This window comes from Heterocephalus glaber, unplaced genomic scaffold (genome assembly GCF_053883595.1).
Source record: "Heterocephalus glaber isolate CG9 unplaced genomic scaffold, H.glaber_assembly_v1.0 deba00001444, whole genome shotgun sequence".
Taxonomy (NCBI): Eukaryota; Metazoa; Chordata; class Mammalia; order Rodentia; family Bathyergidae; genus Heterocephalus; species Heterocephalus glaber.
Genome location: NW_028258297.1, coordinates 27,970,987 through 28,035,660, shown reverse-complemented (window position 1 = coordinate 28,035,660; position 64,674 = coordinate 27,970,987). Strand labels below are relative to the sequence as shown.

General features: G+C 39.0%; 1 protein-coding gene across 2 annotated transcripts; it reads left to right on the top strand.

Annotated features, from left to right (window-relative positions):
* The first annotated feature begins 21,326 nt into the window (after positions 1 to 21,326).
* On the top strand, positions 21,327 to 58,806 carry A2m (alpha-2-macroglobulin). Of its 2 annotated transcripts, NM_001279851.1 has the most exon segments (36): positions 21,366 to 21,509; positions 23,739 to 23,922; positions 24,693 to 24,852; positions 25,014 to 25,066; positions 25,733 to 25,753; positions 26,028 to 26,196; positions 26,623 to 26,707; positions 28,049 to 28,169; positions 28,945 to 29,059; positions 29,216 to 29,325; positions 31,472 to 31,633; positions 32,637 to 32,855; positions 33,060 to 33,123; positions 34,220 to 34,362; positions 34,928 to 35,077; positions 37,579 to 37,746; positions 38,339 to 38,444; positions 40,241 to 40,367; positions 43,767 to 43,995; positions 44,821 to 44,947; positions 45,250 to 45,371; positions 46,008 to 46,059; positions 47,551 to 47,634; positions 47,911 to 48,087; positions 48,401 to 48,488; positions 49,221 to 49,377; positions 49,617 to 49,691; positions 50,106 to 50,286; positions 52,074 to 52,297; positions 54,124 to 54,342; positions 54,477 to 54,604; positions 55,446 to 55,536; positions 56,657 to 56,725; positions 57,734 to 57,836; positions 58,279 to 58,320; positions 58,664 to 58,802. In NM_001279851.1, coding segments are annotated over 36 exon segments (4,428 nt in total). In that variant the 5' UTR covers positions 21,366 to 21,423; the 3' UTR covers positions 58,681 to 58,802.
* Positions 58,807 to 64,674: the final 5,868 nt, after the last annotated feature.

Below are 64,674 nucleotides of genomic sequence, written 5' to 3'. Positions count from 1 at the left end.
TACTTTGGCTCATAGTTTGTAGAGGTTTCACCCCATAGTCGGCTGGCTCCAAAGGAGGGTGGCATGGCAGAGAGGAAACAGCTCATGGCCTGGCAGCAGGAAGCAGAGAGATCAAGGGAGGAGGGAGGGGATGGACCCTTCCAGGCCACATCCCAAGGGACACACGTCCCCCAACCAGGCTTCACCATCCAACATTACCTTTAGCCATAAGCTCATCAGCAGACTAACCCATTGATGAGTATCACATTTGCTACAAACTCTCCAGTGGACTAATCTACTGAGAAGTATCCCACTCCCGTGATCTATTCACCTCCCCAAAACCCCAACAATAAGCGCACGAGGCTTTGAAGGGACATCTAGATATAAAGCATAACAATCACGAAATGTACTTAACACAGGGAAGGAATTGTGTGCTTCAGGTTTACTGTTTGATTAACCATGTCAGCAACTTAGTTCATAGACTCTAGTGGTCAGAAAAAATGAGCATCACAATCGATCATCAAAAGTTCCTGGTTAAAATGGAAGCTGCATTGTTATCGCCGTTTGTGACATCAAGGATTACTTCAGTAAGACTGTAGCAGGGCCATCTTATATATCAGGGTTAGCTAGCAGTGTTAGTGTCCCTCCCTTCCTCCTCCCCCTCATAACAATATTATTATTAGAATCCTACCATTCTCAAAGGCTAATAAGGGAATAGTTATAAGTGTGCTATTGGTATCAGCACAACTGCAGAAAATGTTAATTAGATTACCTTTGTAAACAGGAGAACTATATAACTTTGACAAAGACTAGACAGCTTTGGAATACTAACAGTGGTGCCTCCGTTCATGAACTTAATTCATTCCACAATTCTGGGGAAGATGACCATAATTGTGTTCATCACCCAATGTGGAGTTCACAAACAGAAGCAAATTTTTGCTCAATACTTCTGTTTGTGGACAGAATTGTTGGCGAACAGAAGCATTAGTGAATTACTGCATTTCATCACATAAATTTTCTACTTAAGAGAAAGAAGGAAAAGAGGAGAGATCCAAAGAAAAAGGATTGGAGAGACAGAGATAAAAATGCATGGTGGTTTTTTATCTCCTATGAATCTTTGCTTTTAAGGGTCAGCTTCTCATGATGTTCTTTCTGCCTCTGTATTTAGAGCTGTAACCAACTCCCACCGTAATTCGTTTTGCTTCCCAAAGCATTAAACCCTTCTTATTTGTAATTCTAATTCCTTATTTGTATTGCTTTCTGTCCTTCTCCACTGTGAAGAAGTTCTCCGAGAGTGGAAAGTTTGTTGGCTTTATTTCCTACTGGATCACCTTGTGATTGTGCAATGAATAATTGTTGAATTAATATGTGACTGACTGTCCTGAAACAGAAAGCATCTGTGTCTGAATTTGGAGACAAAATAAGAATTATGGAATTAGATGCCATAAACCAACATTATAAAGTGGGCTTCTCCCACAACTGTTAGCAGTGGCTTATTAAATCTGTCTCTTTGCAACCTCCAAATCTGAGTATTGTATTTGAATTCTATCCAAATAAATCACACTAGGGTACATTTAGCTGCACTTTGAGAACAAACAGCTGAGTGTCATTTTGTCCAGTTAAATATTAATGATCTTTAAGTGCAAAAACCTCAGTTACTGGACATGACCAGTTCTTCTTGGTCAAGAGCCCATTTATGTAATCACATTAACCCATGTTACTAGTTTTTATTTAGAAACTAATTAGAATATTCAAAGTGAAAAACAATAAATATTTCTCAAGTCATTGCTATCTATAGTTACAATTCATTTCTTTGAAAATGATTTTGATAAGTTAGTTAATTTCATTGATTTTTGCAAAAAGATGATTAAAATATAAAATACATTAGTAATACTTTCAGCAACTAAAAATTAAAATCCTTTGTTGAATGTTTTACTTAAAATGACTCTATCTTATTGTCCAGGGAAAATAATGATTCATTTATTTCCCTGCAAAATCTCTGAGCATGAGAATTTTCATGTATCTGTGATGGTTTTTAAGAACGCATGAGAGTCATCTTTTGAGAAATTCCACAAGCAGAGAATCAGTTATACAACAGTACACAAAACAAAGCAAAATATAATCCCAGTTCTATTTTAAGTTTTTTAAGGCTTTTTTCTAAGTTGTACAGCAAATTACATAAACTGCTTTACTGAATATTGCAAGTAAAAAGAAATTGTATTTACTTTTGCCTGAAGCATCAATAAATTTTCTATTGATTTTGCTGTGATTCTTTCCTTCTTTGACCCAGGTTAATAAAATTGACAATTGGTGTGTGAAGATTAAGAATTTTATCTAATGAAAAAAGTATTTCAAAGCCAGAATTACAGAATCCTATGCACAGAAGAGGAAGAATAGATAAGCTATGAAAAACTGGGAAAGAATCAAACATTAGAAAAACCACAAAATGCAAGAATTTATAAATATGTGTCTATAACAAAGCTGAATGTAAATGGTCTTAATTCTGTAATTAAAAGACACATAATGACTGTCTTAGTTATTTTTCTCATTGCTGAGTCAAAATACCCAACACCCAAAGTTAAAGAGGAAAAGTGTGTTTTGGCTCACAGTTTGTAGAGGTTTCAATCCATAGTTGGCTGACTCCAAGGCAGGGTGGCATGGCAGAGGAAAAAATCAGTGCATTGCAGTCAGAAGGCAGCAAAACATCAAAGTAGCAAAGCAACAAGCAACAACAGCAGCCCTCTTTCTGTCCCTTATATCCTATCCAGGCTACATGCCCTTAGGGTGGGTAGCATTCACACTCAGGATGGGCCTTCCCATTATCCACACCTAGAACTATGCCAAACCAATCAGTGGACTAGTTTAGAAATCACACACCCTTGATCCCAGCATCACACACTTCATCCCAGCATCACACACTCTAGATCCACCCACCTCTGAAAATCCCCACCTATGACCACATGAGGTTTTGGGGTGACATCTAGATGCAAGCCATAACAGTGACATACTGGATTAAATAACAAGATCCACCAATTTGCTACATGCAAGAAACACACCTCATTTTTTTTATACAATGGAGTTCTACTCTGCCATAAAGAAGGGCGAGCTTCAGTAATAGCTAAATAGATGGACCTTGAGACCATACTCTTAAGTGATATAAATCAGGCACACATGTTTAAATACTCCACTGTTTCTCTGGTGTGAGAAACAAAAAATGAAAATAAGGACTAAAATGTATAATAGATACTGGGAAATGAGAAGAAAATGTTCAAATGGAAAGGGGAACAAGGGAGGAGAGAAGGAAAATGGTAGGAAGGGACAAGAAAAAAGTGAAAATAGAAGGAAAAAATGGAAACAAAGCTTTTGTACATAGGGAGGGGAGGGGGCTTGACAGGAGGAGGAAAGGGGGAAAAATGGCAGGATGTATCGTGTACAGGTGCAAATTCCCTACGATGAGTGTTATCATTATGTATCCCTAAAATGTGCCAATAAATGTTTTGCTATTTAAAAAAAAGAAACACACCTCAATAGCAAAAATATAGACTGAAAGAAAGTGAAAGATGAAAAGAAATATTCTGTGCAAATAGAATCCAAAAGCAAGCAGGAGTAACTATACTCATATCCAACCAGGCAGACTTCAAGACAAAATTAATCAGAAGGGACAAAGAAGGCCACTACCTATGGGTAAAGGGAACAATCTGTCCAAGAATATATAACAATTATAAATATATATATATGTGTGTGTGTGTGTGTGTGTCTATATATGCACCAAACATCAGTGCACTCAATTTCATTAAGCTAATGCTACTAGATTTGAAGGGACTCATAATAATGGATGGCTTCAATACTTCACTCTCACCAACAGACAGGTCATACAGATGAAATGATTAACAAAGAAACATCAGATATAAACTATATCATAGATCAAATGAACTTAACAGACATCTACAGGACAGTCCATACAGCCATGAAATACACTTTTTTAGCAGCTCATAGATTGCTCAACAAAATTGATCATGTCTTATGCCATAAAGCAACTGTTAACAAATACAAAAAATAATAATTTTTTCATCATATCAGATAATAATGGAATGAAACTAGAAATCAACACCAAGAGAAAAATACAGAAACTTACAGACAAAAGAAGATGGAAGAATTCACATTTTAACAATCACTAAGTCACTGAAGAAGTCAAGGAAAAATTTAAATCCCTACAATGAAATAAAAACAAAACAAAACATACCAGACTCTAGGATACAAAGGTAGTTTTAAGAAGTTTACAGCTCCATCAAAAAATTAGACATGTATCAAATATATAACCTAATGATGTATCTCAAGGTTTTGGAAAAACAAGAGTAAACCAAAACTAAATCCAACAGAAGAAAAGAAATAATAAAAATCTTAGCTGAAATTAATTATATAAAAACTAAAAGAACAATACAAAGGGTCAGTGAAACAAAAGGTTGGTTCTTGGAAAAGATAAACAAGATTGATAAACCTTCAGCCAACCTAACCAAAAGACCCAAGATCCAATTTCAAATTCTGATATAAAGCCATAACAAACAGAGCATGGTACTAACACAAAAATAGATGTGTAGACCAAGGAAATAGAGTCAAAGACACAGAAGAAAATTCATGCAACTACAGACATCTGATTTTGGACAAAGAAAGCAAAAACATGTTGGAGAAAACTGGATATCCATGTGTAAAAGATTGAAACTAGATCTCTACTTCTCATCGTACAAAAATAAATTCAAAATTGACCAAAGACCTAGACATAATATTGGAAACTTTGAAACTGCTAGAAGAAAACAGTGGAAACACTGGAGGTCGGTTATGGGCACAGGCAAAAACATCCTGCATAGGACTCCAATGGAGCAGGAAGTAATAACAAGAATCAACTATGAGTCTACATCAAATTCAAAGGTTTCTGTGCAGCAAAAGATGCAATCAAAGAGCAAAGATACAGACTGCAGACAGGGAGAAACATCTGCCAACTGCTCTTCCAATGGTGGGTTTATATCCAGAATATATAAAGAACTCAAAAAAACTTAGCACCAAAAAAATACCCCAATCAATAAATGGATGAATGAATTAAACAGATACTTCTCAAAAGAAGTTCAAACAGCCAGTAGAGATAGGGAAGAATGTTCAACACGTTTAGCCATTAGGGAGCTGCAAATCAAAGCAACCTGGAGATTCCCGTCCCACCCTAGTCAGAATGGCTACCATCAAGATCCCGCAAACAATTAATGTTAGTGCAGATGCAGGAGAAAAAGAATACTGCCACCTTCTCCTCTCTCACACCACAAGCTGGGAGCAGGAGTCCCATACTGAAGACTCCCAACACAGACAGGGGCTGCTTGCTATTGCTTCAGTCTGAGAACCAACCAGCAGGTCAGAGAGGGAGTGGCTCCCTGGTCACTTGCTCCTGGTGTGTGCCCATAAATGTGCTGCCAGCCTGCAGTGTGCTCTGTTTGGACACAGCAACATATCCACACACGTGTTTATAGTGGCACAGTTTGTAAGAGCTAAAGCTTGGAAACAGCCCACATACCCATCAACTGGTGACTGGGAGAAGATGTGGGTTTTTTGTACAATGGAGTACTACTCTACCATAAAGAAGGATACACTTGAGACATCTCTAGCTAAATGGATGACCTGGCGGCCATGCTCTTAAGTGAGATAAATGGGGCACACATGTGTAAATACGGCATTGTTTCTCTGGTGTGAGAAACTGAAAGTGTGAATAAGGACCAAAATGTATAATAGATATTGGGAAATTGGAAAAAAAATGTTCAAATGGGAAGAGGAACAAGGGAGTGGGGGAGGAAAGGAAGGGAAAAGAAAAAAGAGAATAGAAGGAAAAATGAAAACAAAGCTTTTGTAAATAAGGAGGGGAAGAGGGGTTGCAGGAAAGATGGGGTTGAAGAAACAAGATATATCATGCACAGGTAACAAATTTCTTATGAAGAATGTGATCATTATGTATATCTGAAGTGTATGAATAAAATTAATCTTAGAAAGAATACTATCATATTGCTGATGGGAATATAAATTAGTATAGCCACTGTGGAAATCTGTACAGAGTTCCTTAGAAAACTAAAACTACACTACCCATATGACTCAGCTGTTCCAGGTGTATGCTGAAGGAATTAAAGTCAGAATGGAACAGGGATACCAGCACATCAATGATTATTGAAGCAAAATCTACAATAACCAGAATATGGAACCAGCCTAGATGCCCATCAACAAGTGAATGGAAGAAGAACGTGTAGTATATGTACATGATGGAGTATTATTCACCCATAAAGAAAAGTGAAATTATGCCATTTCTGGGGAAACAGAAGACACTAAAGATCATCATAGTAAGCAAAATAAGCCAGGCTCATAAAGACAAATTTTTCCTGTTTTCTCTAATATGTGGAATATAAAAAGTGACATGAAAGTGAAAAGGAGACTATTAAAAAGAGGGGAAGAATATAATGGCAGGGAAGGATATAAGTAAGGATAATAAAGGAGATACATGGAGATATATAATCAAAATATGTAATATGCAATAAGAAAATACCATATTGAAACTCAATATTTTGTAAAATTAATACACTAATAAAAATACAATTAAAAGAAGCTTGAGACCATTCCCAGTGAATAATCAAATTAAATTCATCATCGTGGCCAGGGATTTAGCTCAGTGGTTTCGCAGCCTGCATCCCAAATGCAAGGACCCAAGCTCAATCCCCAGTAGAAAAACAAAAAAATTCATCACATTTCACATGTGTAATAATAGCAATGCCTGAGCCCCTACATATTGCTTTAAAAATGGTAGGATAACTCAACATTCTAAAAGCTGACAAAAGGAATAGGTGAGCACATACTGGATGAAAAATGTAAGACTGGAGAGAGCAACTTGGAAATTTTTCTATTGACAACCCTCTCCTTATTCTTCCACTACTCTTTCCAGAGGTAACCACCATTAATTTACCAAGTTTCTTCCTATAAGTTTTTCCTCTTTTCTTTTAAAAACACATGAGAGATATTGTAATTTAAAAAATGATTCCAATTAAAGTGAAAACTGAAAGTCCCTTTTGCTCCCTGGTATTCTAGTCTGTTGCTCACTCAAAAATCATAATTATATAAATTAGTGTATTTACTAATTTCCCTCTAACTCCAATTAGCCTCGGCTTAAGTCTCCTGAGAGTCATCTAGTAGCTTTTGGATGGAGCTTCTTGCTCTCCTTTCATTGGTAAGCTATCTCTGAGTTATCATGCTGTACTTCCGTCCTGTCCTTAAGGGTTGAGAGCTCTCCTTTTCAGACTGGGCACTGCTCTTCGTGTATTCAATAGAATCTTTTTCCAAGATTTCTATTTGCTACCTTTTTGGGGAGACTATTTCTTTGGTAAATTTGTCATTCTTATTCTGAATAGTTTTTGTCGGGTCTTGTAATTTTTCATTTGTTTCTTATAATCACAGTGGTCAATTTGTTTATTACTTTCACTATCTTTTGAGTTGTGTCACCTTTGAGCTCACTAAGTTTCTTTGCTTCCTCTTTAATCATTTCATGCTATTTGGTGTTTGATTTTATCTCCATCAGTGTCCCTTGGGTCTGCTTTGGGAGAGGTGGGTGTCTCTGGAGACATTTTGTTGCCTTGTTTTTTTCATATTCCCATTTTTCCTGTGCTGAGGGTTGAGGTCAGGTAGAGTAAAGAGACTCGTTTGTATGAAAATCTCTTTAGTTAGGTTCTGTTTTCTGGCAATTGATCTTAGTTTATTTGTCAAAAGATATTTTCTGGGCAGGGGATTTAGCTCAGTGGTTCCACCATCTGCCTCGCAAGCGCAAGGACCCAAGTTCGATCCCCCGTACCAAAAAAGGATATTTTCTACCACTTCACCCTACTCAGTTTGATTAGGTTGGACCCAGTCACTCTGTTGTAGGGAGAGGATTTTTACTTGAGATAACACCTTCACAGATCCAGCCATACATCAATCATAAACATTAAAACTTGCCTTGACATTTTTGGCCTTTTATTCATGTCCTCTGCAGGTTACACTGCACTGTTATTGATGGTTAGTCTGGGATGTGAATGGAGGAGGAAAAGCAAGAGAACAATGAAAATGAAGGAGCTAAGGCAGTAGGTGTGAAGGAAGATAAGAGAAATATTAATAGGTAAAAAATAGGAAGGCCAGATCTGCTCGTTTATAGTTAAAGGACTAGTGTCAAGGACATTTCAGAGAATGTTTGTGAGGGTGGAAGGAGAAATGAAATTAAACACTGAGCGAAGCTGTGAGGTTTCCAACCTGTTAATGTATTTCCGGTTGGTTTTGCTTGAATCCTCTAAGCACAGTTCTGGTACATGCTGCCCCAACGTGACCGTAAATGTTACCATTCCAGTTAAAGCACTGGCCTGCTCTTTTTTTCTCTGTATGTATTCAGGTACCTTCCACATGTATGTCGCATGAAAGCTGTAGAAAAAGCAAGGGAAGAGAAGGGAATAGGTAAAATGAGAAAGAGCAAATAAAACAGAACAGAGAAGATGAGGAAAAAGTGAAAAAAGAAGAAAATTTGAGAGAGTGTGTGTAGAATAGAGGGGAAACTTGAAAAATAAAAGTCTTTAAAATTATTGATGAAGAAGTAAGAGACAAAGAAAAGAGAAAAACAGCGGGAGCCCAGAGCAGACACACAAGCAAGAAAACACACACACACAAGCAAGAAAACACACACACACACACACACACACACGCTCGCGCGCAAACCGTGACAGCTGCAGTGCACGGCCAAAGCGTCTGCACAGTCCCTTCCCACTGCAGTCATAGTGCACTTGAGGCAAACACGCGGCCCCTACCTGGGGCTGCTCAAGTGGGAGTGGTGAGGGAAGTCGGGCTCCACCCTTTGTCTGTCCCAAGATCCTACTTCCTCAGTTAATGTGGAAAGGAGTTTGTGAAATAGTTTGCCCAGCACCCAGCTCTTTGCTCCCAATGAGCCCTCACGCCTGCTCCCCTTCTTCTTTGCGTCCTCCCTCCCTTGCCTCCACCTAGTGTATTACCGGAAGCTCTCTGCCCCGCCAGCCTCCTCTTGCTTCGCACTCAGATGCACGGCGATCCCGCACTCAAGAGCTCTACTCTCCAGCCTCCAGAGCTTGGCAGATACTGAGCAGTTTTGCATGAATTTATTGGCCATTTGTACTTCTTCTTCTGAGAAGTGTCTATTCCTTTCAGTTGCCCATTTTTTAATTGGGCCTTTCATTGGGGGGGGGTCTGATTTTTTTTTTACTTATATTCTAGATATGAATCCTGTGTCTGAGGAATAGCTGGCAAAAATTCTTTCCAGAATGGGAGAATATATTGGCAAACCAAATCTATGATAAGAGGATAATATCCAAAATATATAAACATCTGCAACACAACAGCAAAAAAAAATGAATAATAACATGATTTTAAAATGGAAAAAGGCATCTACAAATGAAAATATCCAAAAGCCAATGGGTATATGAAAGAATTATGCTACTAGTCATCAGGTAAATGCAAATCAAAACTACGAACACACATGGTAAAATGTCTTTTATCAAACAAAAGACAAATGTTGGCAAGAATGTAGAGAAACTGTAATCTACACACTGCTGAAGGCAATTCAAAATGCTATTGCTGGTATACACAGTATGCATTTGCAAATGGGAAAGAAACAGAGTTGGAAGGAGTTGAGAGGGATGGGAGGAGTAGGTGATGAAAAAAATTAAGATGTGTTCTGTGCATGTACCAGCTCCACACATAAATGTAAACATTTGTACTGCAAACACGTAACAATAAAAAATAAATTTAAAAAACAATATGCAATCCTCAAAAAACTAAAAGTAGAAACAAGATATGATCTAGCAATCTTCTCTCTAGATATTTATTCTAAATCTAAAGAATTGAAATAATAATCTAAAATAGACATTTGCATCCCCATGTTCTTTATAGGGCTATTAAAAATAGCCAAAATGGAGAAACACCCTAAATGTCCATACACTGATGAATGGATATATAAACTGTGGTAGATACATATAATAAAGGATTATTCAGTCTCAAGAAAACAGAAAATGTTACAAGATTATTGAAGTTTAGGACATTATGTTACTTGAAATAAGCTAGTCACAATAAGACAAATACTACATAATTCCATTAATATGAGGCACCTAAATAAGATTTTATTCATAGAATCAAATAGTGGAACAGCAGCGGCGTGGGCTGAGAAAATAGGAACTAGTAATTATCAGGCATAAAGTTTCAATTAAGCAAGATACATAAGTTCTAGAGATCTACTCCACAACATTGTGCCTATAGTTAGCAATAATGTGTTGTACACTTAAAAATTTGTAAAAATCATGGTAAAGTTTTTTACCACAATAAAATAAAATGAGAGAGAGAAAGACAGAAACACGAACACCTGGGTGTGTTGGTGTTTTCAAAGTACCAGAGTAAACAGAGATGCATGGGCTGGGGGCCTTAATTCAATGTTCTCTTAGGAGGATATCTGGATTATAACCTCCATCTTAAGACTGTAGCCAGACAGATGAGGTGGGGAAGGACGGAGAGCAGAAAATGGTGACATCTCCCCAACACCACAAACTCTTCAGTCCCCTGTCTCCCATGACAGTTGTTGACAGGAAGACAGCAACATCTAACCAAGAGTTCTATGGCCTTCCTTTCAATTTTGCCAACACTGTTTCTGAGGATATTAGACCCCATGATTTGACCTATATTTCCTTGAAGTATTTCCAGTTTGGTTTCTGCAAAATAACGCTTTTCTGCTTCTTCTTTCAGCTTCTCCTTCACAGTCCACATTCTTGGTTTTTTCTTCCTTAGACTTCTAAATGTTGGAAGTATTTGGTGATTAGCTCTGTGCTGCTTGTCCTTTGCACTCTCTATTTTCATTCTTTCAATAACTTTGATACCGTTTGTATTTTCCCACATTTGCGTTTTCATCCTGATACTGTTCCCCATATTCTTTCCCTCTCTGGTGGTGATGTTTCTTTTATTGGCACTCTCTCCATTCTCGGTAACTTTGTTTCTTTTGGATGACGTTAGCACATGCTGGCCTTTTTTTTTTTTTTTTTTTTGCACTTTATTAAATTCTTTTATGGGTACATTTTAGGTATACAATACATTTACATTTCTCATTGGGAATTGTACCTTTACATAATGCATCTTGGTTCTTATTTTTTCCCCATTCCTAGCCCTTCCTTCACCCCCTCCACCCTTCCCTATTTACAAAGACTTTATTTCCATTTTTTCCATTTCTCATCATTTTTCCTTTCCCTTCTTGCTAGACTTTATTATGTTACTATATAAGTTGCTCTGTCCTCTGTGAGAAGATTAATTCTTAGCTTAAGGGTCGTAAAATAGGAGAGGTCTTCCACAAACACACAGTCTAGATCAAATCTTCTTGAAAGCACTCATAACATCTGGTTTGTGTGGGTAAGAAAATTCTTTTCACTCATAATATTATATCATCATATGAAATTTCTTATTTATTTGTTCATATGCTTTGGTCTGTGTTTTTCCACAGAATTAAATACCTCAATGGCATAGACTCATGTGGTATTTTTAAACACAGAACAGTCAGCACAAAGTACACTCTAAAGTAATTGTGGACTGGCTAAACAACAACCATCTTCTTCACTTGGTTGGTCTGCCTGCCACAATATCCCTAATACCTAATACAGAACCTGGTCCACTATAGACCCTTGAATGTTGACTCATCAAATGGTTGACCCGATTAACCCATGTCTTTTATTTCCTTGACTTTTAAACCTTATTCTCAACTATCTACCAAATAGTTTCACTGAATATCTCAAAAGAACCTCAAATTTTTTATGTCTAAGACTCTCCCTTCTACTTTTTCCACATCTGCCATTAACAAAACTATCCATGCATTTGATATTGCAAGAAACCTAGAGTCATCCTCTAATTACCACCTCTAAAATGGAAAAGAAAAATTCATACCTATTTTATAAAATGTTGAATGCACTAAGTGAAATAATCAAGGCAAAGTGCCTATCACAATGCCTGCATATTGCATCCATATATATTATCTATAATCAGTTTTCATGGATTCTAGGATACATATCTTTTCACATCTCTGAGACCAAGATGTGTTTTTTCATTGGCATGTCATTATTTATTTATATGGAATATTCTTCTTTAATATGTTCAATAATGATGTCCTTTGTATTGATGGTGTCTTTGATGTGATAAAATTCAGAATATAACTTCTCCAGTATGCCCATTAATATTAAAGTACTAAGTTGTGTCAAATATTCTTCAATCCATACTTCTTTCCATATCTCCATACTGCTATAAATGTAGTTTGGATCCTAGTTTTCTCTCACTGAGATGCTAAAATAGCCCACAAAAGCATCTCCCTGCTCCGTCTCCCAATGTGTGCCACATTTTTCCCAGACCATATTTCTCCCACACCTAATTCACTTTGTTATCTACATACTTGCTTACAGAACTAAATCCAGGATTTTTTATGAAATACAGGACTCCCACCCTCTCTAATTTTATCCTTAAACCCCAGCCGGGCTGAACTCAGGTCTTTACTTACAGATTACCGAACCTCTCATGTTATTTCCCAATCCCAAGCATTTGGTCACATTCACTTATCTGCATGAATATATTTTCCATCTGTTTGAGTCAGCTAGGAATTCCTCTGGCAATCAATAACCAAAAAGCAACTAACAGTTGCCTAAACAGAGAAGTTCATAGGTTGGTATTCCAAGGTCAGAGCAATAGCGCAATACTACTAGGAAGGACCCAGGCCCTTTCTATCTTTGAACTTGCTTAACAGCAGCAGACCTTCCTCGGCATGCTTGTTACTCCACTATCTCAAGAGTCACTGAAATTTCAGGCAGCACATCTATTTTCCATGCAGGAAGAACAATAAAGGATATTCAGTATCCCCGTTGAAATTCTCTTTATTAAGTATAAACCCCTGTCCCATAAGCTCCACCCAGCAGATTCCCACTAGCATCTGATTGGCCAAACTATACCAAATAGTTCCCTGCATTTGAAAATGGCTGGGCGGAAGGGTGCTGTGTGAGGAGGGTCAGCCATAGTCTGCTGGGGAAAAGTCTTCTGTTTTCTTGAGACTCAGCTCATACCTGTATATTTTAACACATGAATGACTTTTCTAAACTAAGAAATGTCTTTAAAAGCTAAAAAATTGAAAGTTACTATTTTCTCTCCAATTCTGAATGTTTAGGAGTATCAAAAAGATGCTCTAAGTGTATTGGAGAGATTTTGGATCATGACGGACTAGAGGCAGTCAGCGTTCACAGTGCCACATCAGGATATTCCTTCACACCTATAGACCATCACAGGATCACAACTTGAGTGAGCAAGCAACCGGTGAAACCTAGAAATACTGGTGTTCAGAAAGATAAATAAAGTAAGGAAGACCAGCAATGAAGGGTGCCAGCTCGCCAGTGGTGGGTGTCTCCTCTCCAGCAGAGCAGTAAGAGAAAACCGCAGAGTACCCTTATAAATGCTGACTTTGCAAATGGACAGATACACAGCCTGAGCAGAAAGATGGCCTGAATTCAGTCAAGAGATCAGAAACAGGAGTGATAATACCCAGCCTTCTCCTGGAGTCTTAGTGCCTGGATTGGTAGCCATCTTAAAAACCTCTCTTCTTTTGCCTCAGTAGACTGCACAGCAAGTGGGTTTGGACAGAACCAAGATGGGGAACCATCTTCAGTAACTTCCTTTGCCTTGATAGTAACATGGGGAAGCAGAAAACCTGTACTCTTTTTATATCTGCAAGGAGCAACAGTCACTTCTCTCCAGAGAGGCAGTGGGCGCACTCTGTGACCTAGCCTAGCTCCAGGAAAATGGTGATGGTAGGGCCGGGGATTTAGCTCAGTGGTTCCGCCGCCTGCCTCGCAAGCTCAAGGATCCAAGTTCGATCCCTGGTACCAAAAAAAAAAAAAAACAGAAAGAAAATGGTGATGATTACACAGAAAAGCTAATATCGCAGGGTGCCAAGCAGTTCTTAATATATAAAACATTAAAATATTCTCATGTATCCTACCGGATAATAGAGGAATGAAACTAGAAAGCAAAAGCAAATCACAGAAACTGCACGAACATGATTTTTGAATGATCAGTGGATGACTGAAGAAATAGAATTGAACAATACTGACATATAACATACTATATCAGAATCTGTGAGACACAATGAAAGAAGTTCTAAAAGAGGTATTTATGGCTAAGAGTGCCTACATTAGAAAAACAGAACAACCTCACTTGAATAACCTAATGATGCATCTTAAGGTCCTGGAAAATTAGAACAAACCAAAACCAAACCTAGTAGAAGAAAAGATTAATAAAGATACAAAGGATCAGTGTATCAAAGAGTTCAGTCTTTGAAAGGATAAACAAGACTGATAAACCCCCAGACAAATTTACAAAAAAAGAGAAAAGACCCAAATTAGTGAAATTAGAGATAAAAATGGTGAAGTCACAACAGAGACTACTGAAATCTAGAGGATCACTAGAAACAGTTTTGAAAACTTATACTCCAATAAAATGGAGAATCTAGAAGAAATGGATAAATTCCTAGACATAGATGACCTACCAAAATTGAATCAAGAAGATATAAAAAAATCTAAACATGGGCCGGGGATTTAGCTCAGTGGTTCCGCCACCTGACTCACAGGCACAAAGTCCCGAGTTCAATCCCCGGTAACAAAAAAAAAAAAAAAAAAAATCTAAACAGATTAATAACAGTGAGACTGAAACAGTAAAACTCTTCCAAGTAAGAAATGTCCAGGGGGGGAAAAAAAAAAAGAAATGTTCAGGGACTGGTGGATATTAGCAGACTTTTAAAGAACTCCAATGTTCCTTAAACTTATCTATGAAATAGAAAGAGAAGGAATGCTTCCAAATTCAATTTATGAAGTCAGCCTTATCCTGACAACAAAGCCATATAAGCATTCAAGGAAAAAAGAAAGCTACAGACGAAAATCTCTGATGAACATAGATGCAAAAATCCTCAATAAGAGGACTTCTGAAAACAATTCAACAAAACACTAAAAAAAATTTTATACTATAACCAAGCTGGTTTCTTTGCAGAGGTGCAAGGATAGTTCAATATATGTAAAGCAATAAATGTAATACACCATAGGGCCGAGGATTTAGCACAGTGGTTCCAGTGCCTGCCTCGCAAGCGCAAGGTCTGGAGTTCATTCCCCGGCATCAAAAAAAAAAAAAAAAAAAAAAAAAAAAAAAATGCAATACACCACAAAACTAAACAAGAATTTAAAAATCACATGGTCATCTCAACAGATGCAGAAAAATCCTTCAACAAAATCCAACACTCCTTCATGATAAAAAGAGATCTAATGAAAATATGTATAAAATGACCTTTCCTCATGTTGATAAGAGCTATATAAGACAAATCATCACCAACGTTATACTGAGTGGGATCAAAATTGAAGGCATTTTCTCTCAAATCAGGAATGAAACAAACAACTCTCACCACTTTTGTTCAGTATTGTATTTGAAATGTTAGCCAGGGCAATTATGCAAGATAAAGAAATAAAAGATATACAAGTAGGAAAGGAAGAAGTCAAATATCCCTACTTGCAGACATATCTTTTACATAGAAGACCCTAAAAACCACCAGAAGACTCTTACATATTATAAACAAATTCAGTAAAAGGGTAGGATAAAAATCAGCACACAAGGCCTGGGATTTAGCTCAGTAGTTCTGGCACCTGCCTTGCAAGTGCAAGGTCCTGAGTTCGATCCCCGGTACCAAAAAAAAAAAGTCAGCACACAAAAATCAGTAGCTTTCCTATTCACCAATAATGAACTGAGAAAGAAATCAGGAAAACAATTCCATTCATAATAGCTTTACAAAAGATCTAGGAGTCAACCTAAGCCAGGTGAAAGACCTCTATCATGAAAAATTATAGAGCACTGAAGAAATAAATTAAATATATTAGAAAATAGAAAGATTTACCTTGTTCATGGATCACCAAATGATTATTTAAATGGCCATATTACCAAAATTCACCTATAAAATCAACACACTCTATTAAAATTTTAAAAATTTCATAGGCCCAGAAAAAATAATTCTAAAATTCAAATGGAGGGCAGCTTGCAGAGAAACTGTCTCCGCACAGTACCACCCAGGCAGGGGCCCAGTCTGGGGAAGGGCCCTTGTCAGGAGACATGGGGCCCACAGCAAAGGAGAATGGTGGCAGTGGGGCCCCTGAGAATGGAGATGCCGCATCTCGGGAGGGGTCCCTGGCCCTTCTGCCCAACCTCACGAAGGCACCCTCAAGGAGCAGTGTCTGTCTGCCTGCCAGGGGCAAGAAGAGCAGCCTCCTTCTGCAGCTTCCTGCAGCTCCCACCCTGGAAGAGGCTACAGGGCCTTCTTGGGACTCCTCAGCCAATGCAGGGAGCCAGGGTGGGGCCCTCGCCACCCTCACCACCCTCCACCCTGGCAGAGCCTCCAGAAGCTGCTCAGCGGGTCCTGGCCATCACTGTGAGCACCGAGGCAGGCACAGTGGACGAGGACTGTCAGGCTCCGAGTGAGTGGGGCCGGGCTGCTGGGACTGAGCTGCTCTGGGCCTCCCGGGCTACTCTGGTCAGCAGTGGGCTGAGCAAGATCCAGCTCCTTTCCGTGCCCAAAACCCCTGGGGCGAGCTGGGCAGCCCCACCTGGGCCACAGGCAGGGTAAGGGAGGGCAGGGAGCTGGGGTTTATTCAGTTCCTGGCAGCAGTAGAGGGGAGCTTTTTTCTTATTTATTTTTAAGGCCCATCTACCTCCTTACCCCGATTTTTTTTCTCAATCCCCAAATATTTCTTTGTTCTTAATGCCACGTTTTCTTGCTTTCTGCTGCCTTACTTTCCTTTGCATGAAGAGCCTTTGTTTTCTCTTTCCTTTCTTTGCTGTCCTTACCTCACTTTTCTAGCAGCAAATATTGGTTAAGTTCTTCAAAGCTGTTAGAACTTGTTTAAGTTGTGTGCTCGACTCTCTATCCAGGACTTGCTCCTCAGGTGAGCCAAGACATACACACACACACACACACACACACACACACACACACTGGAAATGCTGATGATGTTGTTCGGATAGCAAAACCCAAAGCAGATGTGAAGTAGACCCTTTCTCAGCCCGTAGGACTCAAAATACTACAGATCCCAATTCAAATTGACATAGTAACCTTTACAATTCTAAAACTTTGCTACACACAGCATCTTGCACAAACCACGTAGATATTGTTGCCCCCAATTTATTGGCAAGACAGCTGAGGCTCAGAGCAGTTAAGTTGTCCAGAACCACGCAGGTCAGACAAAACTAGGACTCCAGGGTTCTGGCAACTGAGTGGTCCAGTCACATTCTTTTCCTCTGAAGCCTTTTCCCCTCAGTAAAAAGGGATTTTAGAAACTTTCCTCTTAATTTATGAATGCATGAAAAGTGGAGTCCCTCCTCCTGATGGTGCTTCCCCATACACATTCTTTTTTAAATTTTTTTAAATGAGCACATAGTAATTGTACTTATTAATAAGATTCAGTGTGTACTTTCACACATGCATTTGCCATACACTGATCAAACCCAACCTTCCTTTATCCACCCATCTCCTCTTGTACCCTTCCCAACCCCTAGTAATCACTATTTTAATTTCTGGTCACCTCTCCTTAGCTTTCTCATATGAGAAACGGTAGCTCTTCCCTTTCTGTGTCTGATTTATTTCACTTAACATAACATCTCTCATTTCCATCCATACTGCAGCAAATGAAAAGAGTTGTTTTTTTTTTTTATGGCTGAAAGATGTTCCACTGCCTACACATTGTTTTTCTGGTGCTGGAGATTGAACCCAGGGTCTTCACATTAAGCTGCATTCCTATCCCTTTCTATTTTTTGTTATGAGACAGGGTTTCACTAAGTTGCTAAATTGTCCAGGCTGGGCTCCAACTTTTGATCCTCCTGCCTCAGCCTTCCGGAGTGCTGGGATTACAAGCATGGTGTGCACCACCACTTAAAACATCATACCTCACAGGCTCAGAATCTTCCCTCTTGGATTTTCCCTTCTCACTCCATACAGCTCAGCCTTCTCCTTTCCATCTGCCCCCCTACTCCATCCTTACAGAAGCAACATTTCATTTACACTGTCCAAGTCTCTCTCCTGTTAGACATCCTCACTGCACCCTACGTCTGTGACAAGCACCACTTTATCATTTTTTTCTCCTCCTTCAAATAAATGCTGCAAAACTAGTTCCAGTTTCTCACCATTCCTTCGCTCCTTAAGAAACTGGCATCAAGCTTCTGCCCTGTGTAGACACTGAACTAGCCTGAACCCACTGTTCTTGTTGCAAAATCCACTGAAAAAACTATCAAGTTATAGTTTGATTTCATAGTGGCATCTGACATGAATAACCAGGAGTTAGGCAATATCATTCTTTCCGATGCCTAATGAGGCGTGAAATGAAGGCAATTAACATTAGTCTTTCCTGTTTTAAATAATCCTGCACATAAGTTTTCAGTTATTTTTAGCATTTTAAAAACAACTTAAAACTGTTGTATCTTGAATCAGTGAATTATAAAAGCATGCGATCTTTTGTAGCCTTTGCTGTATTTTGCCATTAACACTGCTGACTTGGATTAAAGTCACCTTCACTCTGACTGAGTAATATTCTTCCACTGATTCTTGTCCAATTGGTCCCTGCCTTGGTACTCAGAGCTGCCTCCTGCCCCTTCTCCTGACTCTTTCTCCCTTCCTGACTGGCCCTCTGATACACTTGCATATTTATATTGTAAATCTATCAGCATTTCTGGTGGGAGGAGGGCATCTCAGCATTCATCAGCTGGACAAGAATGTCCCTGTGCCTCTGTCTCTCCCTTTACATCATGTTTTGAACATTATCATCCATTTCCAAGGCATCCACTCTCCCAGTATACTGATAAATCTCTGGATGGAACACGAAGGCCAGACTGAGAGAGAGAATCTGGTGGCATTCGGGTTGCTTTAACTTTAACTGACAATGAGAAGTCAGGTGCATTTTCAATGGTCAGTTCTCAGCAGCCACATTTTTGCAGCGTAACTTACATCGTGACCCAGGGCACTCAGTTAAGGATGGAAGTGCCTGGGATAGAGATAGTGATGAGAGAGAAATTTAAGATACAGGTTTAACTGCTAGAACAAATAGATTCCAAAATACAGAGACTTGACTAACAGAAACTCTGTCATCTGAAAACCTGGGCATTTTGATGATTCAGGGATTCAAGCTGGGTCTTGCTTATTATTCTTCATTCCATGGCATAAGGGCTTCATTTTAGGTCAAATGTTAAACTTCCTATGACAGTTAGCACTGAATATACCACAAGCACTTTCTAAAACTATATTCCTTATCTGCCCAAGCCCCAGCCCATTTGTCATTCCTCCTGCTGCTGCTGCCAATCTGTGTCCTCTCTTTTACTCAAGTGAAAGGCACCACAACTCACTCAGTGACCAGCTGAAAAATTAAAGGCTAAATTATTCTGATTTCACTTCTTAAATATGATGTAAATCTGCATCCTCATCCCAATTCCAGCACGGATGTCCTGGCTCCCATCAACTCTTGCCTGTTTTATTGCAGGAGCTCCCCCAGGTCTCCCTGCCTCCAAGGTTGCTTCCTCCCACCACTCTTCCCAATTTCAATAAAAGCAATCTTGCCAGGAAATAAATCTGGTCAATCCACTGATCAGTCCCCCAAAGACTTTAAGATTGACAGCAAATTCCATCCCAGTTTGAAGCCAGTTTTCTTCACCACACTTCAAGGCATATGGCCATGTCCTCCATGGCAGACAGTTTTCATTTCACTGAAGATGTCATGATTGGTCTCACCTCCTGAGCCTTCGCACACATCCGTACATCCCTTGGCTCAGAATGTTCTCTTCATGTTCTCTTCAACTCTCTCTTCCTCTGGCTAATCGCACTCATACTCACAGGTTAACTGCCATTGCTTTCCCCAAAATTTCCTTCCCAAGGCCTCAAGTCTGACCTCTCTTTGCTTCCACAGAATCCTGAACTTCTCCAATAATGATGTTTGCCTGCTTTACTTATAGTGCTTGAAGGTATTGTCTGTTTTTACCCCCAAATGGATGTAAGACCTCTTAGTACATACCTATCTCTACTTATTTGACCATTTTATCTCTAGGCTCCTACATGGTGTGCAATCTTTTTTTTTTATTGCAAAACCATGTTTAGTTACATAATTAAAGGAAAAGATATGGAAGGCCTAAATTATATAGCTGTCATTCATTAAGCATTTACTAGGTTCTTAGCTAAAGACTTAACATAAATTTTATTTAACCTTATTTGACAGATGATAATACTGAGGCATAGAGTGATCCAGCATCTCCTCCAGGGTTATAGCACTATTAAGTAGCAATGGAATGGGAAAAGACAAAAAGAATGATATCTGAGAGATATTCCTCCAGAATAATTGGTAACAGTATGAAAATTTAGTTCTAATGATTAATGATTAGGGAAGAAGAAATTCTGAGTAAGTCCTAAGCTTCTATTTTGGAAGATCAGACAGATGATAAATGGTGTGTAATCTTAATAGGATCAATAAATACTTCAAAAATAGCCAAATAGCTGCATGAATGGATGGATGGATCGATTAATGAAAATGTTTATATGCTTTAAAGATTGGAAAGAAGTACCACATTTAGAAGGCAGGAAGGACATGTGTACAATGGATGATAGAGCAGTTGAGATCTTTGAGCCACAGTAGGTCACAGCTTGTTTTTGAGGTCCTGTTACTTCTTTCATCTTTTCACTTTGTTAAACCAGGAAGCTATTTCCTATTACCACTCTTCCAGGGCCTGGCTCTTCATCTGCAATCCAGTAAATATCCCTAAGATCAAAGCTTACCAGCTGGATCCAACAGCTTTCCCACACAGGCCCCCTGAACTCTGGCACTCCCCCTTAAGGCTGACATATCTGGTGGAGGGTTTGCAGACACACCAGCTTGCAGTGAAATACCACTTTGACCCAGCTAGCGTTGCTTAAAATGTAGCTTCACCTGCCAATTATTCATACCAGAGATATGAGGAGAGCCGTGAAAGCACTGCGAAAGGAATAGAGGGATGAGAAAGAAAAGAGATGAAAAAGCTGATTAGGTGCTTTACTGTCAAATCCCAGAAAAAGTGAGCACTGACGGGAATAGGGTTTATCCCTCCAGGAATTCTGGGTAGCCGGCCAGAAATGAGCCTTGACTGTAATTCGGTCATCAATAACCCTTTCACGGAAGGTCTGGAGACCTCAGCTTTGTTTAGAGAACTTGTGGGGGTGGAACTTCCTGTTTGCTCAGAGCGCAGCATAAAGCGGCTTGCTGGGGAAGAGTGGGGCCAGATAGTGTGGGGAGTGAGGTACAGGGCAGTCTGGTCTCCTCCTTTCCCTGCAGCATGGGGAACAGCAAACTTCTCCATCCCAGTCTTGTTCTCCTCCTCCTGGTTCTCCTGCCCGCAGATGCCTCCACCTCTGGAAAACCGTGAGTTCCACACAAGGCAGGAAGCCTGAACTAAAAGATTCCTTTCCTGTATTTCAGATTCTTTTATATCATTCATTTGCCTTTCCAATGAAATTGTCACCTTCCTATGTCTAAAGTCTCATCCAACCATGAGATTTTGTAAATCTAGCTTATACTTTCTTCACTTGGTCTTAAGGAATTTCCTCAAACTCTCTGAATCGCTGCATCTCTAAATTTCAAATTTCCTTGGTGAGTTGAAAAGACTTTCTTTCTCAGGGGCATCAGAAATTAATACTTTTTAAATGAATCAATTTTAAGATCCTCATATTTCTTTAGATCTATAGAGTTTGCACTGTTTATCTTTTGTAGGCTTCCTTTTCTTAATTGTTGGTCTTCTATTTTGTAAAATGAAAGCAAACCTCTCCTTCCAGGAGATCTTACCATGAAATATTATCTCAGAATTAAGTAATCACTAGGGTGCCGAATAAAAAAACAATCTGAAATGTTGGTGTTGAGAAAGTAAAGGACTGAAATGAGAGTTGAAAAAATCTTTATCAGGCTAGGCGGTGATGGATTGTTCCAATAAAAATAAAGAAAAAGCTAAGGAAATACCAGAGGACAGATGACTACAAGGAATTCTTGGTGATACAATACTGGGTGCTTTGAGGCATGTATGCAAGAAGTGGTGTCAGAAACACAGTATTTTTAGCTGCCATTTACTTCTTTTATGGAAACAATTCTTCTTTGCACTTACAGATACAAAAATTAATAGTAGTGACAAAGGTAATGTTGGACTTTGTTTAATTCTTGCGATAAGTCATATCCATCCTTGTGTAGATGAATTCATTGCAGGAGAAGGGAACAGGTCATATTCTCATTAAACATGTGTTTCAAGAGTATTTTAATTTTATACCTAGTATGGGTGGATCATAATTTCAATATATTTGTTTTGATCAGCATTATATTAGTAATTTTGAAAATAACTTAATTATTAAAAATATTATTTACAAATTTATAGTCACATTTATTTAAAAGAAGAGTTAATGTTAAACATATTTCCACATATAACATTACATATATATATGTAGATACAGATCTGTTAATAAAAAAGTAAGAGTGATCCATAAAACAGTTTAAAGCATAAAATCAAAAGAGAGATTTCTATGTAGGAAGCAGTATGGAAATTCAAATTCAAGTGGGAAAAGGGGAAAAGATGTTAGATCTTTGATCATTAAAAAATAATTTCTGAGGTGTTTTTTAATAGGTACTATTGGGAATCTTTTTTTTTTTTTTGGTACCAGGGATTGAACTCGGGACCTTGAGCTTGTGAGGCAGGTGGTGGAACCACTGAACTAAATCCCCAGCCCGGGAATCTTATCTCTATAATATTTAAGATTCTATAGCAAGATCACACAACAATGTGTCTTAATCTAAAATACATCATGTGCTATTATTTAAAAATGTGAAAAAATACAGGTTTACTTGAAAATATGTAAGAGGTGCATGGTGTCGAACAATTATTTTAGTTCTGTGAGCAAAAATGTTTGAAAACCACAGGGCCATCTTCAATTATGTAGCAGGGTATTGGGAGGTTTTCTGTCCTGCTCATAAGTTACCAAGACCAAAACTCCATCACAAGAGGGCAATTTTTGATGAAACTTTACTCTTGCCATGAGTTGAAAAGTAAATATTTAAAATGCAAACATCCATGATTAAGTAACATGCTCACTTCTTGGCTGCTCCCCACAACCTGAGACTTTAAACTAGTGACACACTTTCCTTTAGCTTCGGATTCCACATTGACAAAGAGGAAGCAAGTGATAGCTGTGTCACTTCCACGAGTTGTTGAACACACACACGTATGTTTAATAAAGGTTCTATACTTTAGTTTTTCCAGTGCCCATATTCCTAAGTCTTTTACTGCAATCCTAAGATCTAACAGACTTACAATGTAAATGGATATAAGTAACGTGTTTTCTTCTAATTCAGATGCTCACATATTCTGGTTCCTTAAAGTGAAGCATACCTGCAAAGTTTAATCTGCTAGAGGCCTACCTCGTGCTCACTGCCATGGCATGTGACAGAAAGGGGATGTGATTCTTTCTGTGCCACTCCACAGCAGTTTCATGCTCATCAATGTGACTTGTCTTGGTGTAGAACGAATGGCAGCAATTGTGACGGAATGTGGTGTTGTCGATAGCAATGTCTCCCTTCCTTCTCTCTCCTCTAACTGAACTCCCTCATTCTCAGACACTATATGGTATTGGTCCCCTCCTTGCTCCACTCTGGAACCCCTGAGAAAGGCTGCCTCCTTCTGAGTCAACTGAACGAAACAGTGGCTGTAAGGGCTTCCTTGGAGTCCATCAGGGGAAACAGATCCCTCTTCACTGACGTAGTGGCTGACAAGGACTTGTTCCAATGTGTCACCTTCACTGTGAGTATGGCTGTTTGACTTCATATATTTGCTTCTACTGATCAGGTCTGGGAATCTAGAACTGTCAAGATAGGTCTTGGGAAAGTTGGTAAAATCTAAATGCAGCAACTAAGAGTATAAATTAAAAAGTAGTGCAAAAATTTGCATCTGAGAAAGATAAATATTTATTGAAAATTAGCCCAACGATCAAAGAACCATTGTATTCATCTGGGAAAAAGTATTAGACAAAATGAAAACGTGACTTCTCCTTAAAATAAAAAAAAATTACAAAGCAAACTAGGCCAGGGCACAATATGAGTGGTGAATCGACAAGAACATGTCAGTTCTTTCTCAGAGTATTATGGAAATTAGCCTGAATGAATGTTCAGTTTCTCTTCAGAGCTATGTACCTAGGGAGTTCTTGCAGCCGAGTGTCAATCAGACAGTTTTTTCATAAGCTTAAGACATGTTTCTACCAAACCCTTTCATCCCATAACATCAACCTGGCAGAGCTCATGGTGTAAATGAATCCAGACTATGTTACCTGAGCTATGTGAGTGAAGATGTGGTTCTCAGTTATAACTTCTCTTACTAATGTATATTCCCTACCTTGTGTTCTTCTTCCCTTTTGTAAAAGTACAGAAGTGACTGCTGTTTGCCCCAACTTTCCCAATTAAGAATGAGGGAGTGAGATTAGGTAAAAAGGGTGCCATCTCAAGAGAGGAATGAAACAGGGCATGGGGAGGAGAGCTGAAGGTTAAACAGCTCTCAGCATCCCTTCCTCATTTCAGGTTCCCCAGGCTTCATCCCCCGAGGAGGTCATGTTCCTCACTGTCAAAGTGAGAGGACCAACTCATGAATTCCAGAGTCGGAGAACAGTGCTGGTTAAAAACAAAGAGAGTCTGGTTTTTGTCCAGACTGACAAACCCATCTACAAGCCAGGGCAGACAGGTATGACAAGGTCTACAGTAAGGACATTGAGGAGCAAGCTCTTTCTCCCCTGAGAACTCTCCAGTCAAAGTCCCTGTGATCCTGGTTCCCTAGTGGTTTGCTTCCCAGACTGTAGGTCTAGTCAGGATTGGGCAGTCTCACAGGAAATATTTTCATTTCAGTAAAAGCTCGTGCCGTCTCATTGGATGAAAACTTTCGCCCCTTGAATGAGTTGGTGAGTTTCCTATTATTATATAAATGGGCTTTGTTTTTCTTCTTAGTACTTACCACCACCTAAGATAAAGAGATGATAGATAGATAAATGATAGAGAGATAGACATATGATAGAGATATCTTATTCTTTTCTGTCCATCCCTATTGTAATGTAAGCTCCACGAGAACAGACCTATTATTCTTTTGAGCATTACTATATTCTCAGTAGTTGGAATGATACACAGTCCATCAGTATGTATGCAATGAATATTAGTTTCAAGGAGCTGTTCCTATCATACTCATTCTTAGAGCTAGTTAAGCAGTCAGTGACCCAAATTTATAATTGAATCCAAACGTGGTTACTTCCAGTTTCAGAAGTGTTTATTTCTCAATCTGTAAAACTGCACAGCCAAGGAATGTCCTTCACTGGGGGGTATAAGCACTCAAGCATGGTCGGTAAATCTCACTCCTCACAGCAGCACACATACATGTTTGTTGTTGATGGACCTGTAAGTTCTTAACATCTTAAAATGGACTAATTCCAAGTTTTGTAAAGTTTAACCTGAAATGTTTCCATGTTTTATTAGAGAAAGAGCTATTTTGCATATATAGAGAGCTGTTCTATATAAGTTAGAGATGGGAATATTTGAGAACAATTATAAACACTTCTCTTTTTTTCTTCTTTCAGTTTCCACTAATATTCATTCAGGTAAGCAATATGAAATATTCCATAATTAAAAAGAAAGCAATAGATTTCAAGAAAATATTTTTATTTGGGAAGGACTTAGATTGTCCCAGAAACATGTAATTGAGGGTCAAGGCTCCAAACTCACCTAGAGCTGCATGGTTATAGCTCATTTCTGTTCCTCAGCCCTCACCACCCATTTGTTCTCTTTATAGATAACTAGGGGTTTCCATGAGCTTTCTTTTACTGTCTCTGATGTTCTTTGCCTTTTTGTAAATGACAATCAACTTATCCTTAGGACCCCAAAGGAAATCGCGTCATGCAGTGGCAGAATCTCAAGTTAGAGCATGGCCTCACACAGCTCGCCTTCCCCCTCTCATCAGAGCCCCTTCAGGGCTCCTACAGAATGGTGGTGCAGAAGGAATCAGGGGGAAGGATAGAGCACCCCTTCACTGTGGAGGAATTTGGTATGGATCATGGAAATCATGGAAGTCTTTTCTTCATATTTGAACTTTTAGAGTCTAGAACTTGAGTTTATTTGAGTTCTTCCATTTCCCATTGGGTTGCTGAGATTCGGTCTAGAGTAAAACTAATTAGACCTGTGTCCAATGAGGACATCAGTGATTTGTGCATAGGACTTCCTATAACTTGGTTATTTTGTGGCAATATTTAACATCAAAAAATATAAAATATCCTTGTTTTAGTGACTGTTTCATTATTTATCATTCCCTCAACTAAACTCTTCATTTTGAGAACAAGGAACATACAGATATACTCAACAATAGAGGAGCTTTTTCAAAGCCCTGAAATATTCCTAGAGAACTGGAAAATATTAATGTCCCAAAAGTTGAGAAACAATCACTAATCACCAATCCTTTGTCACCAATCAACAGTTCTCCCCAAGTTCGAAGTGCAAGTAACCATGCCACAGAAAATCACTATCTTGGAAGAAGAGTTTACTGTTTCAGTATGTGGCCGGTGAGTTGACTTTTTTCTTTTTTCCGTTTTTATTTTTGTTAGTCTTTCATGGAGAGATGTTTAAAGGAGACTCCATCTTGAAGTATTTTGGCAACACAAATACTTTAAGTACTTTGGGAAGATTCCCATCTCTAGAATATTCTGTGGCTTTTCTATTTTTCCTTATTTTGTCTTGTATGTATCAGCATTACTATGTCTATGAAGGGATAGAGAACTCTTCCTAGGGAGGCTGTGCTGCTAGGACTAAGATTGACTCTGAAAGCGACAGAGCTACACACACACACACACACACACAGTCACACAGTGACTAAAGAACAATGGGTTTCCCTCGACTAGAAATAACAAAACATATACTAAGGAGATAACTGACATATGGTTATAGAGGAAATTCAGTCATTGGCTATTTACCTGATCTTGTAACCATAGTGCAAAAATAGCTTAGATTCGTGATTTTTAGAGATAAAGGTACATCCAAAATTTCACCTAACTCATCAATCTACCTAAAGTATGTCACATGCCTTTCTGCACTGCCATTTTTACCCAAGTCTGAGCATGATCTCTTGGCATGGGTCCTTCCACACTTGATAACTCAAGTTTCCAGCATCTCGGGCCCCATCCCTGGTAGCCCCAAGGTAACCCTAGCAGAAAGAGCAGTCAAAGCAAAGAAAACTATCCTTCCTAAAGACCACATATGCAGTGCACCTGCTACTTGCCAGGCTACTGCTAGGTGCTATGTCAGAGTAATGGCCACCAAATTCCCGATCCCACGTAACTGGTGAGCTGGTGCTCTTGAAATTAGAGATGTAGAGGACATTTCAAATAGGGAAGGAATCAAATGCCCTGAAAACCCAATCATCCACGATGTATTTATGGCACAATCCTATTTTTATAAAATGTAAACAAAATATACTTAGAGATTTATATTGAGAAGACACCATCATATTAGTAGTTTAGACACAAGGTCATAAAAAAGAGTGTTTGTATCTCCTATTTGTCTTTATTTTGTTTGTTTTTATTGTTTATTGTTACTGGTTTTTCTTTTTTATATATTGTTAGCTTTTGTAATAAAAAAGGCATTTATTAAAATGATATCAAAATTAAAAATCAAGGGAAAAAGACATGCAAAAAGAATATAGTAAATTGTAGCATGTTGCACTGGAGATTTGCTTTTTTAAAAAGTCATTGTTCAGTTTGCTTGCCCTTAATACTGGGTAACCCCTGCAGAAATCAGAGCAAAGTACGAAGAGTAAATATGCAGTAGAAAAAAGGGAAATGTAAACAGGTTAAAAACTGGGGTTGTTCTGAGTCTGTTTTGATTCGTTTGCCATTGTTTCTTGGCAGATACACATATGGAAAGCCTGTCCCAGGAAACATGACCTTGAGCATTTGCAGAAATTATAATAATCCTTCCCGCTGCTTTGGCCGAGAGTCACAGGCTTTCTGTAAGAAATTCAGTCAACAGGTAGGTTGAGACCGGGGCCTTTTAGGTTCTGAAAATAGCAGTGAGTTGGGCCGTGGTGCCAAGTCAGGTAGGGAGTGATCTGGAAGAGAATTCCATGCCGGCTATTCTAATTTTTAAAACGATGACTTATCAGGGCTGGAGATATAGCTCAGTGGTTCTGGTGCCTGCCTTACAAGCACAAGGTCCTGAGTTTGATCCCCTGTACAAAAAAAAAAAAAAAAAAAATGACTTATCACAATAGGAATTATTTATTTCTTCTGATTGCCCAGTGTTGGTGCTCCGGAGTAACAGAAGTTGGGCCATCCAAAGCCTCCTTGGGTATCTAATTCTACAAAGAAAACAGGAAAAAATTATATTTGTTTAATCACCTTAGCTGGGAAGGATGTCAGTCCTTTTTTCTGCGAGCAAGAACCTGTTATGGCCCCATCTAGAGGCCAGGGAGGTGAGGAAGTCCTCAGCTGTCCACTGTGGGAAGGGGACCTGAGCTTTGGTGAAGAGTTAGCTGCCTGCTACAGTAGGGTCTCCCAAAATATGTACAGCACTTCCATCTCATTCTGTCCAGGAAATTTCAGATACTAAGGACTTGTACATAAGATATGGTTGTGTCGAGGGATAATAGTCTCTAGACAGTACATTGTATGTATGTCCTCATCATAGAAAATGCCTAAATTATGTCATCCCCCCAAAAAAATCTATTAGTTGATCACAGATTAATTGAATGAAGATCTGGTCAATATAACACACATCATGTTTTTGTACCTTACAATCCCCTTAGCTGAACGGCCATGGCTGCTTCTCTCAGCAAGTGAAAACCAACGCCTTCCAGCTAAAGAGGAAAGAATATGAAATGCAGCTCCAAGCGGAGGCCAAGATCCAAGAAGAAGGAACAGGTTTGTGTCCCTCAGGGTATGGAAGAAGAAACAATGGATATTAATTCATTTCTTTAGCCAAATTAGGAATTGTAAGGAAGGAAGGAGTATAAGAAGTTCATGAACATTATCCTTCCAGAACTCAACTGAGTATTTTACTTCTCCGTTTTTTTCCAGGTGTGCAGTTGACTGGGACAGGGTCCAGTGAAATCACAACAACCATAACCAAACTCTCCTTTGTGAAAGTAGACTCACACTTTAGACCAGGAGTCCCCTTCTTTGGGCAGGTGAGAATCTGGCTATTGCAAACACCCACACTTACCTAATTCACACCACAGGCACTGTTTCTGCTAAAATAATACATAGTTAATGTTAGTCAGTAATGTAAAAGAGGCAGAAAACATAACCATATATTCAGTCATATAACCAAAAAGGTAAAACTACATAAAATAGATCTGTTTGCTTTAAATTTGTACATGAAATCTTTCTACAGCTCTATCAAAATTCGGAAGGTTTCTCTTTTTTTTCCACTTTTGAACAATAGCATTGTATGATGTCATCTCATCTCCTTTTCATGGTTATAGCCAGGCGGTCTCCAAATTTTTTATGAAAAATAAAACAAATTTTTAGAACCAATTAAGAGAATAACAATAGTTACTACACTGTGTATCATTATCTTCAAAGTAGTTCCTCAGTACAAGACCAGAACCAAAAAGATTCTTACAAAAAAGAAGCAGATAATAACACAAACTTTCTTTTCAGTGAACTAAGATAAACTATTAGTATAAATGAAACAAATTAGCATATATATTGAAATATTTTTAAAACAACAGAATGTGTAATTTAGGGAAGTATTTGAACTTCTCCCTACATCCTATTTATCCCTCTTCTATTTTTTTATTTGTATCTATATTATATATATATTCTCTTTTTATGACATCTTCAAGAATCTCAAAAGAAGAATCTCAAAATTCATGGTAACCAGTTGCATTATTCTTCTAATATTAGCTTCGTATGGCAGTGGTTGTGTAGGCAATTTTAATTTTTATTTTAAGTATTAAAGATTCTATTATACCTATTTCTTTCATAAATATTACATTTACATTCATTTTCTACACGTGTTTTTGAAAAGTGGAAATATCGGGAGAAAATACTATTTAAGGTTTCCAGATTTTAGATTTATGAATTTTGTCACAGACCCACACAAAAAATATTTTATTATCATTTTTCTGCTGTATGCAAAAGGGCCAAGGGACCTGTCTGTCTCCAGGGGTCTGTGAGGCCAGTTGTGTGCATCTCGGTGCCTATCTCCTGCCCATCGGGTCTTGGTGTAGTTTCAGCTACGGAGGCTTTGAAGGAACCAGGTGTGGGATCTCTGCTGGTCCCTTCAGTCCTCTGGGAGATGGAGGCAGGAGGACCGCAAGTTCAAACCCACCATGCACAACTTAGTGACTTATCCAGACCCTGTCTCAAAAGCAGAACTGGAGGTACAGGTGCCGGAGGACCCATCTCAGTGCTGAGGCTCTGGGTTCGGTTCCCAGGACCACAAAAAAAAAAAAAAAGACAGAAGGACTAGACACAATGAAATGGAGTATATTACAGAAAGTTTGATTACGCTGTGACAGCGAAACATCTTCAGTAACTTTGGTCATTTATCAAAATAAAAGTGTAGTACATTTTTTAATTTCTCAGAGATATATTATGCTTGTTTATAATTTATTGCTGCTAATTAACTATACCATTTGTCATAAGACTCACTAGAAGACAAAGAATCAGAATTTTTTGCCTATTTTTGTCTTTGTACTTGGAGCAAATATTTCATTTATAAATTTAGACTTTGTAAATCAATTATGAATACTGAATCCAGTTCCCAACACAAAGAATGATAGCTATGCCTCTTATCCTGATCTGATCATTACATAGTGTTCACACATATTGAAATATCCCACTGTGTGTCAATGAAAAACTTAAAAACATTTTCAAACAGTAGCCCATGATGAAAAAAAACATGAACTGGATTATTCATCTGCTGAATTTAATCATAACAATAGATCACCCCATTGTTACCCCTTCCAATGCTTGCTTTTTTTTCCTAGGATTCCTGCTAAATAACTCTATATTATTTATATATTTGTTTAGCATCTATCTCTTCCACCAGACTGTAACCTCTGTGATCCAAGGGACCTTTTCTTGTTCTCTGCTATAACTTTTTTTTGTTTTGTTTTGTTTTTTGGAGGGTTTTTTTGGTACGGGGGATCCAACTTGGGTCCTTGCACTTGCACAGCAGGCAGCTAAACCACTGAGCTAAATCCCCAGCCCTCTGCTATAACTTTAATGTCTGGAAATACTCAAATAATAGTTGCAGTGAAATGCACAGGGTTGGTGCCTCTCAGTTATTAACCATCGAACTGACCCACAGCTTTTCGTCTTCAGGTGCGCCTGGTGGATGGGAAAGATATCCCTATGCCACATAAGACCATCACTATCTCGGCAGTTGAAGCTAACTACTCCTCCAATGCTACCACCGACAAGGACGGCCTGGCGCAGTTCTCCATCAACACCACCAAAGTCATTGGCACCTCCCTGAGTGTCTGGGTGAGTTTGGAAAGAAGTTACCAAGGAAGTATCCTTGAAAACAGAGTTGTGAGCTAAAGAAGAGAAATTTCCAAATTATGTTTATTCCTATGGGTGGGGAAAAAATAGAAGTTAGAAACCAATTTGAGATAACTTTTCGAAAGCTTTAATAGGAAGTGTGGGTTCCACTCTGTCGACATTAGTGGAAGTGACACTAGTGGCAAATAATGTGGCCGTTCCTGAAAAACTTAAAAAACAGTATTACCATATAACCTACCCATCTTACCTCTAAGTATCTATCGGTGATCATCCTATTACATAGAAAGGTGACTATATGTAACAACAATTTATTTTTTTAAAGCTGAAAGAATTTTTAATATTCTCACCTAAAAGAAATGATAATTGTAAGGGGAGATAATATGTCAAACTTAATTTAAATGTTACACAATGTAGATGTGTATCAAAACATCACATAGTACAATTTTATGTGCTTATGTATCAGTTAAAAATTTTAAGCTCCAAAAAAAAGGAATTGGAAGCAGAGTCTCAAATAGACATTTGCACACAAATGTTCATTGCAGCTCTTTATAATAACCCAGAGATAGAAACTACCCAAATATTCATCAACAGATGAATGGAGAACAAAAAAGTTTGGTATAGACATACAGAAAAATATTATCCAACCTTGGAAGGAAATACTATCACATGCTACAAGATGGATAAATTTTGAGGCCATCACGCTAAGTGAAAGAAGCCAGTCACAAACAAATACTACATGCTTGCATCTGATACAGATAAAGCAAACATCTTCCTCACTTACGGTAGAGCCAGGATTTCTAGCTACTTGTTAGGTGGAGCAATAAACTTACACAAGACAGGGCCAGGGATTTAGCTCAGTGGTGTTGCCACCTGCCTCACAAGCACAAGGTCCAGAGTTTGATCCCCAGCACCCCAAAAAAATATTTACACAAGACAGTCGACTTGACATATGATCTAAAAGTCATATTTTTATCTGATCCTTCAGGTCAAATACAAGGGTAGTAATCCCTGTTATGACTACCAGTGGCTGTCAGAAGGAAATGAAGAGGCGCGTCACACTGCCAATGCTGTGTTCTCCTCAAGCCAAAGCTTCGTCCACCTTGAGCCCAAGCCCGGGAAACTGCCATGTGGCCAAACTCAGACAGTCCAGGCACACTATGTTCTAAAAGGACAGGAGCTGCAGGAGCTCGTCTTCTATTATCTGGTGAGCGTCCAGCTCAAGCTCTGACTCCTTTGTTCATAAAAGTTCTAAGTGGGAAAGAAATGAGATAGCTCTTTGGGAATCAGAGTTTTGACTTCTCATCCATTGCGGGGTGGGGGTTGACTTTTCTTGGGTCTGATCATTGCCAAGTCTGGAATAAGATCTCTGTTAAGCAAATTAAATTTCCTTTTATTTCTATTTTTGCAGATAATGGCAAAGGGAGGCATTGTCCTGTCTGGAACTCATGTGGTTTCTGTGGAACAGGGAAACTGTGAGTATTTCCATAATCTCCACATTTCTGCTGCATTCTAGTGCGTTCACCCTTACTCTAAATACCTTACGCTAGGAATACTTTCAAATAGAGATAATTTCCACCTAAGTACAACAGAGGGAAAGTGGGAGTACAACAGAGAGAAGACAAGAATGTTTCTTTCTTTCACTTTTATAAAATTTTTTTCTTTTTCTTCCCCTTATTCTGTTTACATTATATGAAATGTAGATGTTGTGTACAAGCTACACTCATTCCAAATTTTTGAACTATCAATATTTATGAGCCCTCTTCTCAAAATCAGAGGCATTTCAAAATTGTGTTAGAGAATGGGGAGAGGGAAGATAATGTCTTGGGATGCTTTCTGTATCCAGGTCTTGTGCTGAGTCATTTATATCTTTATAAATATCATATTTCTTGTATAAAGGAAATTACAATTTGTGAAGGCTAAATTGGATATTTCCACTATTGAATAAGACCTCCCCATGAGCAAATATAAACCTTTTGAGGTTTTTTCTGATTCTAATGGAGTCTAAATACTAACTTGCTGGAAAACTATCAGTGAATTATTCCTTTGATGCCTCTTTGTACCAATAGAGAAGCACTGTGCTAGACTTAAGGCAATCTACATAGACATCAAAAAATAATGGCCAAAGGAGCATAGTCCTCCTCTTAAGGAGAAGAATAAAGAGGGTATAAGCACAAAAGCAATGTGTTAAGCTCTTACTATTACATCTCATAACTTCGTGTTCTGTTTCCCTCTTCTAGTGTGAGATCTAGATCAAACAGCAGCAAGGTAGATGTCTTCATACCTTTAGGTAGCATCAGAGCTTTCTGTAGTTTAGGTAAAGCTTAAAATTGGTGAGAAGTTTATATACAATTTATATAGGAGAAAGAACTTTCATAAAGTTTTTTTCAAATGCTAGTGTTCTTAGAGATAGTTATTTACTCATTACATGTACCATTTATGATATCTACTACTAGAAACAGTAAATAAACTACTAGGCATCTAAAGTGGCCTTTGCAGCAGAATAATTTTGGCCCTGGGGAGATGTCTAACCCACATTTGTTTCCTTCCCCACCCCGCTCTGTGCTCCAGCAAAAGGCCATTTCCTCGTGTCAGTCCCTGTGGAGTCAGACTTAGCTCCTGTTGCTCGATTGCTCATCTATGCCATTTTACCTGACGGGGAAATGATTGGGGATTCTGCAAAATATGAGGTCGAAAATTGTCTCGCCAACAAGGTGGGTTCTTTATATCATAAAATTCCAATATTTGAAACTACTAGTTACTATCATCACCAGTATTTTTTACATGTGAGTGCTGAGGCCAAAGAGTTTGGTGAATTCTCCAGAGACGTTTAGCAAGGCCAACAGTTGGCTCATTTTGCAGAATTCTCTGTACAGCGTTGTCTCTTACCATATGTCACAGTTCGTACTTTCTTCTATAATGAAACGTTGGGAGGGACACAGCTATACTATAAATAAACAAAATACAGGAGCACTGAGATCCATTTGCATTCCACCCAGATTTAGTGAGCGCCTCATCATGTATCAAAGATTTTTTTAATTGATACCTCCAAATTAGTAGTTTATAAGAATATTAGGCATCATTACAATGACTCAATAAAAGTTAGAGAATCAAAGCAAAGGACAAAGGACAAAAAATTCAGTTCTGGCAAAATGCCAACCGCCAGGAAGGCAAACAAAGTGGTTATGCATGAAATTGGAGGAACGTTTCAAAAGCATGAGTGAATACGTAGTGAAATTCAGAAATGCGTTTTTCTGACCTTTGTCCCCAATTTCCCAGGTGGGTTTGAGCTTCAGCCCAGCGCAAAGTCTTCCAGCCTCAGACACACGCTTGCGCGTCACGGCTGCGCCTCAGTCGCTCTGCGCCCTGCGGGCCGTGGACCAAAGCGTGCTGCTCCTGAGGCCCGAGGCCGAGCTCTCCGCGTCCTCGGTGAGTTCCCCTCCGCGTTGGGTGGGGATCAGAAGGGACCTCGGAAGGGGCTCAGCGCACGGGGACAGGCTTGGGTAGAATAAGATCTCTTGTTACAGTGATCATTTAATTAAGGTTTTGAACTCTTTCGTGCTCACTTTTCATCACAATGAGGAAGATAATTTCATACTATTTCTCCTCTCTTCTGTCACACACACACACACACACGTGCGCATACACTACTAGCTTGTGCAAGTGAAAAACGCTAATAAAAATTTATTCCCTGATATATTGAGCCAAATAAAAGAATTTTTTTAAACGATAAAGTGTGATTAAAAAAATTAATTAACCCTAAAAACACTTAGGTTTCATTCAGTTATGTAGGAGTCTGGCTCCGGTCACATGGCCAGTCAAACCTAAATGAGGTTTCAGGCCACCCACACACACAGTGCTGGAGAGGAGATGAGACAAGTTGTGAAAAAGGTTGTAGGAGAGGTACAAATATGCAAAATAAAAGAAAGGATTCGCTCTCACTGAGGAATCAGGAAGTCATTCATAAGTTAATTTATATAAGGTAAAAGACATCATGTGTTATTCAAAGTTCCTGAAATCTGAGTTCTAGAAAACCAGTCATATGGGTTTTCAACATATTTTTAACATTTAAATCTGGGAATGGGGGAGGAAAGTGAGGGGAGGTAAAGGGGAAGTAAAAATGATCAAGATGATATATATATTTACCAGTATCCTATGATTAACATATTCATTACATATCACAACATATACTGATAATTTTTTTTAATTTTTGAAAAGTCTAATGGAAGTGACACATTTGCTTCTACTACTCTACTCCACAAGCTAAATAGCACTCAGATTTTTGTTTTTATAAGAATTATATAAATTGAAATAATTAATATCTCAAGCTGAACATAATTTCTCATAAAAACATATATATTATCCCTGATGTACAAATATTAGGAAAAATAAATTGCTATATAACTAGCATTGGTAAATAAAATACTTTAAAATATGGAGTTAATATAAAAAATAGCACAAGGGTATACTATTATCCTTAAATACTTAAAGACGTACTAATAACAGTTTGCTCATATCTTCAAATTTTCAATATGAGGCAAATTGGAATAACTTCTTACTGAAGTTTTTCTCTCAAAATTTCAAAAAGGGAAATTTTATATTTTTATTTCCCTAAAACAAACTTATAAGAAGATAATTCTTACTTTTTGGTCCTTCTAAATAGGACTTTAAATGAAAATATTAGATTACTTTAAAAAAAAAAATTAAATACATTTCAATAGTGGAAGAAAGGGGTTTGTGGAAAAATAACATTAATGTTTTACCTTTGAATGACATAACTTTAGTTCTCAAGGTTTTTTTTTAAATTATCATAACTCTGGTTGGTAGATAAAGCAGACAATCCTATTTAATATTATTGTTATACTTGTTTATATTAATAATATATAAAATGTAATGAATATGATAATATTCATGTGCTTATTATTGATAATAAAGCAGATGCTTTCCGGTATTTAGTGATAGGATACTAGTTCCTCTCAATCTTTGATTAGTGTTTCATTAATAAAGCACTTGGCTCTGGGTAATGTAATTCATTCATTCGATACATGTTTATTTAATGCCTGCTGTGTTCTAAGGGACTATACTAAGTGCTGAGAATCTAAAAGTGAACTGGAAAAGGAAAAATCCATGTCTTTGGAATTTACATATTCACAGATGAGACAGGCCATACATGAAGTACTTTAGAGAAAAATTAAGCAAAATTAAGGGAGGGGAAGTGGGGAATGGTAAGAGGAAGTTGCCTTTGAGAAAGTATCTCAGTCACTTTGCTAATGTATTCTTTTCAATCAGTTTCACACTCCCACAAATAAATATAGTACAGTGGACCTGTCAGCATTTTTATATGTCTTACTCTTTTCAAACATTTTGAAAACATTGTTTTCAGTATCTTATGAACTTATGTACTGTATGACGGTCTGGAGACTTTTGTTTCCATGAATAATATACCTTAGAAAAATACTATCCTGTCCAAGAAAGGACATGTGTAGTACTTATTCATGTATCTGTTTAGAAAGCTGTTCAATAACTTTTCTATAAACTAAGCCAGTTGCTAACCACAAGATAGTGACAAAACTATCAATTCTTTCTGTTATCCCACAGTTTTACTATGTAATGCCTCACATATAGTAGAACTCAGTTTCTCAATTAATAAAGTTTCATTTCATTTCAGTATGAAGTCTAGTGCCTGCCTCTGAATGGTATAACTTAGTAGTATTATGACCCTTAATTAATTAGATGGGAAATTTCAATTTTTTCTGAAACTGGTGAACATTTCCATAATGAAAAAACTGCTCAGAGAAAATGATTTACACCTGCTCTGTAAATTATCACAGCGTTGAGGTCACCCAAAGAAAGACTAGTGGTACTTACTCTTATTCTTTGCTTCTTGCACTTAAAAATAAGTTTCTGTTTATGTCCTCTGCATCGCACAGATATATGAGCTGCTACCAGTAAAAGACCTCACTGGTTACCCTGGGAGCCTGAATTCGCAAGAAGAAAACAATGAAGACTGCATCAGTCTCCATAACACCTACATTGGTGGAATCCTGTATTCCCCGGTGTCCAATACGAATGAAAAAGATATGTATGGCTTCCTAAAGGTAAATTCTTTACATTCTAGAGAGTCAGTTCTTTTTTTTTTTGGTACCGGAGATCGAACTCGGGCCCTTGCACTTGCAAGGTGGGCAGCGAAACCACTGAGCTAAATCCCCGGCCCAAGAGTCAGTTCTTAAGGTTCTTAGAATATCATATATGGTTGAGGTTAAGGAATAGAGAGGTCAAAGGACTTCTCCAAAGTCACTAATTGTAGCAGATCTGCTAAAAGTACCAGAATCAAGACAGGAATATTTTGGACTATTAACAAGCTTTCTTTCTCATTGAAATCCATTGTTTTGAGATATTTATAAGTATCACTTATATAATTGCCAGTGAGAGTTTAAATAACAAAATTAGATTATCTCTGTAAGTCTCTAATGTTTTTTCTATAACTATGAGCATTAAAATTTAATATTAGACTGGGCCGAGGATTTAGCTCAGTGGTTTCACCGCCTGCCTCACAAGCTAAAATATTAGACTAATTGGACTGTTGAATGCAATGAAAAGAAATCTGCTTATATATAATTGCTTATATATATCTGCTTATATATTTTTTATAATATATACACACTCATAACGTGATCATTTCCTTTATAGGATATGGGCTTAAAGGTATTCACCAATTCAAAAATTCGGAAACCCAAACTGTGTGCCCGTGAGCAGGAGTTTGTACCACAGCCCATGGCATATGCAAGGTATTCAGGTAAAAACATCTTATCTAAAATACTAAACCGAATAAGAAAATTTTTAAAGATGAAATTGATTTAAAATAACAAAAAGTAAAAAAAAGACTTGAGGTTCAGCTATGGTAAGGTTCTTGCTCCTGGTTAAACACAATGCAGGTGCACATCTGATCATGTCGAGACTCCTAGAGATGGAAATGTGGGAAGAGTCCAAAGTAGATTGGGCAGAGTGCTAGAAGGGAGGTGTCAATGTGAAAAAATAAAGGGAAGGTTTAACTCCGCTCAAGGAGCTCCAAAGTCATTCAAGACTTTGCTTCTGATAAAAGGAGCTGTGTTGAAAAGAGAAAATCAAATTTCCAGGCACAGGATCTGTACACACAGTGATCAAACTGTTCCCAGATCAGGACCACATTCTCCTCAATCAAATGAAAAACTTATAACTTCCCTGAAACACCAGCCATTCTCCCTGTACAAACCACACCATTCATCAGTGATATAAGCTACTTTGCAATGAACCACAGTAATCGGCATTTTAGTTGAACATCTATTGTCAAAGCATGGTTGAACATAAGTTGAGTGAAGCAAAAGCAATCAAAAATCTAAGAATGCATCCAGTGAGAATCAATTGGCCATGTGAAATTTACTATAAAGATTACCATACATTTTTATTTATAAATTATATAGTCCTGTAAGATGTATAGCAAACTTACATAACTATATGAGATGTGATCAAAATATATAGTGAATGATGAAATTTTTTAATATATAGTAAAATACATATTATATATTAAATATATAGTATATTTAATATATAGTGAAAAACACACTGACATTAATCCCCTTCAAAATACTCCCCCTCACTTATCTCATTGTTTTTACCACTTTCTGCATCAGCTGTGGAAGTCCTTTCCAATGAGCCTCTTTACAAAGATTCCTCGGAACCATGGCAAATAGGGCTGCTGAGTGTCATCCGATAGAAAGGCGGGCTTGCAGACACGTTGGTGTGTCTTCACCCACCTTGTCCATAGGACTTAATACTGAGCTACCTGTGACTCTGCCTCAAAGTCAAGGGTAAATGAAACCATGAAAGGTAAATGTTTGGAGCCAATCCAGGCTGTGGAGGCAGCCTTACCAACTCAATTAAACACACTCATGAAAGAGGACTCCTGGTAGGATAAGTGTGTTGGGAGGGCGGCTAATTTTGATGCGGATTAACGCCAATGTGTCTCTTGCTGTTATAAATTTTTTTAATTTATAAATTCACTGTATATTTTTTCACACTGCATAGACACATACTTTTTCTCAGAAAACTGCCAGTTATATATTTACCAGGGTGAGAGAACTTACAGGGTTTCTGACACAGTATGGAACAAAGAGCTTTGTCTGCCCTTGATGTTTTCACTCTTGTATACTGTTTCTCAAACCCACTGACTTCACATCTCTATTGCAGTTTTTCTTTGCTTCCACAGAGAAAGCTGCCTACGCAACTTGGCCCCTGCCCCATGCTGTAGTTCTCCCACTTAGTGCAGTGGCAGACTCACAGGTCCCCCTAGAGTCCTGCTCCACAGACAGCCCAAGGCGTTCTTCCGTAGTCTCCATATTCTCCACCTGTGATCCACTTCCCCCAGCTCAGCTTGTTCTCATTCTTCAGAATTCAGCAAAAACATCACCTCCTCCTAGAAGCTGTCCCTCAGTACTCAAGTGCCACCTTCCAGTTCCTATTTCACCACTCTACTTATTTCTTTGTAGCATCTGTTATAATCTCTCCTAAGCATTGTCTTTATATTAATTGTTCTTATTTTCTCTCCTGCAATAGAAGGATCTCCATTTCGGGGTGCAATAGGCATGGGCATCCCAATGGACGTAAGCAGTCCACTGCCTCCAAAAGAGATTGTGCGAAAGTACTTCCCTGAGACGTGGATTTGGGACTTGGTGGTGGCAGAGTAAGTAACTTCCTTTATACAGAAGACTCAATAAGATAGACACCCTCACAGCTTTTAATTTAGATAATTTCTTTTATTTTATATATTTATGATGTACATCCATATACATACATACACATAGTGAAATAATTATAATAGTGAAGCAAACTGACATATCCATCATCTACCATGGCTACATTGTGTGTGTTAAGATGACCTAGAATCTATCCCCTTAGCAAATTTCCAATCTACAATACTATTAACTGTAGTCCCCATATTGTATATTAGATCTCTAGATTTATTCACCCTGCACCACTACCACTTGATACCTCTTGCCTGCTTCTCCTCCACCATCACACTCTGTTACTGTTTTTCTGGATTCAATCTCTTTATATTCCATATACAAGTAAGATCATACAGTATTTTTCTTCCTGGGTCTGAGCACCTGTATTTCTGAGGGGACGATTTTAATTCTTTGGGGTATATACCCGGAAGAGGGGTTTGTTTTTATGAATCTCCAGTTTCCCATAAGTCTGTACTAATTTACATCCCCCCAACAGTGCACAGAAGCTCCCTTGTTCACACCCTTACCGTCATTTTTAAATTCTTTTCTTTTCTAAAAGCACTCACTCTAACAGATGTGAGGTGATAACTTCTTACGGTTTCGATCCACTTTTTCCTGATGGCTGGTGATGCTGAGCACTTTTTCATGTACCTGTTGGCCATTCTTATGTCTCCTTTGGAAAAATGTCTATCAATGACTCTGACCACTTTTTAATCAGATTTTGATTTTCTTTGGTTTTTATTTTGTTTTTGCTATTGAGTTGTGTGTTCCTTATATATTTCCTGTATATTAACCTCTTATCAAATACAGGATTCGCAGGTATTTTTTCTACCCATAGGCTGCTTTTCATTTTATTTAGCACTTTGAATGTATCATCCTACTCCTTTCTATTTTGCAAAGTTTCTGCTGAAAAATTCCCTCATAGTTTTATTTCCCTTGTTTGTAACAAATGGCTTTTCTCTTACTGCTTTTTAAATTCTCTTTTTATTCTTTTGTCTAATATATTATAATGTGTATGTATGAGTGTGGGTTTCCTTGAATTTACTTTATGAGGCTTCTTTAGGTTCCTGTATCAAGATTTCTGTTTCCTTCTCCAGCTTTGGAAAGATTTAGCCATGATTTCCTTCAATAAGCTCTCTATCTCTTTCTCTCTTATTTCTCCTTTTGAGAGTCTGATAATGGATATATCAGTCTTCTTGATGGTATCCCATAAATCTCTTAAACTATCTTCACTCTTCTTCTTTTTTTTTCTTTTTGCTCTTCAAATCAAATTATTTCACATCACCTGCCTTCGAATTTGCTGATCCTTTCACTAATTTGATCTACTGTCCTATTGAACCCCACTAGTAAATTTTTCAATTCAGTTGTCTTCTTCAGATCTATGATTTCTGTTTGGTAATGTTTATGTTTTCCCTTTCTCTGTTGGACTTTTTACCTTGTTCATGCATTTATCTTCTGACCTCAGTGAGCATCTTTATGACTATACTTTAAAATTCTCAGCTGAATAAATTGCCTATCTCCATTTGATTAAAGTTGGTTTCTGGAGATTTATCTTTTCCTTTGTTTAGAACACTTTTTCCTGTTTATTTTCTTTGACTCTGTTAGTTTCTGTACATTAGATAAGAAAACCACTTCTCCCAATAATTGTGAGACCAGGCTCATGTACAACAAGATGCATTTTACCACGGCTGGGGATTTAGCTCAGTGGTTTCACCACCTGCTGCGCAGCTCAAGGACCCGAGTTCGATCCTCAGTTCCAAAAAAAAAAAAAGATGCATTTTACCAATCAGTCCACCCACAAATTCTAGGTATCTCTCAAAGTTTTGTGCTTATCCGAAACACTGCCTCTGTTCTTAGTGACCCCAGGGATATTAGTGTACACCAAGACCTGCCTTGCCTTGAGATGGGAAAGATGAACACTAACACCTTGAGATGTGGCTGGAAAAGTGGGTATTAGGTGGATGGTCCAATTCCTTCCATCCTCAAGTAGAAGCTGGAAACTGAAGCATACCTCCCATTCACTGCCCAAAGCTGGGGAAAGAATCCATAACAGATGCCTCCACTCTTGTTCATACTTCACATACTTTCAACTCATCACATGTTTATTATTGCCCTCAGGGTACAAACATTGCCTGCTCCTTTTGTTGCCAGAGACAGCCACGGTGGCTGGACACTTAGCTCTACCTCTGTAGCCCGTACACTGAAGAACTGTAGGGAGGACCCATGCACCCACTCAAGTGTCCAGAGGACACTAATTCCTCCTTCAGCTCCTAGTTGCAGGCTAAGTGAAGGTCTGATTCACAGGCCTGGGAAAGTCAGGACATCAAGTGTGTAAGGCGAGCCTCTTCGGGGAGAAACAAAGACTGGATGTTTTTGACTGTTCTCTTTGTGCTGAGCCCAAGGAGAGCCATCGAGAGTGCTCACACAGCAATTTAAAACCATCTTTGCTCTCATTGATCTGAGAGGACTCAAGTCCTCTCAAGAATACAAGCACAGCCCACTCCCACAGGTAGATAATTTTGGGAAGGAGCTACAGAAGTTGGGGTCCTTGATGCATTAACAAATCTGTTCCAGGGAAAAGATGGAGACTTAGTTTTCTTACTGAAGCAGGCTGGGTGGGTTGCATGAGAAAAGTTCATCCTCCCATTCAGGTTCAAGGAAGGCTGCTGTTCACCTGCCCCTTCTGCTCGCTAATGAGGCTACTTAGAAGCCCAGACCTCAGGCAACAGCCGGGAAAATGCATAGATAAACCCTTCTGGAGAGAAACCGGGAACTATCAGTTAATTTTTCATTATCCAACTATCTCTTTTAAACTTATTTTCGGATGAGGCTTAATATAAATACTGTTAGGAAGTTTCATTAATCTAATTGAATCAGAACTAAGAAATTTTGCAAAAATGTAATTCAAAGATTTCCCAGAAGTATGCATAAGGACTAAATATGACCAAGAACCACACAGACTAAGAACTATGAGGTCCTTTACTGGTCTTGGACTAAGCATAGACTCAGTCAGGCCAAATATACACAGTAGTAGTAGAAATAAAAATTATAAACCTGCCCTCAGTGGAGCAGTATTTTATAGACAGGAACTTAAGGAAAAATCTCAAATTATACATTTAGTCCATTTCTATATCATCTATAAGTAATTATATCACAATTATATGTCTATAAGAGATTCGGACATAGATTGGAATAGGAAACAGAGTGGGATGCCCTTATATTTTTCTATGTCAAGTCTTGATTGTGCTCTTAATTGTTGGTATTTCTTTAGAATGATTTATAGTAAAGTCACATATAAGGCTAGGAAGGATTTATTTCGTGGCTTGCTTTCTGTCCCTCGCATCGCACCCTCCCAGCTCATCAGGCGTGGCTGAAGTAGAAGTCACAGTCCCAGACACCATCACGGAGTGGAAGGCAGGGGCCTTCTGCCTGTCCAGTGACAGTGGACTTGGCCTTTCCCCCACTGCCTCCGTCCGAGCCTTCCAGCCCTTCTTTGTGGAGCTCACAATGCCTTACTCCGTGGTCCGTGGCGAGGCCTTCACACTCAAGGCAACTGTGCTGAACTACCTTCCCGACTGCATCCGGGTAAGGGTCTCTCTTTCCTAAATTGAACACATGGTAACAGACAAGTAAATTAACAATTGCATTTTTAGGAACTCCGACAAATGCTTGTATACAAGATGTGAATGGCAGAGAAAGAAACAGAAGAATATTAATATGATATACCTAGATACAGATCGAGAACAGCTGCTGATATCTTTAAGTGCTAAATTGAAAGAATATGTTTCTAGCCCTTATCAACCCCTTTTAAATTAGGTTCTTTGTGCAAAATAAAATTTTTGACAAGGACTAGAGTCCTTGTATGGTGTACACAAGGCTCTGGGTTCACTCCCCAGCACTGTGAAAAGAAAAGAAAAAAAAGACTTCCGACATGGACAAAAAATATCAGCGATCTTTCTTTTGAGCCAGATTACCCAAGATTCAACTTTGACATTCTCATACTTTTCCTAGCTCATTCATTATACTCAGACTCATTTTAAAAGTTGCTTGCAAGCATCTTACCTCTGCCGAAGCCATAACTGCTTGTAGATATTGTATACTCTGCTGGGAGAGCAGAGGGAATGGTCAAGCCCATCTGCTAGGCCAACGAAATGGAGCTCACACAAGCAAGAGGCATTGTTGCCTTGTCTCTCCTCTGTCCCACCACATAGAAGAGCAAGCTACCCCTGACACGCTAAGATCTAAATGTCAAATACACCATAATGTTCTAAAAGTGCTTCGTTTTCATTTATGTAATCACTGCTATTAGGCACCCTGAAATCCCACCATTTCCTCCACATACTTTTTCTCAAACACATTATCCTCTAGTCTCCTTTACCTCTAATCTTTTTGCCTCCTGTGTGGTTTCAGGTCAGCGTTCAGCTGGAAGCTTCTCCCAGATTCCTCGCTGTGCCTGTGGGCAAGGAACAAGAGTCATATTGTATCTGTGGGAATGCGCGGCAAACTGTGTCCTGGGCTGTAACCCCGAAGTCGCTAGGTGAGGGACAGACTCCTAGAGTATGCAATTCTCTGCTGAGAAACTGAATAACCCAGTGTGATCCTTAGCGCCCCTGCTGCTTTCTCTCAGGCACAGGCGTCCAGAGGTAGGATTGCTTCCCTTTCACTCTAGCACGCCTAGGAGGATCTCTTCATATTTTCACCTCCACCTCCATTCTCGAGGTTTTTGCTGCTTCCATTCCTGTGCTTTTGTGTTTATGAAACAAAAGTTTCTAGCGCATTAAGTTTGGAAGCACAGAGGAAGGGAGGGATGGCACTTATCTCTGCTGTATGTGTTTTCAGGAAAGGTGAATTTCACTGTGAGTGCAGAGGCCCTGGAATCTTCGGAGCTATGTGGGAATGAGAAGACTGTGGTCCCTGCATATGGAAAGAAAGACACAGTTATCAAGCCCCTGTTGGTTGAAGTAAGTGATCCTGCCCATCTGATAGGCCATACTGAGTCACAAAGAAGCATCTGGGAAAACAGTTAGGGTTCTAACTCTTTTTTGACCTTGGGACTCTATCTTTTATTAAAATTTACTTATTGGTACCTGTTTGTAGTATAATGTTCGTAGTATAATGTCTACATTCCTTGTGGGGAGTTGGTACATGAACATAATATATCTTAATTCCTTTTTCATCCCCTTTCTTTCCCTTCCCTCCCTCTCCCATTGCTTGCTTCCCTTCCTTTTTTATCTTCATCTTGTATTAACTTTTATGTAAGAAGAGCTAAATAGTCCATAATAATATATATGACAACTACATGTATTGATGCTATGATAATAATAGCATATGGAAATTGCACAGTATTTTTCTTCTCTATCCCTAGCTACCTATTTATCATCCCTGTCTCTCTGTCTCACAATTTATCTTCCTCATTTTCCCCTCATACTCTCATTGACCAACCTGTCTTCATAGTGCTTATGTGTATAGAATCCGTTTATACAGTCAAGTTCAAACCCTTCTCTTCACTACTGAGAGACCTGTGGTTCCCCAAGCAGTATAAATGTCCTGAGAGTCAGTCCATTCTCATCTTTAATTTTTCTTCCTCTTACTTAAAGCCTGAAGGAATAGAGAAGGAAGCAATACTCAACTCTCTGCTTTGTCCATCAGGTAAGGGTCATCATGTTACTTCAATAACATTGACTAAAACCTGAATGACATTTGAAGTCCAGAGAATTTTTTTATATTATTTCTACACTTTCTCCACATTGTAAGACCTGAAGTGTCATCAACACATGTGATAAAGGAGGAGGAAATAATTCTTAAAGAGGCCAAGTACTTTGATCAGAGAACATCCCTATATCATACATTCTGAATCTTTATTTCTTGCAGCAGGTTTTCAAACACCAAAATGTCCATCTGACCAGTGTATGTTGTGGACATAGGTAGAAGGTGGGTAGAATCAAAATAATTATTCCCAAAGAGTATACTTTCTTGAATAATTAGTAGCACAAGATAAAGATAGCTGAATTCAGGCCATTTTACTGCTAAGTTTTGCATAGTCAACAGCATATGATGAGACTGCGATCTCATTCCCAGAAAAAGAGTTGTCATGGCTTTTAGTTTATTATAATATTAGTATTTCTTTGATGTCAATCCTGCATCTAAGGATCTATCAGTCATCTAAGAGGTGACTGTAGAAGCTTACAGTAGACGACATAACTCTGTCTTAACGGAGAATTTTCTAATCTAAACCAAACATTTATAGAAATTGATAATACTAAGAAATTTATGAATATAGTCTGTTCTCACACCAAACCAATGTTGAATCAACATAATACATAGGTCCTTTGCCTTCCTCTGTTTACCTACTAATTTTGTTCACTATGGTTTTTTTATATTGCCAAGATTTAATGTATCAAATGTGTTCTAAAAATATAATCCATTGGTTGGGTAGGCTTATTTCTACACGTAAGTGAATTAAGTTTAATTGCCTACATAGTTATACATGAGGCCATTCTGCTTGGGTTTTAGCCCTTTCCATAATACTTTTTCCTATTTGATAGTAAAATATTAAATAATAATAGTCTCCTAATTGTACATATGCAAGCATTGTATATTCTTGGCACCTTTGTTGAAAATAACTTGACTGTACGTGTCTGAGAAATTTTCCTTTACTTATGGAGACATACAGGTCTTTGTTGTTGTTTTTGTTGTTGTTGTTTCTTTACACAATTGTTAAGTAAGGAAGTTCAAGTGGGCACAAAAATAGATCATCTTATCATAACCATTTTGTTTTAATCAAGAATGACTAAGGGCCAGGGACTTACCTCAGTGTTCTGCCACCTGCCTCAAAAGCTCAAGGTGCTGAGTTCGATCCCCGGTACCAAAAAAAAAAAAAAAATGACTGCAGCAGAATCACAACATCACACAGCCAATTTTTGTCTTCTTTTGAAACATAACTGTCCATACAGGTGGAAATTATGACTGGTGATGAAATTCTAAACTTCTCAAAAATCCCAGTAGCCTTGTTTTAGGAATTTAAAACAAAAACTATTCTATTAAAAGAGGAACGAATTTTCAGCAGTAGTTAAATGTAAGGCATAATCTGGCTTTTGTGTTCCAAAAGACACAATGCAGAAAGAGTTTTCATCTGGCTAGGTACTGAAGTATCTGAAAAGTTATCCCTGAAGTTGCCATCTGGCGTGGTAGAAGAATCTGCCCGAGCCTCTGTCTCCATCTTGGGTGAGCATCCAGCCCCTGTGGATGAGGGCATTAACAGCTTCTACTATACTTCCTTTCTGTAAACATTTATTCAAAATAATAAATACCATTTTAACTTCTTTCTTCTTCCCTTCTTCAGATTTGTTTATTAATCCCAATCATACTTCTGTCCGGAAAACTTATCCTTCCTAAAAAAATCCTCACATTTTAGACCAACTAATTAGTTGTTTCTTTTTAATACTTTGGATGAATTCTAATCTCTAACCTTCATGACTTCCCAACTCGTCCACCCTCCAGGAGACCTACTGGGCTCTGCCATGCAGAACATACACAATCTCCTCCAGATGCCCTATGGCTGTGGAGAGCAGAACATGGTCCTGTTCGCTCCTAACATCTACGTCCTGGATTACCTAAATGAGACACAGCAGCTCACACCAGAGACCAGGTCCAAAGCCATCGGCTATCTCAGCACCGGTGAGTGATCGAGTGACAAACGTGACAGTGTCGCTTTAATTGTTTCCCCCCATCAGCTTGAATTATTATCAATTCTATTTTACATGTCCTATCTCAGTATGTTACTACTGTGATAAGAATACTATGATGGTCAGTTTTATGGACACTGTCCGCTCTCCAACTCCCAGTAAAATCACCAGGACTCAGGAGTTTCTAACATATATCAGAAAAAAATTTAGAAAAAGTTACAAGAGAGACAAAGCATTTGAGTGATTTCTCTGGCCTCAGCATGGACTTTGGTCTTTCCGGTTGTTTCACTGGCCCTCCATTCCAGGTTACCAGAGACAGTTAAACTACAAACACCACGATGGCTCCTACAGCACCTTCGGGGAGAGACATGGCATGGGCCAGGGCAACACCTGGTAAGGGAAAGGCAACTTATTGAGCCTAATTTTTGTGCCAGCTCCTTTACATATATTACCAAAAGTATATTCACAGCAAGCCTATCAGGATTTGTATTATTAGACCTACAATGGATTATGCTAGATAAATGCACCAATAACAGCAAAATAACAAGAAGAAAAGCTGATATTCCAATACATATGTATTAGACTTGTTTCCAAAATTCATCCTTAATAATGTACCAAGGTATTTTCTTTAAAATAACTCCCATAATTCAGCCTTTAAATGATATACAGACTATATCATACAACTTACAGATAAACAAAGTTAATCTCCACTTATATTGCTTTTTTTATATCATACATATCATGACTCAGAATAAATTCACTTGAAGGAAAGAACTGAGAAGGCAACAGTAATATGAAAAATACTTTTTAAATCCTTAAGGTAAAGCAAAATAGAAGCTATTGCACATAAGAGCCGCAGATGAGAAGGTTCTGTCATCTACAGAATGAAATCTCTAAAGATATACTTAGAAGCCTTCTACAAATAACCGAGAAAAGTGAATTAGAAGTACATAGACATCCTGTGGTAAGGGAGAGCGAGTCAGCCAGGAAACACTACACATAGCACATTAATCAAGAAGATCAGGGCTGAAGGAGGCTGTTAGCACACAAAAATCCCTGGTAGATGTGGTAGAAGTGGCTATTAAAGCACTGTAACAACATAAACATCACTTCCTGCCCTCTCAGGCTCACGGCCTTTGTACTGAAGACTTTTGCCCAGGCTCGAAAATATATCTTCATCGATGAAATGCACCTTACCCAAGCCCTCATCTGGCTCTCCCAGAAGCAGAAGGACAATGGCTGTTTCCGGAGCTCTGGGTCACTGCTGAACAATGCCATAAAGGTGAACCATTCCAGGACTGGCTTTGTAGTTAAAATATCTACAAACATGAAGAGAAGAAGTGATAATGTAGAAATTCCTGACAGAAGGCATCAGAGGAAAATGAAACCTGGATACAACCAAAAAAGAGGGGATGGGAGTAGGATTGGCTATTACTTGGCCCAGGGGGGACAGATAAATTCCACAACACAGCACAATGGAAGACCTGAATTGCTCAGATCTCCCCTCTTTCATATTCACAGGGAGGAATAGAAGATGAAGTCACCCTCTCTGCTTATATTACCATTGCCCTGCTGGAGATCCCACTCCAGGTCACTGTGAGTAGTCTTCATTCACCTGCAGAAAGGATAGCTCTGGACCCAATGAAGCCACTTGCCTGCTGTCTGAAACACTAACCTCCTAGAAACGAAATGTTAGCTTTGCTATGCAATGCTGATGTTTCCCAAATCAGCAAGAATTTGGTCAGTCAAAAAAGATTTATGCCTTCCCAGTGATGACTGCAGGCTATTTCTCCCCTAACTCTCCCTCCTCCAACAAAAAAAGAGAATCCTAAAGATGTGGTTTCTATTCCTGCCTTTTGAAAATGAGAATAGCAGATAAAAAATACTATTTTCTCTGTCCATAAGGATGAGGAATCGCTGGACAAATGTATTCACACCCTTGCTACAGCATGTGTGTTTCCTGGGAAGGCTGGCACCCCTGTTCAGTCCCTTCTTGGGCCCTTTTCACAGCATCCTGTAGTCCGAAATGCCCTGTTCTGCCTGGACTCAGCCTGGAAGTCAGCAAAGGAAGGTGCCCACGGCAGCCATGTCTACACCAAGGCACTGCTGGCCTACGCATTTGCCCTGGCAGGGAACCAGGACAAGAGGAAGGAGATACTGAACTCACTGGAAGGCGAAGGTGTGAAAGAAGGTGAGACCTCCTGTCCCACGGATCCGCACTGTGAACTGCAGTGCAAAACATCCCTGCTCCTACCTCTGGGACCCTTGTCTCTTCTCTTCCATATCACATTTTTTATGAAATCTAGGATTCCTTAATAAAATCAAACATCAAAATATAAGAGGGCACAGGCACAGTAGTAAGAAGCTCAGCTTTGGAATCTAACTCCAAAACAGACTACCTATTTGATCACCTTGTCTGTAAGTCATCATTTTGTCTGTAGTTCAACTCCTTCATCAATAAAATGGGGATTATAATAGTATTTACCTCACAGCATTCTCCTATTAAATGAGTTGCTATATGCAAAACACTTAGTACAGGGTATAGCACATAGTAAATGTTATAAAATACTAACTATTATTATTAAGACATCAGTTCCTAACATATACTGAACTCATACTTGGTGCACTGTATCATCTTAAACATAAGGAAAGATTAAAGGAAGTAACCCCAGAAATAAGTTCTGATGTTTTAATGTCATTTCACAAGATAGATAATGGTTATCAATCTGTTCACAGTCACACGATACCTCTATATATGCCATGATCTGTACGAGGGTCTTGGAAATAGAAAATAAAATGCAGATGATAAGATGTCCAATTAAATACATTCTGCCTTTCTCATTTAAATGTGCCACTGAATATTTTAAATATATCGGAAAATATTTCAGAGATACAAAACAGTATGAATAATAATTAGAAAACACCCACGTAACTTCCTCCCAGCCTAATAAATAAAGAATTAGCAATACAGGGGAAAAAAAATCCCATTTCCCTCTTCCACCTTCAGAGGCAACCATTATTCTGAATTTGTCATTATAATACCCATGGGTGTCTTTGTGTTTTTATTGCACATGTACTCCTAAATAATATACGTAATCTTTACAGTTTTTCATCTTTAGATACCCATGATCATATTTGGGGGTATTTCTGCCACTTGGATTTTTGTGTGTTTGTTGCCTCATATTTTTTAAGTTCAGCATCATGCTCCTGAGAGTAAGACATAGAGGTGCCTGTAACTTGAGTTCTCTAATTTTCTCTGCTACAGAAAACACTATAATATAGAGTTAGGTCATACCTTGTGTATCGCGTTTCTCCTCGTGGTCCTTTTCTTGTTATTTTTGCTCTCACATACAGTGCTGCAGTGAATATGCCTCCGCTGTGTTCTGTGCATGTGTGAGAGTCTCCAGGTTACACCTTGAGGAGGGTGATGGCTGATGATACACTAACCTGAACGTTGCAAATCACGCTCCAAAGAGGAGATGGATTCCCACAGCAGAGTATCCTGGTTCCAATTGCCTAACACTCATGTTGGCTTTTGGTGCCTTAAGGATTCCTCTAATTTGTTTTCAATACAATGGATGTGAACTCTGTCATGTGCTCTGAGATCCTAAGGAGAAACCTCTAAGGACAGGGAATTTAACACTTCTGGCTAAGATCTAGATAACATGAGAAACAGGAAATAGGCACCATCAGTGAGAGCCCTTGCTGGGCCATTTCTTTACCCCACTGACCAACTGTAGTAAAGATCCAAATACACAGATGGCTGTAGGCATCTGCCTCTGGCAACATTACCTGCCTTAATCTTGTGTGTTGGAGCATTTGAGTTCAGATTTACCTGTAAGAAAAACCATCTCTATAAGGTTTGAAAGATTACAGCTAGTAGAATACAACCCTCACTTCAGCTCTGGCCTGGGTTCTTTCACCTTAATTTAAATACGAATATTTAGTAACTTGTAAAACTCTTTTTCTCACAACCAGATAATTCTATCCACTGGGCACGACCTCAGAAACCCAGGGAGCCAGAGAGATATTTGTACCAACCCCAGGCGCCCTCTGCGGAGGTGGAGATGACGGCCTACGTGCTCCTTGCTCACCTCACAGCCCAGCCAGCCCCGACCCCGGAGGAGCTGACTTCCGCAGCGCGCATTGTGAACTGGGTCACAAAGCAACAGAACTCCCAGGGCGGCTTCTCCTCCACCCAGGTGGGTGACTCCCAGAAACTTTTGCTTCACCTTCAGGCAGCAAAACTTTTAAGTACGCTATAAAACACATAGAAGAATAAAAAGAGAAGTTGACAATAATTTGAAAGGTTATTAGTATACAAGCATAATGAGAAATAAGTCAACAGAGGCTGAAAAAAATGCTTATCACAGCATCCTATTTACAATAACAACTCTTCCTCCTGAAGCAATAGTAAGGCCCCAGCAGAATGAAAAAAAAAACAAAAAAAATCTCCCACCATTCTTCTGGAAGTTTTTTTTGTTTTGGTTTGGTTTGCTTTGGTTTTTTTGGTACTGGGGATTGAACTTGGGACCTTGTGCTTGTGAGGCAGGCAGTGGCACCATTGAGCTAAATCCCCAGCCCCTTCTGGAAGTTTTAATAATCTCATCTCATTCGAACTATTCTCAGAAGCTTGAAATCCAGCAATCTCTCCTGGAAAACCTCTCCATTCTTGATGTCTCCCTTAAAGTGGGCACGTTTCATGCTCCCCACCAACATCCTTATACACAAATATTTGTCCACTAGGAGAATAAAGGATTGTCCTTATTCATCCAACCTCATAACCATGGCCATATAATCATGTATGTATCCAATTCGATAACATGTACCAAACAGGAAGTTTCATCTTCAGAGAACATAGCTGTTAGCCTACTTACTCTAAAAGAGAAAATAGGACATAATGGCATCCTATTCTTTTCCCATTGTATGTAATCTCTTGTTTTTCCATATGAGTGAAAAAAACTAAATCATTCTGTTAAGAAAGGTTCTCATTAATTTCTTAGAAATCTATTATTTGGAAGATTATCATTCAGGCTGGAAATCAAGGGATATTAAGAATATGGCACACAAAGGTGAAATCACTGGACACCAGAATTCTCCTAATAGAAAGGGAGAGTCAAATAAGAAGTCATTAAATCAAAGATAATCATTGCGATCATCTTTTATTTCCTTTGGAGCAACTGAAGCACGACCCTGATGTGGCTACAAAAAAACCTAGGATTCTCTCAGAACACTGACCTCATCAAGAGAGCAGGGTTTATTTGGGGAGAGGGCAGACTGCACTTTGGTGGGAGCATACTGACCACAGTTGTGGAGAAAGACATCATAGGCAAATAGATGATGCCTTATATTTTTCACATCCCATATCCCATTAGAGAGATAAATTAAGATAAATTTTCTGATGAAATAAACTTTGAAGGCATACAATCCAAAGTCTTTGTGAATGTTGTGAATCTGTCATCCGTCTGATGATTATAATCAATCTTGAAATTAGAACCTAAATATTTAAATAATGAAGGAAATTGGATATTAAAACCCCTTTATAGTGGTTAGTATGGAACTTTGAAAAATATCTCAGTCCTTGAGGCATGATCATACTTACATTAGCCCATTTTTCATGACTATAACAAAATACCTGAGGCAACCTACTTTATAAAGAAAGTGAGTTTATTTAGCTCACAGTTTTAGATGCTGAATGTGCAAACAGCATGTCACAGGTTCTGGTGATCCCTCTCCCCCACATGGGTGCATCACCTCATGGCAGATGGCAAAGGCAAGAACACAAGTGGAAAAGATCCCAACTCAAAGCAGGAAGCTATACAGCTGAGTAGGGTCACGCTTGCTCCTTTTATAACAACTCTTTCACAAAAACTACCTTAATCCCTTCCAACAGCAGTATCCTCAGTAACTCTCCATCTCCCAGTATCACCACCATGGCACCCAAGCTCTCAACACACAGACGCTGGAGGGACAAAGCACTTCCAAACATAGCAACACCTAACTAGGTGCTCTCACTCCTCTCTTCCAGGACACAGTGGTAGCTCTCCATGCTTTGTCCAAATATGGAGCAGCTACTTTTACCAGGACTGGCAAAGCTGCACAGGTGACCATCCAGTCTTCAGCCACATTTTCCACCAACTTCCAAGTGGACAACAACAACCGCCTGTTACTACAGCAGGTGTCACTGCCAACTGTGCCTGGGGAATACAGTGCGAGAGTGACAGGGGAAGGGTGTGTCTATCTCCAGGTGAGGATCCGGTAACTGTTCTCATTGAAAAGTCCTGACTGGGCAAACAGTGGGGCAAATCAGAGAAAAAGCTGAGGAAGTGGAGAGAAATTCAGAGGAAGAAAAACTTTGGTTTTGTCTTTAATGTTTCATAGACATCCTTGAAATACAATGTTCTCCCAGAGAAGGGCGTGTTTCCGTTTGTTTTGGAGGTGCAGACTCTGCCTCCATCCTGTGACGGACCCAAAGCCCACACCAGCTTCCAGATCTCACTGAACGTCAGGTAAGATCTCCAGCCTGCATCACCAAATTCTCATCTTCGTACTGGAACTCCTCGCTAAGTGGGGAAGTGCAACAGTACCTATTTGTGCAGCACTTACTTAAAAAGCAATGTATTATTTTAAGTTGACACCATAGAATCCTTCAGTGATGAGGTTCACCCTGTCTGTCCCTTGCCTCCATGACCCATTAATTTCCAACTTCATTTAAAAGCTAATACTTCCCCCAATAGTAACTAAAGAATATTACCCCTGGCCTGTGACTTGAATGTTTTTTAAGGTAATACTATATTATTCTTTGGTTATTCTGAACAAAGACAGAACTCTTGAAATGCTCAAATAGAAAGAAGTAATATTCTTACTGGCAATAAATAAATCTCAGGTTACATACAATATAATCAAGTTTGGAGAAAAATGTATTTATATACAACAATATTCAAATGGCTACAAGTCTTACAAAAATGTACCTGTCCGCATGAATTTTATCATTTGGTTGGGATATTATTCAGGGAAAAAAATCAAGATAAAGTATATGTCATAAATAACTGGCCTAGATTAAAAGCCTCACATTCTCGCATCACTGGGAGAGACTTTAGCACACAGATCCTTGGAGTCCACGCGCTTGAAATTCTGATTCTGCAGGTCCAGAGTAAGACTGGACTCTGTGGCTTCAAGAGGCTCTGTACAAACTCAAATACACCACCAGTTCTCAGAACCACTGGGGTAGGACATCTGGGAAGACTTATTTGTACTTTGTAGAGCTATGGAGTACTTAACATGAACATAGAAAAAGAGAACATTTAATAATACAGAAAAGGCCAATTCCTTCCTTTCCTGGATCTGTAGTTACACTGGGAACCGTCCTACCTCCAACATGGCAATTGTTGATGTGAAGATGGTGTCTGGCTTCATCCCCCTGAAACCAACAGTGAAAAAGGTAGGTTTGTCACATGTGCAGGAAAGTCTGTTTTTATCTAATGTTTTATGTATCCCCAGCTGTCTTACTTGCTTTTCTTGTTCCTGGGACAAAATACCCATCAGCCACAAGTTAAAGAAGGAAAGGTTTATTCAGGTTTGTAGAGGTTTTGGTCCATAGTCAGCTGGCTCCAAGGCAGGATGGCACAGCAGAGGGGCATTGCAGAGGAGAAACAGTCCATGGCAGGGAAGGCAGGAAGGCGGCAGCAGTAGCAGCAAGCCTGCTTCCCTCTCTCCCTTTATATTCCATCCAGGTTATAAATCTATTGATCAGTGCCACCCAAACCCATGGTGGGCCTTCCATGATCCACATCCAGAACTATGCTAAACCCAGTTAGTAATCACACACCCATAATCCCAGCATCACACACCCTGGATCCAGCCACCTCCAAAAAGCCCCATGTATGATCACATGAGGCTTTGAAGGAACATCTAGATACAAGCCATGGCACCAGACTAAGACAATACTAATATCAAAATATACTTGCAATCCCATCACCCAAGAGGCTGAGCCAGGAGCATCGTGAGTTTGAGACCAGCCTGGTCAATTTAGCAAGTTTGAAGCCAGCTTGCAAAACAGCAAGACCCAGTCTCCAAAAATATCAATTAAAAGAAGAAAGGGAGGGCTAGGAAGAGGAAGGGGGAGGAAGGAGAGAGGGAGGGAAGGAAGGAGTAAAGGAAAAAGAAAACAATCTTGAAATGTGAGTAATAACCAAGTTTATATTTACTTTCGTTTTCTTCAGACAAATCAACTTTGCACAGGGGTCACATGCCACACTAATACTAAACATTTCATCTAAAGTATCCTTTGTTTTTATTTTTACTACTTCATGGTTTTTTGGGGGGTTTTTTTGTTTGTTTGTTTGTTTGGTACCGGGGATCAAACTCGGGTCCTTGAGCTTGTGGAGCAGGCAGCAGAACCACTGAGCTAAATCCTCAGCCCTCTACTTTATGTTTTTACATATAAAAATCATAGGAAGGAATTCCACCCTCAAGCTTATTTTGGTACTAGGGAAATCTTTGTTTCCTCTGGATCCTCTGGGTTTCATCTGTCTATTAACTTTTGTCTCATTTTTCTTCAGCTTGAAACATCTGACCATGTGAACCGAACTGAAGTCAGCAACAACCATGTCTTGATTTATCTGGATAAGGTGAGCCCTGCCATCATGGTTACAAAAAAATAAAAAATAAAAACATAATTTGGGGACCATCACCTCCATGCCAGAAATTTGAAAATTCTAATATTAAATCCAGTGAATGTTCTCCTCTCTTTTAATTACATTTCACCTCAGATTATAAGGATAAATGACTTCTTAGAATGCTGGGATATGAATATTTCTAAGATTCCATAAGCACAAAATTCTACATGAAGCATTTTCTTTATGCTCACAATCATTTCGAAGATACCAAATAATGTGGGGAAGTAACCGTTTTGATTATTAATAAACATCCCCATCAACAATATGAAAAAGGAAAATAGTTTCAGGCTCAGAGAGCATTTGGACCATAAAATAATAAACCAGTCCACCAATAAACCAATATGGCTGGGCACAGTGGCACACACCTGTAATCCCAGCACTTGGGAGGCTGAGGCAGGTGGGTCGCTGTGAGTTTGAGGTCAGCCTGGGCTACATAGGGAGTTTAAGGCCAGCCTGAACTACATAGTAAAACCCTATCTCAAAAAAACAAAATAATATATGATTCTATAAGTAGGCCCAATAGCACAGTTTATTCATCCCTACATTGATAGGAATTACAGATTTAAAATTTTATGAAACTTAAAGGTCAGCCTTTTATATACTTCTTCAACTCTGCAGAAGCACTTCTACAGGATGGAAAGGCAAAATTGTGCCAAATCTCTGAATATTTAAAAAGGACATAGCTAATCAGCCAACAAAAAGCATATACACATTTTCCCTATGAACAGTGCCAACTACTGGCCATGATGGAGTTATATGAGTCATCTTACTTATTTAAGAAATAATTTGTGGAATTTCTCACCTACTCTGAAAGCTTTCTACACAGTGTAAGGACCCTGTAGGGTGCTGTTAGTTGCTAACGTTTCTTTTCCCAAAAAATAGACAAATGCCTGTTATTCATCTATTCCAAGAAAAAGCAAAGTTCCCCAGAAGGTCATTCCACTCCTTTTTGCTTTCTAGGTGTCAAACCAGACCCTGAGTTTATCCTTCTTCACCGTGCAAGACATAGAAGTGAGAGATCTGAAGCCAGCGATAGTAAAAGTCTACGATTACTACGAGACAAGTGAGTGGGAGTAACTATCACATAGAAATTAAATCCCCACGTGAAGCATGTGCTGGGTGATTTATTACATGACATTCTCTTATCGCTTTCTCTCTGTCTATACATTAAGTTTAATTCTCTACTTTTTGTCTTCCATACCTACATGGTAGAAACTGCCTATCCTACATGTCTCAGCTGCTTAAACAAAAAACTATGGGATATTTTGTTCAGAAAAACCAACTGTAGAATAATATGAGATTTAAGCAAGCATAACATCTGAACTGTCTTTTCTTTTGGGGGGGAAAAAGAAGATATAAGATTCTGTACTTGAAAGGACAATAAAAGGCAGCAGCTGAAGCTTAGCGGAAATGATGCTGACCTTTCTGAATCAATGCCGTTCTTCCCACATCAAAGATTGCTGCATGGGCTTCACATAATGAGTTTCGGTTTGTTTGTTTTTCAGATGAGTTTGCAATCGCTGAGTACTATGCTCCTTGCAGCAAAGGTACGCAATTCACACTTGCCTCAAAATGCAGTCAGGTTCTCTCTGGTTTGTCTCCCAAATCTCCTCCTTCACAACATCGTGTGAATACTCTTCAGAGTTATCATATTGCTCACGCTACTGATGATCACAGAAAAACTCAGGCATTGGAGAGTGAGAGTGACTATCAGACCTTGGGGAGTTGCCAGGGCCGTTTCTTGGGTATTTGTCTCTAACAGATGCCATTTTCCACTACACTAATTGGGTTTCCTTAGGCCCTGTGCCCCCCAAACTTAAGGAAAGGAACGTTCTCTGCTGATGGATACCCAAGTCTGCCTTAAATTTTCTTTCCTTTCCATTATCACAGATCCTGGCAATGCTTGAGAGCCACACAAATGAGAAGTGCTTTTTTGGCTGGAGTCCCCGTTCTTAAGACGTCACAGAGGGAAAAAAAAGTGTTTTTGTATCTCTGAAGATTTGATAAATAAACATTTTTCTTATCAAGCTCTATCACTGTTTGCTCATTTATTCCACCATTGTTATTTCATTTCCATATGATTCCAAATAGAATCCTGAGAAAAAATTAAAAGTAATTAAGAACTGAGGGGTTTCAAAATATTAAAAAGGAATTATTTACAGAGCTAGAAAAACTCCTAAAATTCATATGGAATCAGAAAAGAGCCAGAAAAGCCAAAGCAACAATGAGCCAAAAAAGCAAAGCTATACTCCTCAAACTCTGTAATGGAATCGAGGGGGAAGGAGTACTTCCAAAATCATTCTTGGAAGCTAACATTATCCTGGTCCCAAAACCAGACAAGGATCCAACCAAAACAGAGAACTACAGGCCCATCTTTCTAATGAAATAGATGTGAAAATCTTCAACAAGATACTGGCAAACAGAATGCAACGAATCATCCAAAAGATCCTACACCGTGACAAGTAGGTTTCATCCCAGAGATGCAAGGATGATTCAACACTTGCGAATCAGTAAGTGTAATTCATCACATAAACAGAAGCAAGGACAAAAATCACATGATCATCTCAGTAGACACATATTTTGCTCAGTGAAAGAAGTCAGACTCAAAAGGCTGCACACATTCCCGCGCTGGTTACTGTATCCCTACAAGGATGATGTCACCCCCAGGCGAGGGACAAGGCCTCTTCTCAGGTGCTGGGGAGCAGACCTTCTGCAAGGTGCAGGCTTCTCTATCTGGTTGTTACCAGTCTCACCTGTCCGATACGTATTTGAACAGGGGATGGATTAGTACCAAGAACAGCTCAGTGGTGAGGGTGAACAGGGAGTGTGGAGGTTTGGCTGAGAAAAGCCAGGAGGATGCAGGAGTTGGGGCTGTGATGATGCCTCTCCTGGGCACCCCTCCAGGGCCCCAGGCCTCGAGGGCGCTCGGGGTCACTTCGAGCACTTGGGGTGGCCGCGCCCGGCCCACCGTGACCACAAACCACGGGGAGTGCGTTTTTAGAGCGCTTTTTAAGAACTCAAAACAGGTATAAGCCTAAAACCTGTAGAGGGGACAGATTCTCTGTATATTCAGTTTTTAAAATTGCACTGCATTTATTTAGAGATCTTAAAATTGCCTTTATACTGAAGTATTTCCATAGCTGTTTATCTCTTCCATTCATTTACTAACATATCTAATATTAAAAGTAGGTTTTTAAAGTTTCCATTTTTTGAGATTATGAAGTTTCAGCCACTTTCAATCCTGGTGAGAATTTGGGTGGTATCTGATAAGTGTGAATTTTCAGATTTTATTTTATTCCCAAATCTCTTTGTTCGGTATTCCTTCTTGGTAGCAGAGACTCATTGGAGGGTGTGTTAAAAGCACAATAATTTGTCCTGCTGTTTCATCACAGTTCCATGCAGGGTCTTCTGCTCTTTTTTGGTTTGTTGGTTTGTTGGTTGTCTGTTTGCTTGTTTGTTGGTTGAGACAGAGTCTCGCTTATGTAGTGCAGGCTGGTCTTCATATCCCAGTCTGGCCTTGAATTCATGGCAATCCTCCTGCCTCAACCTCCCAAGTGCTAGGATTACAGGCGAGCACCACCACACCTAATTTCCATAAAATTTAAAAAATAGAAAAATTGTTTGAGGCTCCAGTACACTGGCCTGGCTCTGCCTGTGTGGATAGAGTTAGCTTTTACCTTGATAGCACAACCCTTAGTCTGAAGGGACCAAACTTTTACACACTCCACAATATCATTTAAGAAACTGGGAAATTATTAAATGTACATACTTAATAATTGGAAATAGTCAAAGGGCGCAAGATAAAAAAATAAAAGGAGGAAAATCGGAACCCCAGTGAAAAGACATTTCAGATGTGCTCCAATACGATTTTCCACTTCACAGTGGCTAGTATTTACTCGGCCGCTAAGTTTAAAGCAAATAATGTCAACTTCAGGCATTTTTCTTAGTTTCCAAAATCTCACCTGCTGTTGCTGGGTGCGTGAACGGTCAGCTTTCAGCTTCCTGTATCGTTCCCGGTTCACAGCCTGCTGTGGCGCAGGCACTCCAGGGTCCTGGCTACGTGTGTGTGCTCCTGTGTGTGCTCTCGCTTTCAGATCCCGGTTCACTCGTGCCGTGCCTGTGTGCAAGCTCATACACATGCGTGTACACACCCCACAAACACACACGCAGGCGCTCTCCTTCTCGACTGGCCCTGTGAGGAGGCTGTGGAGGGGCTGGATGATCGGGACCCCTGGACACACGCACGCACGCACCCACACTCACATGCACACGCCCGCATCCTGGGAAGGAGGTGCGGCCGCACGTGTGCTCGGCACCCTCACGGACACCACTGTGCCCTGGACCATGCGCGGGGTCCCAGCCCTGAGCTCCTGGGCTCAGCCCACAAGCGAGCGGGCTCCAGGCCTCCGAGGCTGTGCAGCTCCAGCCAGGAAAATCACGGCCCATGCAGCACTCCGGAGTGCGGAGTGCGAGTGACCAGGCCACAGCAGGGTTGCAGGACCGTCGGAAGAGGAAAGCACTGCAGTGTCAGCCCCACTTCCGGTCGTGTGCAGTCTGGGCCCTGGGACGGAGCTCGCGTGCTCCAAAGACTTCAGCCACTTCTTTCTCAAATCAATATTACTCCCTAACAGCACAGGGTAACAGGTTCTTGCATCCTACTCCTCTTTTGGAAGTTACCCATTCGTAACTTTAAAAACAAGAAAAAATATCAGTTGGTGAATGCAATTTTTTTTTCTTTTGAGCTATAGGGTAGGCGAATTGTGGGAGAATTATTAATATTTTGTCTATAAACAGAGCTTTAATGAGATACATTGGGAGTATTCTGAAAGTGTGATTCTACTTTTGCAGGAAAAAAATCTAAAGATCAATTTATATTGTTTTATTTTTTACCTTATCAGGATAAATTTTAATATGTGCATATCATCTCCAACTTAAAATTATAGCTTGTGTCTGCATTACCATTTAAAATACTCATTCATTATGTAATGCAATCAGAAAGAAGCTTCAAAAATGCATTTCCTGTGATTGGTAACTGCAGCTAATGCCATCATAAACGCTTGAGTTTATTTTTAAATTATTACATAGAGTAGGTGCATTTAGCATAAATCATTCAAGCAGCATTTAACTGATAATTCATTAACCTGCTTTAAAACATTAAACTGTGAATTAAAACAAATTTTAAAGGCTACAGAGAGCAGATTCTCATGAGTTCATTCAAATGATTCTACAAACACCATAACCAGGCAGAAAGCACACCATTGGGGAGGGGGTGTCTACAAAGTGTCCCAGCAAAATATGAGGAGTCACAGAAGTTCCATGATCTATGTATTTCTCAAAATTAATGTTGGGGTGGGAAAAGGAAGCTATTGTGTAAAGAATAGAAACTTACTGCTTAAGATGATGGAAACGTTCTAAACATGGACAGTCGTGTTTGCATGACTTTATCAATGTACATAATGGCACTGAAATGTGCACTTAAAACAGATTAAATAAAAAATTTTAAGTTATATAAATCTTACCAAAATAAGGACAATGAATAATAAATAAAACTGACATAAAAATTAATAGAACTACACATCAAAAGATTAATTTTCTACATGTAAATTATGCCTCATTAAACCTGACTCCAAAAAAAAGAAATAACAAATTTTACAGTGGCCCTATTTTCTGCTGATCTTTATATATTTTTATACCTCTTAAATATTCATGTTTTGAGCGCAGCATGGTGGTGCACATCTGTAATCCCAGCACTGTGGAAGGCTGATGCAGAAGGATCGCAACTTCAAGCCCAGTCTGGACAATTAAGCTACTAGCAAAACACTTTCTCAAAAGTAAAAACTAAAAGAAAAAGGCTCAAGATGTAGCCCTTCAATGTGAAGGCCCCAGTTTAATAAGATGACTTATAAACATTTGAGTTGTGAATTCTCACAGGTACACTGTATAAGACACTCACTGTCAGCTTGTGAACAAATCTGACTTACAAATAATTCTCCTGGAATGGAATTTGTTCCTAAGTCTGGGACTTACTGTACCACACACACAAAAAATAACATTATATAATAATGATTCATTCATAGCACAGCGATATCTGTGCACCCATGTTTATACCGGTACAATTTGTAATAGCTAAAGCTTGGAAACAGCCCAAGTGCCCATCAACTGGAGACTGGATAAAGAAGATGTGGGTTTTTTTATAAAATGGAGTACTACTCAGCCATAAAGAACAAGAAACTAGAGACATTTATAGCTAAATGGATGCATATTGAGGCCATACTCTTAAGTGAAATAAATAGGGCACACGTGTAAATACCGAATAGTTTCTCTAGTGTGAGAAACTGAAAGTGTAAATAAGGATTAAAATGAGTAATTGATAATTTTAAATAGGAAAAGGGTCCAAAGGTGTAGGGGTGGTGGGAAGGGAAGGGGAAAGGGAAGAAGGGAAAGGAAAAATTATGAGAAAAGAAAAAAATGGAAACAAAACCTATGTAAATAGGGAAGGGTGGAGGGGGTGAAGGACACACAGGTAATGGGGAAAAAAATAAGAACCAAGATACATCATGTACAGGTACAAGCACCCAATGATAAATGTAAATGTACTGTATACCTAAAATGTACCAATAAAAGAATTTTTTAAAAAAAAATAAGAATGATTCATGCTTCGTTTTGCCTCCTACTTTACTTTTATGATATCATCTTCTGGTGTTTTGTCCTACTGCTCTGGCTACTTCTTCTGCTTATATTTATATGTTCTTCTTTCTCAGGACCCCGTGCTAGCTCTGTTCATGTTCTTGTGCTTATACAGATTTCATCTGTTCCTACAGACTAACTCCTCCAAATATAAAGATGATTCCCAAATTCTTATCTCCAGCCATCAGCTCCTTCCTGGACTTCAGGCGATCATATCCCCACAACAGTAGGTGTTATGGTTTGGATCTTAACACCCCACCCACCCAAGGCCACATACTGAAGGCTTGGTCCCCAGATGGTGCACTTGGTGGACCTTTACCTGAGGCCTATTAGAAGGGAGGCCCCAGGGAGTGTGCCCTGAAGGAAATACTGGAACCCTGGCCTCTCTTCTCCCTCTCTTTCCCTCTTGCTTCATGGCTCTGACTATGTAAACTGCATTCCTCAGCCATGAGATTGGTAGATAGAAGGTTCTTCCTCACCAAAGGCCCAAAAAAAATGACCCAGGTAATCATGGATTGAAACCATGAGCCAAAATAAACATTTTATCCTTACATGTTTATTTTCACGTATTCTGTTACTATAACAAAATAATAAATATCACAGTAGACTTCACACACTCTATGTACATTCACTATGTCTGTCATGTCCATTCGTGATTTCATACACCCAAACTGAAACTTCCCTACTAGGCCTTCACTTGTCACACACACAAAAAAAAATCACAGTCCATCAAAATAAAAACATTGACCAAGACACTGGAAAATAACAACTTCAGGAAGGAAAGAAGGAGGGAGGTGATCTCTGGGACCCAGAAAGGATATGAAGGGAAAATTAGAGCCTACAGATAAATTGAAGAGAGAGAACACAACACAGAAAAAGGAAGGAGCAGTCTGTACTTTCTCCCTGGCTCCTGGCTCCTGGCTCCTGGCTCCTGAAAAAGGAAGATTGAATCTACAGAGACACAGTGAAAGAAGGTGACTCCAGAGGGATCCGGGGAGAAGCTCACCAGAACACAGCAGTGGATGCTGGGTGCCACAGCAGCTGGTGAGTGACCCCAGTCCAAGGGACTGCCATATCCCTGGGGAGAGTTCTTGGTCATATACAATGTTAGGGAAGGAATCTGGGACCTAGAGCAGCCACAGGTTTGCTTCATCTCAGGGCTTCAAGTGTTCAACTCCCACAGTGACTGAGTGCAGGACATCGATGGGAGACAT

What these genes read in the sequence shown, in the direction of transcription:
- A2m (XM_021248011.2), top strand. An exon ending in TGGGACTTGGTGGTGGCAGA is followed by an intron (nt 40,368 to 43,766) that starts GTAAGTAACTTC and finishes GCACCCTCCCAG; the next exon opens with CTCATCAGGCGTGGCTGAAG. An exon ending in CTCTCTGCTTTGTCCATCAG is followed by an intron (nt 46,060 to 47,550) that starts GTAAGGGTCATC and finishes TCATCTGGCTAG; the next exon opens with GTACTGAAGTATCTGAAAAG.